The 71,823-nt window shown below is 41.0% G+C and overlaps 4 protein-coding genes across 6 annotated transcripts; 2 read left to right on the top strand and 2 right to left on the bottom strand.

Moving 5' to 3' along the window:
- Window positions 1-12,763: 12,763 nt before the first annotated feature.
- On the top strand, window positions 12,764-19,537 carry LOC131243895 (uncharacterized). The gene is made up of 2 exons (XM_058243514.1): window positions 12,764-13,585; window positions 18,885-19,537. Exons 1-2 carry the CDS (start codon window positions 13,143-13,145, stop codon window positions 19,099-19,101), a joined length of 660 nt encoding a protein of 219 aa, XP_058099497.1. The 5' UTR covers window positions 12,764-13,142; the 3' UTR covers window positions 19,102-19,537.
- Window positions 19,538-23,002: 3,465 nt separating this feature from the next.
- Window positions 23,003-27,886, top strand: LOC131243894 (mitochondrial import inner membrane translocase subunit TIM10). The gene is made up of 6 exons (XM_058243513.1): window positions 23,003-23,133; window positions 23,469-23,526; window positions 24,438-24,490; window positions 24,688-24,726; window positions 25,576-25,645; window positions 27,578-27,886. Exons 2-6 carry the CDS (start codon window positions 23,485-23,487, stop codon window positions 27,626-27,628), a joined length of 255 nt encoding a protein of 84 aa, XP_058099496.1. The 5' UTR covers window positions 23,003-23,133; window positions 23,469-23,484; the 3' UTR covers window positions 27,629-27,886.
- Window positions 27,887-31,178: 3,292 nt separating this feature from the next.
- On the bottom strand, window positions 31,179-54,662 carry LOC131243892 (serine/threonine-protein kinase BSK5-like). Of its 2 annotated transcripts, XM_058243510.1 has the most exons (10): window positions 49,828-50,173; window positions 49,475-49,695; window positions 49,122-49,260; window positions 47,976-48,109; window positions 47,783-47,888; window positions 43,044-43,129; window positions 38,998-39,186; window positions 32,956-33,120; window positions 32,281-32,394; window positions 31,179-31,527 (listed from the first exon to the last, which is right to left on the bottom strand). In XM_058243510.1, exons 1-10 carry the CDS (start codon window positions 49,898-49,900, stop codon window positions 31,288-31,290), a joined length of 1,467 nt encoding a protein of 488 aa, XP_058099493.1. In that variant the 5' UTR covers window positions 49,901-50,173; the 3' UTR covers window positions 31,179-31,287. The 2 variants fall into 2 exon arrangements, with proteins under 2 accessions (XP_058099493.1, XP_058099494.1); XM_058243511.1 differs by lacking the exons at window positions 49,475-49,695; window positions 49,828-50,173 and adding an exon at window positions 54,520-54,662.
- On the bottom strand, window positions 52,752-71,165 carry LOC131243893 (phosphatidylinositol:ceramide inositolphosphotransferase 1-like). Of its 2 annotated transcripts, XR_009170210.1 has the most exons (13): window positions 70,665-71,165; window positions 70,481-70,570; window positions 68,261-68,347; window positions 68,088-68,156; window positions 58,980-59,060; window positions 58,348-58,419; window positions 58,073-58,133; window positions 57,801-57,903; window positions 56,958-57,053; window positions 56,795-56,841; window positions 56,550-56,677; window positions 54,520-54,866; window positions 52,752-53,196 (listed from the first exon to the last, which is right to left on the bottom strand). XR_009170210.1 is itself a non-coding variant. In XM_058243512.1 (12 exons), exons 1-12 carry the CDS (start codon window positions 70,695-70,697, stop codon window positions 54,786-54,788), a joined length of 948 nt encoding a protein of 315 aa, XP_058099495.1. In that variant the 5' UTR covers window positions 70,698-71,165; the 3' UTR covers window positions 54,493-54,785. The 2 variants fall into 2 exon arrangements, 1 of the variants encoding a protein (XP_058099495.1); XM_058243512.1 differs by lacking the exon at window positions 52,752-53,196 and having other exon boundaries at window positions 54,493-54,866.
- Window positions 71,166-71,823: the final 658 nt, after the last annotated feature.

Genomic DNA, 71,823 nt, shown 5'->3' with positions numbered 1-71,823 from the left:
CCTGGTGAGGCGTGCCTGGACGAGGAGGACGAGCTGTCATACTTCCAACTGATACATGAATGACCTTCATTCTCAAAGATCTCCGCATTCCAATGGCATCTCCTCCCATACTCTACTGTGACAACCTTAGTGCTCTTCATGTGACAATTAATCATGTGTTCCATGCACGAAGTAAACACATCGAGTTGGATTATCATTTTGTGCGTGAACGCATTGCGCTTAATCTACTTATCGCTCGACATATCTCCACTGCTAACAAAGTTGCAAACCTCTTCACTAAGCCAATGTCAAATGTCGCCCTTCATTATTTCCGAACCAAACTTTGCCTCCAATCCCAGCATAGTTTGCGGGAGGATATTAACACACGTCACAGCTTAGCAACTACAGCCTCAATCAGTAGAGGTGATAAGGTTGGTAATAAGGCCTCAATCAGTGGAGGTAATAAGGCCTTAATCAATCGATGTGATAAGGCATCAATCAGTGGAGGTGATAAGGTTGGTGATAAGGCCTCAATCAGTGGAGATGATAAGGTTAGAGATATGGCCTCAATAAGTGGAGGTGATAAGGTTGGAGATACGACAGCAGATTTTACGGAGATTTGTATTCATGTTTAAATTCATTGTCTCTGTAAACGCCTAATGTAAAGTGTTCACGTTGCAATCAATTGAAATATAAAAAGAGTATTTTTTCTTTACAATCTACTCAACTGACTTAGACATCGGCGGATATCCAACCATAGTCAACATTTGCATTGTTTTTTACATATTATTAATGCAAGTGTATATGCATATACAAGCGTCGCATCCGTTCATCGGTATGCAAGCAACAATATTAATGATTGTTCTTTTGGCGTGGAAAAGCTATACAAGTCCTTATCATTGGGACCAAATACCCCGAATCCATAACCAAATTCCCTGCTCTGAAATCATCCCATGCAATGGCATCTTTCCACTACAGGTTTACCATAGGTTTCCCACCTGCTCCCACCATAGAGAAATGATCCAGCGCTTGTAGTTTCATAGGCACATGTGGGACTGTACCATGTAAAAATCACACTGGTGGGCCTACTCCTAACCATTTGATCAATAACTTATAAACTGGACGGTTGAGATCATTTGCAGAATTTTTTTAAAAGTATTCTCCTAATTAGATTTGAAAAAAGAAAAAGAAAAAGAGAAGTCTTTAGCATAACGGTCGAGGAAAGATTCAGCGCTCCTAGTTTCATCGGGACACTTGGACTGTCCAATCGACTGATCTGGGCTGTCCATTAGGTCCAAAATACATTTCTTGAGTTACCATGTAAAAAATCAGATGGGACTGGTACCAACCATCCAATGAATAGCCATATACTGGACGGTCAAGATCATTTAAAGAAAACAAGCACAACCAACGATTTGAACCCTCTACTTGAGGGGCCATTCACGGGTTACTTATGGTTCTAAATGATCTTTTTTTGGTTCTTACTTATGGGATATTTTTTTTAAAGGAGGCCAACTTATGGACGGATTAGATCATCCGATTACAATGATTTTTACATCATAGCCCTTGAAATGTATGCTGAACCTAATAGACAGTCCAGATCGATTAATCACACTGTCCAAACATCCCGATGCAACAAGGAGCACTATAAGTTGCAGTGCTCCAAGTGAGAATCGAAGATTATGTAATGGTTGGGTGCAATACGAGCAGTGGGTGTACTTGTTCCTCTTTAACACCCACAACACTGTAGGAAGATTACAATGCAACTTGAGAATGTGTAGTTGTTGGTTTGAAGCCTTTCAATATGATTCCAGATGATTTCTATATTCCACACTTGAAAGTGACAGAAAATCATTTTCTTTCTTTTAGGCCGGTTATTATAACCATATTCTACAGGTGCTGGGCATGGCCCCCACCAGGGTGTGTTTATGGCATACAACCCGTCCAGCATCATCAGTCCACCATGAAAGTTGGGTGTCCGAAAAATCAGTTTTACCCAACCATCATGTGTACCACCACATGAATGAATTCAGATGTTTTTGATGGCCGTCCTTTTTTTGTGTGGTGTGTCCCACCTAATGATTGTAGTGGGCCAGTTTTTGGGGCACCACATCATCATGTTCAGGATTACATGATGCATGGGTTGGATGGAATATATACAATGAGGTGAGCCACACCATATAAAACAATGGAAAACCGTACAAAAGCGTGGCGATTTTGTGGTGGCCCACGTGATGGTAGGATTGGTCTGATTTTTGGTGCCTCAGACTTTCATGATGGGGTAACCCTGCTGAACGGGTTGGATGCCACACGTCCCCACCCCAGACCATTCATATGCTGATGGGCCACATACAAAAATCACACGAGTTGGATGATACTAGCAGTCACATATAGTACTCTGATTGAATGTGTACCGTCGCTGCGCCCTTCGTTTTCAAACTATCCATTTAGTATTCTAACCGGTACTAGAATCATCCAATGGCTGAGATACTTGGGTTGTTGTAACGCCCTGGAAATCGGGGGTCGCGCATCTGCTCAACTCTCGAGTTCCTGAGAGTCACTAGTATAGATTTTTATTATTATGCATTTAATCTGTTTAAGTTGCGCAGCCTGAAATTCTCTGAATATGGAACATAATCGCACAAGTCTGCTGAAATAAAAGAGGTCGATGTATATATGTACAAGTCCAAAAATAAATGGGTCGCACAAGGTGTTGCCCAAACAAAACAATAAAAGAATATAATGTCCAAAAGAATGAGACTGAGCCCATTACCCAGCCATCCTATCTCGCCCCTCAAGCAGGCGGCGAACCCTCCATCAGTTGGAAGTATGATAGCTCGACCTCCTCGTCCAGGCTCGGCTCGCCAGGCTCCTCCAGTCCCGAGTCACCTGCATCTATAAAAGGGTCTGGTTGGTGTTTTAAAACACCGTCCCAGAGTGAGAGTGAGTGATCAACTCAGTGGGCGCTATTAATCTCAAGTTATCACAGGCAACAATTTTAACATGATTTTAATGAAAAGCAGACAATCACATACGCCTAAGTAATCTTATTAATGCGCATGTATGCAGCATGACATGATGCATGCCCTCACCACAACGCTCCCTCGTGCGACACCATCTAACGATCGCCAATGCCAACACTCCCTCAGTGCGACCTCGACTGCCGAGTCGCCAACCTAATTAATGCGATGCAATGCGGTCGTGTTAACCGAGTTCTTAGTTAGGTTTATTCATCCAGTAGATTGGGGAAACTGGTACACCCCACCTATTAATGCCCTGATCTGAGTGCGAGGCCAAGGCCTCCCAATGCGTGAGGCCGAGGCCCCGCGGTCCGTGATCCTGTCGGGTTCCTCATCCCTGACTTCAAGCACATGAGGAGTGCCAAGAGAAAGGGATCGCTCGCAGTCACTACGGGGAGGCGCGGTACCCCAGCGTAGGCCGACAGCTAGGACACAGTGTCTCATTCCACCATGCCCGGCTCACGAGGCTGTTGTCACGCCCCGAACTCGGAAACCGGGCTTATAAAATTCCCGATCGCCGAATCCGGCGTCGACAGCCTCCGTAGAACCCCATTCTCGGATCCCGACACCCATTCACCAGGTTCCGATCCTGGGATACTATAAGGAGGGTTTCAAATCATCAGTCTGATTCATAATGAGCATAACAAAAGCATAACCCACAAACAATAACCACAAGAATACCACCACAAAATCCATTATGATCAAAAACTTTTTAGTACAATGCAACAGAAAGGGAAAATATAATGTAGTGCAAAAGATAGAAACTCCAAAGCTCGTCTGCACGGTCCAACCACGGCGAGACTATGGCTGCGACTGCGTCCTGACGTCACCTGCACGCATCAATCGTGCATAAGCTTATAGAAAGCTTAGAGGGTGGTGTGAGTATGTGCGCAATATAACCGTGCTTAAAATGCAAAGGTAGGAGTAATGCGGAATCATGGTGATGAGTACATGAATGCAATCAGCCATACCAAGGCTATGCGGTGCAAGATATGAATGTTATCGGCCATAACACAGCCATGCGATGTGAGATGCAACTCAAGCATGCCAAACCTCATCATATATCAGTACAGTTCTCATTCTGGATAATCACCGGGGTTCGATACACTCCAAATGGCACTGTCGCTCTCCTAGCCGCACAGTCCAAGTGAGCGTAAGAAACCTCACTATCCGCCTAGCCAATAGTCTGCCAATACCTATCCGGCACGTCGATAGCGGACCCATTCGCGAGCTGGTCAAACTCAGCCTAGTATTGCCCCCTACCCTCGGGCGAGTAAGGCCACACTCCTTTTCAACCGACCACGACACAGTGGGAGACGCGACCTCCTGGTATTCGGCCCTCATGCGCTCATATATCCACTCAGTCTCGACGTTGGAGTCATCCTCTGGTACCATCGGGTTTAGGAATTTTCACCCGGGGACTTTCACCTAGGGACATCTAGAACCAAACATTTTCGGTATCCAACCCAACCATCCACGATGTGTCTGTGAAGGCTATGGCCCTGATCTTGCTAGGGCATATAGTAACTACAATCACACAAATGCAAGTGTATGAATCATACTATCAGTCATGCAACAGTCCTGTGTGTACCATGCATTTATATGAGGCAACTCCGCCTACCAGGGAGCCCATAGACAGTCCGCCCGAAGGCATATGATATGATCGGTCACTCCTCACATCAGGCATACATATGATGCAGATGATCATGAATCATGGATCTATACTAAACATGTATAAAGAGATGAGCCCTGTGTATAACGGAGATGGGCCTAGACGGCCTACTTACCACAAGTATGGGCCTATCAGTGGGCCTTGGGGAGAGTTATAATGCGGACATTTAACCAACATTATCAATGTGGACATCAAACCAGCATTGCTCCCAAGGCGTGGCCCGTTATAAGTGTCAATACATATGTTATGGTGGAGTCACACTACAAGGGACATTATGTTCATCCTATTGGGCCTCGACCCATGGGCCTCTAATACATCAAATGGCCTCATACATGGGTCTCACAGATACATATCAAGGTGGGCCTCAATAACGGGCCACAAATGCATCAAGATGGGTCTAGTCACATGGGCCTTGCATTCCTCAAGTGGGCTACACCAGTGGGCCTTGTATACATTACAATGGGCCTCATAGCATGGTCTAAAAAATTCTAAATGATTGGACGGGTTGGATGAAACACAAGCATCATGGAGGGGCCCGCTCTAATGGGGGGTGTGGTCTTCAATACATACATAAGTGGGTCCCATGTGGGGCCTACCGTAATGTTTATTTTCCATCCATTCCATTGACAAGGTCACTCAGACCTGGGGCCCATAGTAATATTTATTTCCCACCCAACCTGAGCCCAATTTAATGTTTAATTGCCATCCAACCATTCATAAGGTCTCTTGGACCAGGTAGGGCCCACTGTGATACTTGTTTCCAATCCAATCTATCAATATGGTCACGTGGACCTTAAGTAGGCCCCCAGTGATATTTATTTGCCATCCAATTTATTCATAAGGTCATGTGGACCAGGGTAGGGCCCACCAAAATATTTATTTATCATCCAATCTATTCATAAGGTCACGTGGGCCTGGATAGGGCCCACTGCTATTTATTTTCCGTCTAAAATAGGCCCACTGCAATGTTTGTTTTCCATACAACCTGTTGATAGGTCGTGTGGACCAGGGGCCCACTGAAATGTTTAGGTGCACCCAACCCTTTCACAGGGCCATGCAGCCAGGGAGGGGCCCACCGTAATATTTATTTTTCATCTAACCTGTTGAGCAGGTAATGTGGGCAGGGAACCCACTGTAATGTTTATTTAACGTCCAACCTGTTGATAAGGTCATTGGACCTTGGGGCGGATGTGGGGCCCATCGAAATGTGGTTCACAAATCCAGCCCACCCATTATGTGGGTCCCATCTAACTGACGGTACAGACCAAGTTTCAGCAACATCCAAAACTCAGGTAGGCCCCACCAAGTGATTTTATATGTTTTGGCATGTCTTCACATGATTTTAAATGGTATGGCCCACATGAGTTCCGTATAAGGCTTTTTTTGCTTGTGCCCTAAATTCAGCTGGCACAATGAATGGGCGGTGTGGATGTGCAAAATACACAGCCCGTCCGCCCACCTCCTGGCGTCCCTGACAATGGCAGCAGCAGGCGCTGCTGCCTAAGCTTGTTTTTTTTTTTTTTTTTTGAAGAAAAATCATTTTTTTACAAAATCTCCTATGTGGGGCCCGCATCGGATGAATCCACTCCAGCCATCGGATTCCACGGTCCAAGACTGATCAAATGAGTCTAATATACGACCTGTTTTTGGCGAATAAAGGGATCTAGGCGGTTTTCAAGGGTGATACCGTTATTTCCTATGGTATGGCTCACCTGAGAATTAGATTACCCTCAAAGTTCGGCTCAACGCCTAAAATGATCTGAGAAATAGGGTGGTCGGCTTGGATTGCATAAAAGCATCAAGGTGGGGCCTGCATGAGTGGCCCACCTCTCCCTTCTCTCTCTCTCTCTTTTTTTTTTTGTAAAGTACACACCCATGTGTATACCCATTCCAAAACGGGCTCGCCCGTCCATCGTCCAGTGACGCTGGACGGTGTGGATAAACACATGCCTTGTGGTGGGTCCCACATGGACGTGGCCCACCAAATATATACATATTATATATATAATACATATTACATTATATATAATACATATATATATATATATATTATATATATATATATTATACAAAATATAACATATATATATATATATATATATATATATATAAAGCATTGGATCCATCCAAACAGTGGATGGTGTGGATCATCACCTGTAATAGAGTGGGCCACACCGTCTGATGTAGATGGACGGGGTAGATGTAACACATATTGGTGGGATCCACACCATTACAAAGAAAGAGAGAGAGAGAGAGATAGAGAAAGACATACGGTGAGATAGAGGAACCCTGCCACTATGGGCCCTCTTGATTAAATCACATACATCCAAATGGGTCCCACCAACAAGTGGGCCCTAAAATTTAAAATAATGGCAAATCACCCACCTTATCTTCCTTCTTCTTGGTCCCTTAGACTCCAATGCTCCTTAGTTTCAACTTTGATGGAGGTTGATGGACTTTTGATGGTGGGGATGAGAGATGAGAGGGTGGACCACACTTGGGAGGGAGAGAAGGGTTGGACGTGTGGGGTTGAGTTACTTGGAGAGATTTGAGAAAAATGAGAGAGAAAATGAGAGAATGAGAGTGATATGAGGTGATGGAGTGATGGGTGTAATTAATGAAGCATGGGTTTGTTTGAAAAGTGAGTAAAAGAGGGATGGGTGAAGAGAGAGAGTGTTGACTTTGTGGAGAAAGAGGGATGGGTTGTTGTACTTGAGGTATGGTTGCATTTATGGTTGATTGATGAGACTAATTGTGTAGAGATTCCCTCGAAATTCGCAATGCGCGGTGTTTCTTCGGAATAAACGCTGATCAGCATCTTTTTACCTGGGTATCGGTTCGGTGCGCAAGTCACGGCGTTGGAACCGTGGCGACGACCCGATCGCCAAGACATAAGTTTCGGATTGAGCCGACGTCGGTGTGCGGGACCTGGCTTAAGATCGCGCGTAAATGTCGGATATGGTGCGAAGGTCGCCGAAATTTGACCGGAAGAACCGCGGAAGCCAACGGAATGGTACGGATTAGGACACGGGTTTTACAGCTGTGGACCGATTTTGAGTGGGTTGTTGTTAGGCTACAATAGTTGTGGGGAGCCCCAGGTTCCATATAAATGTAAGCAAACAGGGTTAACAATCGTGGTTCGCCAGACAGTAAGCTAGACCGCACGAGTCCAGGCAAGCGCATGGCGGAATGACATCAGGTGCAAGCAACCCACGTAGTCTAACTACAGTCACCCACACACACTCGCACAAATCCGTGGGTTTAGCCTCAAGGCGGTCCTACCAACGAGACCGCCTTAGCTTTCCTCGTTTCCTTGGCCAACCCTAGGGTTTGAATGGTGGTCCACAACATGTCAACGGACAGGGGTATCAACAGGCAAAATCGTAATCATGTTCTCTCACCTCAATCATATAAATCAGACTCGTCTAATAAGCAAGTTAACACAGTTTATGAGCAATGGTGCATGTGTTGTGTGTGTTGGTGAGGAAGTTGCTCACTTCCTACAACTCATAGAAACAACAACATGAGAATTGATAAGGCACATATACTATAAGGCATCATCATATGAGCAATCCATCAAGTCATCCACAAGCAATAATCAAAATTCAACAAGTCATATGAGAAGCAAGAATAACATCATGTGAGGAAATCAAATAAAACACACAATTCCATACCATTAAAATAGACATAAATTTCTAGGTTTCCTCTACACTCTCCAAATGCATCAACCAAGCAATCATAATCATTAAACTCATATTGAAATTAGTGCTAGGCCACGTAGGAGTAATAGTCCGCACCTATGGCTCGTTGGAGATTCGGAAAATGCCCGAGGAAAGAGGGCTTCCGAGCCGATCGGTCGGAATCCCTAAACCAAGCTATTGCATGTTAGGATTCCAAACAAACCCACCATTCTACATGGATTTCAAGAAGAATGGGTAAAAACCTCACCTAGGCAACCCACAGATGGTTGTTGAGGCCAAGGAAAGGAGTTTTCTCCTTGCAAGAGGGGTAGGGAGTTGGAAGGGTTGGCTCACTTGGGAACCCACTTGTTCAAAGGTCCACCTTGGATCTCTTTCTTCTCTCTTTCTCCTCTTTACTCTCCTTCTCCCTTGGTGGTTGTAGCAAATGGGAGAGAGTTATGAGAGATAGGGTTTATTCCCTAGACTTGGGTCCTTTGGCCTTAAGTTCCCTCAAATTTTCAAAATAGCCTACAAGGTCTCCCTTTTAGAGTCGGAACGGCCCTAACACTCCTTTGGCCACCAAATTCGGTGGGTAGGTGCCCTATGGCCCGATTAGGGCCCGTGTAAAAATTAGGAACAAACGGATGGACGATTGTGGGGTTTGAGTTAACGGTTCTGATTTCTAAACGGCCCTGTGGGGTCCATTCTGGTGATTTGAGTAATTCTAGTGGTCCTCAGGCTATAAAATTTCTAGGACGGATGCCTCATGGCCCGATGAAGGGCCATGCAAAATTTGGGAACGATCGGACCTGGGATTTGATCGTACGGGTCTGATTTGTGATCGACGGTCACCGACCCACGATCAGGTCCCAGAGTTGGTGGACGGGTGTAGGAAAATCCATTACACCTCCACTGTAAATATGGAAGAGATCCGATGGTCGGATAACCTGGAATCTTGGTTCCATTTGCAAGCGCCAGATTTGGTCCTGGCATGGGTGGGGTGCATTTAGTCAGTGCCAGATCCCACTTCTAGGTGTCTACCGGGTCCGCGGTCCGCGATGGACCACAAGCCTAGTGAGCTCTATGGTTCCCTAAATTATTAGATTTTTCTGACCTTTCGGCGTCGCGGTATAGCCCGTATGGACTGTTGCTCAATGTAAATGGTCATCTAGCTTGGCGGCGCGCACTTAGTCTTGCCATGGCCTGTCCGGTTTATTCTAACGGGCTAATTCTAGGTGAATTAGTTTATGGTATCCCTGCCACGAAGGTTTTAAACGTTCGGTCCTGCGGAAAATCTTACGTGGACGCCTCAGGACACTATACCGATTGGACGGGTTGTTACAGTTGCAATTCATCTTATGTATGGCCCAGAAGTTAAACGGAATCCAGATGCTTGCAGATGGAAGAGAATGAAGTAAACCGAAGGTTGAATAAATAAATAAATAAAATAAAAAGGAAAGGACATAACTGAGGTTGGACCATGGTCCAAAACTCTTATGGCCCGGACAATCCTAACCCGTCGATTGGTTGGCGGTCGACTAAAAAAGGACAAGGTTTGCGAGGTCCATTCACGGTTAGGCTGATTCTATCCAACGGCTCGGATTGGTGAATCATGTGGACCACTTGTATAAGAGGAATTAACTGAATCGAGAACCATGGATTGATTATCCAGACCGTCGGTTTGTTGCATACCATCATGGACGGACCTTGCCCCAAAATCTCTTCTGTGGGACAATCCTAACCTTTTCAATTGCTGGCCTACAAAACAGGTGGTTAAGAAGATAAATAAAGTGAGGTCAAAATCCCACCGGAGATTGGTGGAAAGATCAGGTACATAGAAGTCCATGCTTTAGAAACCAATGGTTTAGATTGCGGTTAAATCGATCTAGACCATCCATTACGTTCCAAACACATTTTCCAAAGGAGACTGATCAAATGACTTTTTGATACACCCAAAAGTGGGCCTTCTCTTTCATAGCCGTCTATTTTCCAAGGCATGGATGGGATGCTTGGCATTGCCAATAAAAGTAAATCCCCAGAACCATAGGGTTCCATGGTGGGCACCGTCATATGGACAGCTCGAATTATTGACTGGATCTATCTTACACAGATGATTATGACCGTCCATTAACTAGGCCATCGCAATCGTTGTGTTTGTTGCGATGGGCACTTGGACGGTCAGTGGTCATTTCCCATCCAAACAGGCACATGAGTGGGTGTCACTATCCACCAAGGGTGATTTCGTAATTATAAATTTTATAAAAGCCATCATGCAAAATAGTGTTCATGGAGTTTTTCTTTTATACTCTGGCAATGAGTGATGGTTGATACTGAGCCACCTAAAATTTTTACACGTGGCATATCTTAATTTAAATTAAACTGTCCAAAATTTGATAATATTAACATATACAAATTTCTCAAAACGATGTTGGATAGACAAATCTAACCTACAATTTATAATGATTTTTCTTCGGAAGTCAGACCGTTGGTTGTTTTCGTTCCAACCGTTCATTAAATGTCCACTACTCGGCTGATTAATTTAGTAAAGAAAAATGAAGTTTATTATATAATCCATATAAATTTCTCCCACCATTTTGGACGGTTCAATTGAGTTACTGATAGGAAAATGAAGAATATCTTACTGCCTGCGTACCAAGCATCACAGACGACTAGAGTATCAAAGTTCTTTTTTCTTAATTAACACGTTTTATAGAAGGTTAAAAACTCAATACCATTCCTGCAACCAATTAGGATATTGTACTCGAAGAGAACTTAGATAACACGTGATCTTCCGTATACATGCACACATAAATTATTCCAGTTTCAATGCACGTACCTCAAATCGAACCGTCAAAATCGCTTTTCCAACTACAGATGGGCAATAGAAAAAAAATAGTACTGATCATATAAAAATAAGTGTATGATTGATGGACATCTGATGGAGGGTCAGGATGGAAATAGTGTAACAGTCCAAATTCTACAAACCTATGCCCAGCAATCAGAGGTCAGGGATCTCTAATAAATCTACTGTGACTATACTCCATCTAAAGTGGGGTGGTTTGATTTGATTTGATCTAAATGCATGCCACGTGTACAATTCGTGTGCGTGTGTATCAACCATGTACTTTACCAGATTATCAAATAACTCTTTTCCTTTCGGTAAAATGTTCACAGTACTTCACACACAACGTCTTGCATTAAACTTGCACATGCAAATTGCTTTATTTTCCGCTGACGTGGCACAAACATCTGAGGTGTGAAAAAAGTGGGCCATTCCATGAAGATCAGATATAGTAAAAATATTCGAACAATCCACTCATCATGTGGGCCACACATAAATCGTGTCAAATCATCGGTCTGTACGTTAATTTCGTGTGGCTCCGATGATGAATGGACGGTTATGATTTTCGTTCCAAGTGATCTTCATGATGTGGTCCACCATTCTAACGGATGGGATTTTATACACGAGTGATAAGTTAGTGGGAAACAAACGGCTGCATGCGAAAGTTACCATACAATGAACATGACCCTTTATTCTCTCAATCCATCCGATCCATCGTCCACGTACTGCTCTCGATTGTGGAATTATACATCACGGATTCATCGTACCCTAACTCGTGTCCAGACGCGAATTTATTATAATTAAAACAGTATTTCATTGATCCATACAGTTGATATTATGTGTACCACTGTAGATACGGTCGAACTTAAAATTCCTACAGATTGGATGATCTTATCCATCAAATACTTTCTTTATTCTGGACAGTTCATCTATTTTTATTAACAATCAAAATTTGGAATGTTGATTAAATTATTAAAATTTTTAATTTGAGTAATTTTGAAGTATTCCACGACAAACAGTAAAATCCTTAAGATCAACGGTCTCGATGACTGAAAAGTAGTCCCCTTTTGCATATAATGGTGTCGGACTGTATTCACGTTCCAACGCAGCAGTAGTTTATAATTTCTCTCATAGATTTTCGTCTTTTTGTGACATGAATCTTCTCTGCCAGAGCTTTTGCGAAGCTGACACCTGTGAGCAACAAAGCTCACGTACGCGCCACACGTGTGCCAGCATAGCAGGATGTGTCCAACGTCCAATCCATCTGTTAGAATGGCACCAGTATATTGACGCCCTGGACCAGAATCAGGTTGATCCACTGGTCAGGTGGGCCATAATTTGAAAAAAAATGTACGGCTGTGAAAAATTGGGGCCATCATGCTGAATGGATCAGATGTATTTTAGAGAAAACATGTACAAGGTCGGACCAACCTGATGGACGGATTGGATCTTGCAGCTATGTGGCATGCTGGTAGATGCGTGTGGCGTGTACATTATTGCACACGCGTGTGCGCTTAGAAAAGCTCCTTCGCTGCATCCCTGCTTCCTTTCTACAAAACCCTCTCTCCTTCTCTCTTCCAGGCAAGAAAATGCAGCTGCCTTCAACAAAATTCTCTCTCTCCAAAACTGCAATTTTTCCTTTTGAGGCTCAGTAGAAGCTAACAGAGGAAAAACCCATCTCTCTCTCTCTCTCTCTCTCTCCAAAAAAATGCAAATTCCATTCCTTTTGGGGCTCACTAGAAGATAACAGCGGAAAAAACCCTTCTCTCTCTCTCTCTCTCTCTCTCTCTCTCTCTCTCTCTCTCTCTCTCTCTCCGGAAAACATGGAATAGCCTTCAAAATATTCCACCTTGGTTGGACTTTTCCTGCTCTCCAACCGGCGCCCCGCCTCTTATCCTGCGCACCCTCCCCACCTTGCGTGAAGATTCTGCTTCTGGGTTCCGTTCCAAATGGCAAAAGCAGAGAATTCCCCTGAAGATATAGAAGCTGGGGGCCACCGTCGCTCTGCTAGCAGCAGCGTCGATAGCCTCTGCTTCTCAGACGCAGAGGACGAATCCTGGCATTCCCCATTAGATTCCTGTGGTGGTGGGTCCTTCGAGTGCCACTTATCGGATGCATCTGATGCTGAGATTGGGGGGGCCTCTGAGCAGCACCCTCGCCGGAATTCCTCTGCCTCGGACCACCGTTCAGATGCCAGTTTGGAGAGTAAGCTGCCGGAGATTAAGGTGCATTTGGCGAAAGCAGAGAAGGATTGCAGGATTTGTCAACTGAGCTTGGAAAGTGCGAATCAGGAGTCAGGGATTCTGATCGAATTGGGATGTTCATGCAAGAATGATTTGGCCACGGCCCACAAGCAATGTGCCGAGGCGTGGTTCAGGCTAAAGGGAAACAAGTAAGTTTTAATTGTATATATAAAAAAAAAGAATTAAAAAAAAACACAGATTTCTCTGTTGTCAGATATAAAAATTCAATCTTTGTGTTTGATTTTGGTGTTTTGGGAGAAATCACTGATAACCTTTTTGTTTTTTCTTTGATTTGCGCAAGTTAGATGTCCTGCAGATGTGTTGTGGCAGTGTAAAAAATCGATCTTTGTTTTCATTTTTGGCAATTAGAGAGAAATTGGAGATACTGTTTTGTTGCTTTTTGTTATTTGCCAATGTCATCTGTTTGGTAAAAATTCAATCATTATGTTGATTTTGAAGTTTTGGGAGAAACCATAGATAACCTTTTGTTGCTTCTAAGATTTGAAGATGTGTTCGTGAGATATAGTTATTGTTTGCGTCTCTGCTTATCTTTTTAAGTGTCGTAAATTCGCAAATAGGCTTTTACTGTTTTAGTTTTATGATTTTATCTATCTGATGAGGAGGACAATGCATGAATTCTGTTTTTAAAGATCACCGAAACTAATGTTTTTCATTGCATTTCATCAGTGAAATCGTTGAATTTTGTTCTCTTGTTTTTTTTTTTTTTTCCCTCTACTTATCTTCTGATTACTGTAAATTCCCTTACCCGGATTTCTTTTTGACTGCTGAAGAGAACAGTTAGGCTTGGTTTGGAATTTGGGTTTCAATATTTTTTTAGATCACTTGCTTTTGATTTTCCGAACATGGCAATATCGGATTTGCTCTATCTAAAGCATACAAGATTAAAAAAAGAAAAAGAAAAGTAAAAAAGAAAAACTCTTCAATGAGAAGCAAATGCATACTTTGGAAAAGAAAGGAAAAAAAGTAAAGGTGCTTGTATTAATTAAAAAGCATCAAGTATCAACAAAACAAAGTGATAAAGAAAAGTGTTGGGATTTTGCATTGGCGCTGAGGATTCTCGTCATGCCTATTGTTTTGTCATTTCCTTTTACTTCATAAATCTGTTTTTCTTTCTTTCGTACTTTTTAATTCCGTTGTTTGCTTTATGAAAGTTGGAATTTGGCTCTTCTTGTTATGGATGCGTGCATGATTCAGGTGAAAAGATTTTTGCTTGCAAATAGCAGAAACTGATGTTTGATTTAGTTGCTTAGTGTAGAGTCCAATCTCTCTGGTTTTGCATATGTACACATGAACTGTAGTTCTTATGCGATTCAAAGATGATTTTCTGAAGATTGTCTTCTTTTATTGTTTTGATCCGTTGGCTGGTTACAGAATACAGTTTTGTAAGTGCCACATTTGATAACTTAAATTTATGTTTGTTCATTTCATATTGAGGCATCGGTACTGCAGTAGGTACACATACTGATACAGTCATTTTTTCACATCAGAGATTTTAGTCGCCCTTCTGACCCACCAAGTGGTGATCCAGGTTGTTCACCTATGTCCCACCTTAGGCGTAGATGGCCCACATGGCAAAACTTCCTCACTCAGTGATCGGAAATCCACACCATCCATGCCAAGGTGAATGAGATGGTCCAGATTTCATCACACATGGACAATAATTTCTTTAATATGTGGGATTTTGACATGCATGGGACCCAGGGTATGGCCTACTAGGCTGCAACTTGGATTCAGGTCAACGCGACCTGATTGACCCTGCCCGAGTTTGGGTTGTGTCAGGCCAGGCTGTCAAGGTCCTCTTGAAAAAACCAACCCAATTTGAAGTCGGGTTGGGTTCAGCTTGAGGTGTTGAGCAAATTTGAACCGGGTTAGGTCGGGTTGGGAATAATCACATGTATTTGGGTTGGGTTGGGTTGGTTAGGTATAGAGGAATTCAGATTGTGTTTGGGATGGGCACCTCGGGTTAGAATTTGAGTCAGGTTGCAAGATGGGTTCTCCTGAGGTCAGGTTGGGCTGGGGTTGACCCTCAACCTGACCCAACCTTCCTGAGTTGCACTCCTGTGGCCTGCTAGATAGTTCATCTGCATAGCCACACGGTGTGGCGGGAGGGATGAGATATCTGTATCTAACCACATTCCATTTTCACCAGGGACCCATGTGCCCTCTTCGTAATTTTTATTTGCCCACCATGAATTATTTTTCCCTTTTTTATTGAAAGGAGTTTCAGTTAGAGAAAAGACATGCAGCTTATAATGGTGATATTGAACGTCTTCTTCATGGCCTTGGTGGCTTAACCTTTCTAATGAAAGAAAAAACCTGTTAAATAGTTTTATGATGGTTGGTTCATCGGCATGACTTTTTGTGGCTGGCTAGGTTGTGCCTTAGTGGTTTGCTGGTCTCTAGAAATTCTTCACAGGCTGTTCTGTGGCCTCTTCCTCTTCTTTTAATCTATCAAAGCTGTCTTCCCATCCAAATAATTTGAATTTCACTTGTAGTAGTTTGCATTTGGGTGCTTATTTTTTAACTAAATTGAAGTGACTCAAGTATTCAATTGATGTAAAGGAAATGGCAAAAAATGGAAGTGGGGTGGGTTATTTTAGTTCCATCCCCAATTGCAATTTCATGAGTTTCAAGTTGGATTTGAAATGGTTGAATTGTTATTTTGGGGCCAGTCCCTCATTATGAATATAGCGGAGCAGCCAGAGCTAGCTCCAGTTTGGTCATTTCCACTTTATCTATTGAGTTGTAACAGTTCAATTTGGTTGCGCGTCCACATGCGGCTTTAGGTAATGGTGAGTTCGTTTCGAGTATGTGGGTACTTCATCTGATGCAATGCTAGGGTCTTTAGCAAGAGGCCAGAACTTGTGGTAGAAATCTTAGTCTCTTTGGGTAGGGAATCCGATGAAATTGGGAGTAAATCTAATCCTAATTTAGGCAGGCCCCATATGCCCCACACAGGATTTGCTTCACTAAACTGTGCTTTGCTCTGCATAGACACAATTAGTTGCATTAGGACTTTAGTCTCTAGATTCAACATTTTGATTACTCTTGTTAGGCCAGAATCCAATATAGAAGCTGTCGTGTTAGCATCCGAGGGTGCTAGTCGCTCCTTTCTTCGGGAATTCGTTCCGTCTCCTTAATCAATAAAATTTCAGTTGCTCAAAAAAAAAAAAAAAAAAAAAAACCTTAATTGCGTTTCTGTGGGGTAAAGCGCTACTATACCATGGAGAATCATACATGGAAAGCATAGGCCCCGCCACAATTAGGATTAGGCTTTATCCCAATTTTGTGGGATCAGCTACCCAAATGGACCCTTTATTGTTTGCTGAACAGTTTACTCAAATTCCTTCCACGACTGAGTTAGAAGAGCTTTGCTAAGGTGACATGATTGTACAAGTCAGCTCCTGCCCTTACTCAAATTCCTTTCGTGACTGAGTTAGAAGAGCTTTGCTAAGGCCACATGAGTATACAAGTCAGCTCCTGCCTATGCCACCATGGGTCTCAGTGTGGTGTATAGGTGCAATATCCAAGCCGTCCATCAGGTGGATTTGACCATGCAGATGTTCTTACATGAAAATAGATCGGGTCCATTCAGCAGGTGGGTATGGGCCACAATTTTAGAAGCAGTTGGATGGGTAAAGAAACCTTCAGCCAAGTTTTTTGTTTTCCAGCGGTATGTTTGTTTCATTGACTGTGGTCCACCTGGTAAGTGGACTGACCTGATTCTTTGGCAAGATCTTCTACGTAGTGGTACCACTCTAATGAGTGGATTGGATATTATGCTGGCAGATGTGTGGCATGTACATGAGCTGCCTTGTGCACTCCCGTGGGCTTAGCAAAACTTGAGTTAGAATGTTCCACCTAGGAACCTAGGCACTTTCTTCTATCCTCATCATAAACAAAAGATTATGCTCTTTGATGTCAGGTAGGCAAGATTTTTTTATTTTATTTTTAAGTCTGAAAGATGTCATGTATGATGCATGGACATGTATCAATGTCAGACCGAGGCAAGAGATTCCAAACAGAGCCCACCCCAAAGGACCATATGTGTGGAAAGAGGCAAAACTTCATACATAACCATTTTTTTTTCTAATTATACTATAAAATATATTCAAACATACCAAAACATAATAAAAAAAAGCAGTTGTTTTTTTATTAATGTGATGTTGATGTGTGTGCTTGTTAAGTTATGACAACTGTATTTCACATGAATGTTGATTTTTAAATGAGGATTCCTTGTTTATACCTCAAAAGGTACATTAAAGCAAACCAAGTGAGAATGTACTTCTGCACTATCGGCGCTATGAATCTTTCCTCACCTTTAGCTTCCACCTGAACATGGGCAAAAGATCTTACCTCAAATCAATCCGATTCAGCTTTCTTTCTGGAATTAGGTATGCTAATCCAAGGTGACATGGGGTCCTCTCTAGCACAACTCTATGGATAAAGGCCTTAAGAGTGCTTCAGTTACACTGTGGGAGAAAGGTAAGTCTTGCTTTTTCATGATGTGATCCGTTGCTCATTTAAGCGGAAGGCAAAGATCATGCAAATCTAAAAACCCAATAGAATATCTTCAGGGGTCAATTTGGTAAGTAGAGAGGTCCACTGCCATGGAATAAGCTTAGATCAAAGCAAAAAAAAAAAAAGAATCTGAATATCTGATGTGCCCAAGGAATATTTTTTTTACCTGAAATTTATAGTTCAAACTTTTTGACTTCAGGATTTTGCTTTTCCAATGGTTTCATAAACCTTTGAGTTCATTACTAAAATGATAGAATCCAATGCACTGCTTTTCTACTCTTGCTTCCACTTGTAAATTCATTTCTAGCTACTTGTGGTTCATGAATTTACCATTTTTAGAAGATGTCTACATGCTTGATTAGCACATGTTTTTTCCATTTATATACTGTCCTCTCCTTTTCCTTTTTCCTTTTTTCTTAATGGGTACACACCCCCACTTCATATTTGTCATTATGTAGTTTGGAGCTATGATATGATTCAAATTCTTCCTACATTACAACCATGCAAAGTGGGCACATGGTCCCGCCGTTGACCATGGCGACAGCCATTCAAATATGTACTTGCGAGATGGATGTAAGACCATTTTTACCCTTGCCGTCCATTTTGCATGCCCCAACGTAATGTTGTTATCATCTTAAAACGGACAAACGGCCAACACACCAAAAGGTCCAGAGCTGTTGGGGAGTGCCGATTTATACTTATCATCATCCAACCATGCTTATTTTTCAATCATGTGCTGTCCAACATGATTGCTCCATTGCAAGTCATCGTTGATCATGGGGTTGGTTCATCTGGGCCCCACAAAAATTGTGCCATGATAAGGTGCGGAAATTCTGTGGCTAACCATAGTCCATTTATTTCTAACTCCTTATCACATTCTCCATGTTTTTGTTCTCTTTTTTGTAGGACCTGTGAGATCTGTGGCGCGACTGCACGCAATGTGGTTGGCGTGACTGAGCCTGAGATAATAGAACAATGGACTGAACCAAGCAACACCGTAACTGCAGCCCCCACGGAGTCAAGAAGCTTCTGGCATGGGCACCGCTTCCTCAATTTCCTGCTTGCTTGCATGGTATTTGCCTTCGTCATTTCCTGGCTTTTTCACTTCAATGTTTCCTCATGAATCTCACTCCTGCCCGGTTTTCTTATGTTTTGAGTCCAACCAATACCCTACCATCCGAAGAACATCAAAACAGAAGAAAAAAGAAAACCAGAGGCGACCATGAGAAATGCTTATCTGATTATTATCAGCTTGGTAATCCTATTATGAGATTGTATTGTTCCTGTTCTGGTGTCTGACAGGATGGGAACTGGTATTTTCCTGTCCTGCGGATTTCCAACATGTTCACCATCTTTCTTTTGTATTTTTCTTAGGAGGCTTGTGAGAAGCTGTTTGTGGCATTGCTTGTACACATAATCTGTATTCTTTATGTTTCTATAGCTTTGACGATCACATCATTGTTTGATATGGTGGAATATACGTTGTCTGTGTTGGGCCCACCCGTGATGCATATATAGAATCCAAACCATTTATCTAGTGCATCTTTTCATGTTCTCCTCATATCATAAGAATCGATTGACCATAGATCAGGTGGGACGTCACAGGGAGAAATGTACAATTGCCTGAAACCTATTTTTTCACTTGTTGTTGATGTTCTAAGTTTTTGAATGGTTTGAGTTTCGGCGTTCCTTCATCCTGGTGGGGTGCGCCTGATGACTGGGTTGGATGACGTGTACACAACATGGTGGATCCCACATTCCATATGGAATTTCAAGGGTAGGGGTCCCCTTCCCCTATGCACCCCATTCATCCTTCACAACGGCCCATCTGAGGATCGGGATGTTTTTGGGATCTTGGCCTAATGTGACGTGGCCCATCTAATGAACGGATTGGATGGCACTCACACCATGGAGGGCCCCACACAGCTCGACCATATGGTAATTACCATGTATTTGATGGATTGAACGCATGTGATCTTCCCCTTTGATTAGTAGGTGAGCTTGATGCCACGATACAAACCTTCCACACCTTCCTGATTGTGGCCAGTGCATTGAATCAAACCAATCTTGTATGCATGTCAATGGATCGAGCTTGCCCGGCCAACCATGCGACGAGATTGGTCTAACTTTTAGGCCCTTGGTGGGCCAGGTATGATGTTCTGGCCCTGCATGTACGTAGGACGACCTGGATTTGAATATTTTGGTCCGGGACCAGGAGGGAATCTGAATCAGGTCTGTTTATGATTTCATTGGCTGGAGCCAGGCCTAATCACAGATCCAACGGGCCCTTCTCAGGCCCAACAAGTAAGTGGACCCTGATCTCATTCGTGGGTGTTTTATGCACGTGTAATACCCAGGCTCTGTTCATCAAACGGGCCCACCATTTTTTTATTTTTTTATTTTTTTATTTTTTATTTTTTTTTAAGACATGCACACACACGGTGGTGGAATTTCACCACCTATGGGTACTCAAACGGGCCCACCATATATGAGCTATGGCCAAAGTCAAGGCCGGACTGCTAAGTTTTTCAGATGCATCTGTGGAGAAAGCCGGTTGCGTACTGAGTAAACTCTTGTGGGGCCCACAGAGGATGTGTGCCATCCGTTTTCCAGATCATTTTATGGCATGAGCCCAAAATTCAACCATATCCAAATCTAGTGGACCACATCACAGGAAACAGTAGGGATGTTTGAAAGATTAGGTGTTACCCTCACCGTGGGGCCCACCTTGCGATGTGTTGTACATCCCTTTTTTTCCAGCTAATTTTAGGGTGTAGTCCAAAAAATTAAGCAGATCCAAATCTCAGGTGGACCACACCTCAAGAAACAGTGGTGATTGAACGTTTGCCATTAAAAACTTCCCAGGGCCCAACGTAAACAGATCTGTAATTTTTTACTTTCATCCAACCCGTTGAATAGGTCAAACAGACCTGGATGAAGAGAAGATACAAAGATCAGCTTGATCCAAAACTTTGTGGCCTACAAAAAATTTTCAATGGTCATTTACCACTTCTTCCGTGGTGTGGTCCACCGGAGAGTTGGATCTTGCTTGAGTTATGTTATGGGTTAACACCCTAAAATGAGCTGGAAAAAAGGATGGTCGGTGTGGATTTACAAAATATTCATCAAGGTAGGCCCCACACGCTAAAGCCTAGTCCACTCCCCTGGTTGAAACATTCCTAGGGCCCACGGTGATTTTTATTTGTCATCCACTCGTTCATAAGGTAGACATTGAAGTAGGTAATGTGGTCCACTGGATCTTTGGATATGCGTCAATTTTGGAATCATACCCTAAAGTGAACTAGTAAAACGGATGGACCGCATGGATAAAACAATGCATCATGGTGGGCCCCACAGAGTTTATGCTAAAACATACTGAGTTTGTACGCAATCCGCTTCCATTTGTGGAATGTTAACCACCGGTGGCCCATACCGAGGTAGACCAGTTTTTATGGCCCTGATCTTGTGTGCGTGTGCGATGCTGGCACGTTTGAGTGTGAGAGGCTCTGTCTAACCACTCTCTAGATTGGAAGATCCTAGCTATAGAATATTCGACGATTCTGAATGGGAACCGTTGCTATATTTCCTCAACGGTTAGTCCGTTGGCAGCCTTTTGAAAATTTCGTGGCATGCCCATCTCCGTAGATCTGTGTTACGTGGACCATTCAAAGTCAGGGTCACAATCAACGGTTTAGATTATTAAGCCATGGTTCTCCTTGCACACGCTTAAAAGCCAAACGGTACCGTACCGTACAACCATTCGGGCGCATGAGCAGTATACGATACATTATTCCGCAAGGCAAGAGGTTTGCTGCAATTCGTCCCGGGGGTGTCGTTTTTTTTGTACGTCCGAACTTTAATCGTTTGATCTGAATACATGTTTTAATGATCCAAACCGTTTATATGATGGCCCCCACTGTGAAATAAGCAAGAAACCATTAAGTTGCGAAGATCCATATTCAAAGAATTAAAGGTGATGGTCCATATTAGAAGGAAAAGAATTAAATGATCAAAGGTCTAAATATTCCAACATGAGAATTATTATTATCTTTATTCCCATCCGTGGTGGGACCCATCACATGAACGGTTTGGATTATCAAATTAGTGCCCTGATACGAAGAAAAAGCAATGCCTAGGGTTTTACCAAGGGCGGGGATGCACAGCAGCGCGATTGGGCCAGGGATCGTTTTGCCTTTCTAGCAGCTCAGGATCCAGCGTGTGTCCGCACCCGCTGGGGCCCACATACTGGGATAGTCTGATGATTTTAACCGTCCATGCTCTCTTTACCGTAACAAATAAGTATTTTCCTGTAATCAAGCTTTAGTGATGAATTCGAGCCATTCAATTTGTCTTGCTTTCGTTATAAATTCATCGACGTAAAGGGATGGTCGCAATCATCCTTTCCGAGTAATTTTCCTACGATGGTCCGCATGGCAAAGAGTCCGCAACATGGACGGTCCAAATCATCGGACCACCAGTATGTGGGCCCGAGTGGCGGAGACGCACACTGGATTCTGAGTCGCAACAGACGCAAAAGGAGCTTGATTTTGGGAGCGGATTAGGTGTTACCCTTACCGTGGGGGCCACATTGATGATATGTTGAATATCCATGCCGTCCATCCGTTTCTCCAGCCCATTTTAGACGTCTTATTTAAACAGATCCAAATCTCAGGTGGACCACACCATAGGAAACGGCAGTGATAGAGTGCCTCGCCATTAAAATTCCAAAGGGACCATCGTAAGGTTTTCCTAATGTTTATTTTCCATCAAACCTCTTGATAATTCAAGAAGACTGGATGAAGGTAAAATACAGATATCATACCTTGATCTAAAACTTTTGTAGCTCACAAAATTTTTTTAATGGTCATTTATCACATATTCTAGTGGTGTGGTCCAACTGAGATTTTATTATTCTTAATTTTCATTAATTAATCATAAAATGATATTTAAAAACAGATAGACGGCGTGGATATACAAAAAATACATCAAGGTAGGCCCCACACGGTTAGCGTAACACCCACTAAGGTGTTTCCCGGATAACAGCTAATCCACTCCCCTCGATTTTCCCAGGATGACTTTTAGGTCAGTGGGGGTTTTCTTCTAGGGTTTTTGGTCGCCGGCTGCATATCCTCGCAAACCCTACGCCATTCCAACCGTATGCTTCTCTCTCTCTCTCTCTCTCTCTCTCTCTCTCTCTCTCTCTCTCGTTTTTCTCTCGTTTTTCTAAAATCGCGATTTCTTGAATGAAATATCTATGAGAACTGTTGAATTTACCCCTTTTGAATCTTAAATGGGTAACATCCAAACGCTTGACTCTACTGATAGAGATTTTGCTTTCCGAATTATATCAATTAGAATAATAAGAAGGCATGGTAAATGGTTTTAGATCGATTGAAGTTTTTCGAGTCAGGGACGTGGTTTTATTACCAGTCTGAGCTTTTGAAATTCCGAGCATTGTGAATTCTTAGAGAAATTTCTCGATATTTTCAGGTTCGATATTTTCACAATGGCTGCGAACAATGCTGCGGCGGGGCTGGATAAAGAACAGGTAATTCGCTGCACTTTAATGCTCGTTTCGTTGATCTGACTGTTGAAGAATTTGATTGATGGTATACCTATCAATCTCATTTTATGCTATGATAATTGCCCAATTGGAATTGGTTATTCTATATCTGCCTGGATTTTGTTGATTGGAGAGTTTATGGATTAAATGAGGGAAAAAGAAGTCCACCCAATTGGAATTGGATGATCATTGTGTCCGTCGGGCTCATTCTATGTGAGAGAAAAAGAACACCCAATTGGAAAAACCAAATTCATAATTTTCATTACTTCTTTTCTTTTGGAGGTAAAAGAAGGAAGAAAGAGACGGTGAAATCACTTGTTCATTCATCGCAAGCACTCTGGAAATTTTGGGTTCATTTCTTAAATTTTGGGTTCATTTCTTGAACTGATTCAGCCTTGTTTCGTTGGGGGCAGAGGTCTGTCTCCCCTAGCTGTAGTAGCGGTGACCTCTCTCTCTCTCTCTCTCTCTCTCTCTCTCTCTCTCTCTAAATGTAGACCATGACAAAGGGAAGAAGGCGTTCAGCAAAATCCAAAAAGGAAAGTGTTTTTTTTTTTTTGTTTTTTTTTTTTTTTGGTGCTTAAGGCCATAAGCAATATTAAGGTGTTCAGTAACTTCTTTTTTCGAGTTTACCAAACTAACTTTTGAGGCACAAGTAGCTGATATGCTGTTGTCTGCCAAAAAAGTAGCTCATGCCTGTATACAAACACGGGCTAATTGGTTCTCTAGTTATTTTTAATTGATGATGGTAGGTCTAATTTGGTATCATGGTGATCCGATGATGATAGGTGGTTATATGTGGATGCTGGGCTGTTGTTAATATTATGGTGTAGAGATTTTTTATAAAGGTTGTTTGTATTTGAATCAACCATCCAATTTGTGCATTTTTATTCATGCAGATCTTTGGGATGGCAGAAAAAGAAATGGAGTATAGGGTGGATCTGTTCAACAGGTAGGTAACTGCTGTATGAAATCATTACATGCTATCTTGAATTTGATTCAAGTTGAAGTGATTTCTGTTGACATCTCTCTCTATAGAAACTCTCATCTCCTATTTCACCTGTTTAAACTAATTACTAGATGCACATGTTGTTTGTTATTAATTTTTTAATCATTTAACAAATTTCATATGTTTGTTACTTGATACAGGCTGACTGGGACATGTTTCAATAAATGTATTGAGAAAAGGTATGCTTTTGAGAATTCTACCTTCTGATGCCCTTCAGAATGCATGTCTCTTGTGGTTAGGACTGTGCAATTTTGCTGTTTAAATTAAAAATAATAATAATCCATGACCATATCAAGTAAATGTTGTTGTAGGGGTATGTCAATTGATTGTTTGAAACATGCAAAGGAACGCACCACACATTTGGAAAATATTATGCAAAGGAACTTGCACCACACTTTTGGAAAATATTATCCATGTAGGAGAGTAGGGTGTGTGCGTATGTATTTGCATTGGAGTGTTTGGGATTTTATATGTATATGAATTCTCATTCATAAAGCTGTGTGTATATATGCCTTGGTGCTCCCTCGGGACACTTGTTCTTTATGTTCATTAGGGTTAATAAAATATCATTGGGTGTGAGAGGAGAGATCATTTTCTACACAACCCTTTCTCCAAAGTTCTTGTTTCTTCACATTTTCTTCTTCTCCTTTTCTTCTTCTTTCTTCTCCACCATGTGATTAATTACATGGTATTGGAGAATTAAGATCCCCCCCACCTCCATTCTTCTTTTCCCTCCCTTTCTTTTTCTTTTCCCTTTATTTATTTCCCTCCTTTTCTTTCCTACCTTCTCTTTCTTTCCTCTCTTTTTTCTTTTGTTTCCATCGTCCACCGAAGCATACATACACACACCCTTATAAATGAGACTTCATATACATATAAAATCCCAAACGCTCAGACACGCATGCATACACATGTACTCTATTCTCCTACAATCTATAAGTTGAAGGAACTGATGAAGTGCTGTTTTTAAAATTATGCAAATTGTCTTAAGGAACTGTTTCTTGAATTATCCTTCCTCAATTTTCCAGGTATAAGGAATCTGAGCTGAATATGGGTGAAAACAGTTGTATCGATCGTTGTGTTTCGAAATATTGGCAGGTAAGAGTTTGATTATGATTTTATTATGTATCATTGTGCTAGAAACTGGAGTTTTAATGTAGATATGATAACATTCAAATGCTGTGCTAGAAACTGGAGTTTCAAGGTAGATATGATAACGTTTGTGATAACATCCAAATGAGTTTAAACTGAGCCTTCTCCTAAATGGACGGACATTTGTCCATGGCTTTTGAGTTCAATGTAGATCTGATTACATCCAAATGTACTCTAAGAGCTGAAACTTACTCCCATGAATTGCTTTGACTTGGTTTCTTTAAACGATATCCGAAGCAAGATGCAGAAAGGAATTGAAGGGCTTAAGAAGCTTTTAAAGCATTTTTCTACTGATTCTTTCACAACTCAAATTCTATTTTAAGGAAGCTGTCACAAATGATTATCATATAATCAACATTATACAAAAATCTAGCGGTCCACTATCACAATGTTCATATTGTATATCATTTGGTTCTTCCAGAATGCAGTGTGGACCTAAGCTGGTTATTTTGTCAAAGTTCTGATTCCTCCTAGCAAGTATAGGACTTGAACATTTATCAAACGTCAATTGGAATGGACAACACAATCTAGAAACTTTAATGGGCAATTATGTACTTTTTTTTTTCATGAAAAGTAATTGAATTTATTACAATGGAAAAAAATAATAGCATTGGTTTAAATAAGAACACCCTTTTTTTTAAATTCATTATTATATATTGGATCTTTCAATCTAATAAAATAGATAGTTTCTCTTGGGAGAGCCAAATCAAGGAATTTCCATTACATCCCTTCTAACATCATTCTATCTCATCTAGTACCTCACTGGGATAAACGATAATGGAAATGGCAGGCATGTCAATTTGTGGAATGGCACTGATTTAGTGGTTTTGCCATGTCTTGTAAGTACTGGAAATGCTTGTTGTAGCTTTCAGGAGCTTTAATAGGGTGATTGCAGACCCGTTTTATGATTTCTTGACACACTTTCTTTTTCTGTTCCATTCCATTGGTTTATTTATTTCTTATTGTCATTCGGATGTTTATCTTGGTTGTGTAAATTGTATTTCTTTTGTTCTGCTTTAGACTTTTGCATGCCAAGCTCTTTAAAAGAGCTTGACGGCTGGGGAGCTCCCTCTTTAATGCCCGTTGCTGGTTCTAGAAAACATATGCAAATGGCCTGGCTGGCCTTCTCAGCTGGGATCTCCCATATGATGTGTTTGTCTGCATGGCCAAAATGTGGTGCGTGGGGCCTTTGTGGCATGTTCAATACACTTGACGTTTGTGGTGGTCAGAAAATGGAACCCCCATCAAGTGTGTTTGGTGTTTTTTTCCACTTTTTCCACCCCAAATCACACATGGGAAGAATGTGAAAGCCCCATTCTTATCTCATTTAGATTTTGGGCGTTTTGGGAACTAGGAACATCAGATGGACCTTGGGCATAATTTGTTTGGATGAATTATAGGATCCACAACTCGAGGCTCTCTGCAGTATACCTGGTTTTCTGTTGCTTCAATTGGGGCCGGTGGTTCACTGCTCTAGAGCATTGCTCTGTTGCATCCCACCGTGGATGGCATGCCAAAAATCTCATCTAGCCACAAATCTTGCGACTTTTCAGTTAAATGTGGATTTTTGCTGTATTTCTCTTCCAAACTGTTTATCTATAGTCCATGAATCAATACTTAGGATCATCCTGTCAATGTAGTTTTTGGGGAATGGTCGGTACATGGTGGGTGGGCAATAGTCCGATGGTCCAGATTGCAGAAACACAGGCCCCGCCCATTGAAATTAAAAAACTGAGCATGGTGTGCAATGCCTCGGTCAAGGAACCTATGAATCCTCTTTTCTTGTGGTTGATTACCCTTTCTTGATGGATGGTGTTATGACACACCGTCATTTACATGCCGTCTTTATAACTCTTTGCTCTCCTTGTACCTTCGCAGGTGACTAATCTGATAGGGCAGCTGCTTGGTTCCAACCGCCCTCCAATGTGATGCGGCTCTGGTTCTGCTCGCTTGCAGTTGGTAGGGATTTATTGTGTTTTGTTCATTACATGCATAATCAGCTACAAAGAATATAAAAATGCACAAACTAGTCCAGATGTATCCTGGTCTCACATCTTGCCAACTTTATCAATTTTGCAAAAATAGATCTGTTTATGTTTTTTTGCACTGACCATGAATCAGAGCCTTTGAAAGGGGACCCATTTTCTGTCTATCATCTATAAAATCTCTGTCTATCATTTCGATGCATGTTGTTTACCTATTAATGGAAATATGGGAATTAGAGATAACATACAATAGTCAACGTTTTCAGTTTGTGCCAGCATGCATATTCTGTTGTCCAAACCGTTGATATTTTGGGGCCACCCTGGAGTGGTCCCGTAGATGAAAAACCTTCCAGATGGGTCAGTTATGGCTAGCAAATAGAGGGTTTATGAAGGGGGAATACAGCTATTTTTCATGTTCAACAAGAAATGAGCCAGTAATTCAATGGTTAGGATCTTCGAACCATAGATATTGATCATTGTGTTTGCCATGAGGATGAGTCTCTGGCCACTAGCAATTGGATGTCTGTCCACAGCAGGTTCCATCCATTTTACATGTTGGAGCGTAAAAAAAGAATACATTGTTCCTCTATATGTTTGAGACTTTAAGTCAGTCATGGTGGGCTAAGGCAGCCAAATACAGGGGTTTGCCATTATTCACCGAATTGAGAAAGATTGTAAGATGGATTTTTAAAAAAGGTATATATGACTTTGTGTACGGTTTATAACACATGGTGCATTTTGGATTTTAAAATGCATGTTGTCATGCCAATAACTACTGAAAATTTTTGTAATCCTCTTCAAAGAAAGGCATCTCATATTTCATGCATGGCAGAGGTACCTGGAAAGCGGTCTAGTACAACATGGTAAGGGAATAGGTGCAGTGTACGATATGCTATGGGTAGGATCATGTGTATGGTTTTAAGACTCAGAACAACCTGATCCAAGTTCGATGCCGTGAATCACCTGATTCATCCCTAACTCGGATGAGTCTGGCCAATTCAACCCTGACTCAGGCAAGTCCCAAGTCAACTTGAGATGAAAACAGTCAGTCCAAGTCACCCGTCTTTTAACCATGATAATGTGGCTTGTTAGAGTGCATGCATTGTACCGTATAGCTTTATATATGACTTGTTATTGTAATTCATATATGAATTGATGAATATTATTATAATAGATATCATCTGCATGGGATTATATCATATGCATACTGTTTTTTTTTCATGCTAATTCTGAGTTTCACTGTGACTCGGACCAAAATCTCACGAGTTGTCTTGGCCGAGTTTCAAGTCGAGTCAGCAAGTTTCAGAGCTGTTGTCCATAAATCATCACAATATTGATATTGTATGAAATAACTCCCCTTTATATCTATTTTTGGCTATGAAGACATTGATTATGATATCCACGAAAGAGTGCCTACTGTTAGCTTATCTTCTTAATAAAGAATTCAAGGTTCTGAAGCTGTTGGCATATATAACATCAGGCCCATGTTTTGGTGGTCCACACCATCTGATTTGAGGGGCCTGGGACTGATACAAATTCAAGAGAGTAGGCTGAAGATGGGAGGGCTTAGGATCTTCCTATCTGTGAGATTTTATTGGCATGCAGCCCCCATACAAGGTGGGGTCCATTAGATCAAGTGACATTAATATCCGTCAATAGCTGAGCCTCATTGTAGATAAACAAAGAACAACCGAAAAAGCACCCAATCAAAGAGGTATAGAAAGGCCCATAAGTTATCAAGAGTGTCATTTTTGTTGCTACGAGGGGCAAGAGGAATAGGTCTCAAGGGAATAAACAACCACATAGTGTTACCTCAACCACCAATCAGCATTTTCCATTCCAAGTCATGAGATCCTGATTACGGTCACTTCCAATCCAGATCCAGATCGCTATTTTCATCCACCCAAAATTACGATTCTGAACTCTTGGGGTTGACCAAGTTGTTGTAACGTAAGCTTATACTTGTAAGAACATAGAGATTTATACTTTGGTTTATGCAATAGGATGTGTATGTTTTCCGTTCACCAATACAAGTTAATAAAACCACCACATAATGTTTCCTAAATTGCCATAACCCTTACATTTTCCATTCTGAATCATCCAATCCTGATTATGGCTCATTTGTGATCCAGATCGCTATTTTTACCAATCCAAAAATATGGTTCTATGCTCTGGACGTTCTTTACCAGCAAAGCAACTATGCCATTAATAAGATTTCTGTATCATGATATTTACAATACTATTTAAATTGTTTATTAGGTACCAATTGTTTTTAATTTAATAATAATCAAATATCATATCAACTCGGGTCAAGTCTTTTGAGTCAACCAACCCAGCTGAACATCGAGTCCGTCTTTCAAGTTTCTGAACTATGATACACAGGCACTCAAAATTTTCACATGTGGCAACAGAAAGTACCACCTGCCATGGATTGGTGGGTAAATTTCTCAAATGAAGATTGATTGAGTGATCTTAACTTCTGATCACCGTATAATTTTCTTGTGGAATAATACTGTTCAGTGCTTTACGTTTCAATTCAGTTAAACGTCCACCAATCTTTCAGTTTAAATCAAGTCATTGCAACTTTCGGTTTATGATGTATGTAAATGGGGCCCACTTTTGGTTTATATGCAATGCGTGCAATTTCTTAGCATCTCTGCCCACATACTAAATTTTTTTCTCAAAAATGAAATGAATCGACAAGATGTATTGTTGAACTCAGGCAAATTTATTTTATATTCTATTTCTTTTTACAACTCAGGCAGGTCAGCTCAGGTCAATGCTCTACCCAAGCCCAACCCAAAAAGGTCGCGAGTCTCGGCCAGACCCAACCTTAGAACTAACCCAAGCCATCCTGCTCAACCCGACCTATCCAACTTGAGGCATTGAATATTCGAACCACATACAACTCAGAATGGTCGGGTTAACTTGTGTTGGGTCAGTTTTGCACTATTTTATAACAGAAAGCAGTAAAGATGGGGTTGTATGTATCTATCTTATGGGCTAATCAGCCATTGTGTTTGCTTTGCCCTCGGCCTCAACTAAAGCCCAACCGAACCATGCTGATTGGGACAGTTAGGTTCCAATTGAGCCTAACCAAGTGGGTTCGCAATCTAACAAGTGCCTCCCATGGTTCAGTAATCTGATGAAGCATGCCACAAAACTCTCCCACATTGAAAGATCCCCCACTAACTAATTAGTGACGTTTTCCACTCGTCCATGGGCCACACATGGCAAGGTCGATATCCTTTCAATGATATTGCTAATGCATAGACAATTTCCTCTAGTCCAGGTCGATGGTCCTATCAATGATGCTGCTAAGGCATAGTGGTGGGATGGATAGACCAATCAGCCTGATTGCCCAACCATGGACCCCACTTGTCAGTGCCGAAAACCATATATACTGCACAAAGATCTGGGCCACCTATCATACAATTCAAAACCCCATTCCCATGAGAGAATCCAGATGTGCAAAAGAAATAAATAATAATAAGAATAAGAATAAGAATTACAATAAATAAAATAAAATTCAATCACAAAATTCAAAAGAGAAAAAAGAAGAACAATAGATACAAGTGTGAAAAAAAAGAAGAAGAGTAAAACCTATACATTGTTTTTGGATTCCAAGGCAGTGCCATCCTGGAGTGTTTGTCGAGCATCGCTATCCATTCCGAGTCTGAAAAGGGCAGCTGCTTGAAGATAAAGGGCTGTCGGCCACTCCGGGGACACCACATGGGCTTGCAATGCATCACCAAGGGCTTCTTGCAGCATGTCACTCATTAGGTATGATAAGGAGCGGCGGGCAAATATGGTTGGAGACACCATCACCCCACTATCAATGAACTGAAATACATGTGCAGATACTATGAGTGAAACCATGCAATATTCATGCAAAAACGCAGCAGCATGCTAACATCTTATGTGAGGGATTCTAGAGCAATGCATCAGTTGGCCCACTGAAAACCCATCAGTCTGCTTCTCAGTTGGGTCACACATGCACGATCAAAGTAGGCAATTTTTTTATTCGAAAAAAAAAAAAAAACACCCTGAGATCTAGCTCCACATGCCAACCTGACACTTGGGCAGTACATCTGATCCATGTATCAGGCAGGATGATCTGGCCCAGGCCATCTAGACAATTAATAGTGTAAAGGAAAAAAAAAATGCAGATTTTTTAAACCATTGATTATTTTCATGTATGGCCTACCTGATTATTAACAAGTCAAATGTATCTGTTTTTTTTATTTGTTAAAATCATCTTAATGGTCCGACCTGTAATGTGCTACCCATGCAAGGGTGGCTGCATGACAATGTTTTTGTCAAGGTGTGTGTGTGTGAAGCTAAGAAAGCTCCAGTATTCTTGCTGATGCGTTGACTGGCCAGATTTTCTAGACGGATCATTCGTCTAGTCCAGCATGGCCCACCTGATGATGTCTCAATCGTATTCCACAGATCAATATACAAAAAGGATTTAATTCTGTGAACCAGTGTGCCAGAATGGCAAATGCAGCTGTGTGACCTGGCCGGTATAATAACAGCCACGCAAAAATTCAAAATTAGAGTCACCAGGAGAGCTATTCGGTTCAAAAGATTAACCTTTGTGTAGCAATCAATAGCAGCTTTGAAGTCTTTCGTTCGGAAGACATCATCTCCATGTTTTTTCGAATCCAATGTCTCCTGAATTTGGTTCGTCCACATTTGAAAGGAGAGCTGCATGACAAAATACAAACCTTTTAATAATGCAAATCCCTCTAAGCCTATTGTTCCGAACAGGGGAACTACCCTGTTTAGAACTTATTTTGTAGATGTGGGCCCATGGTTTCCCCATCTAAGCCATTGATCTGACAGCCCCCATCATGGATGGACCATTCCCCCAAAATTTCCCAAATTGGAAGATCCTAGCCATCAAATCTTTGGTATTTCCTCCATTGAATGTGGTCGTGCATTCTTTTAACCATGTGTTTGCATGCCAACAGCAAGAAGGCTAGAGTAAATCAATTGAGAGGATATTCTGAGAATGGACCAGAATATCCATCCATGATGGGGCCATCACATCAATGGCTTTGGGCAGAGCAACCATGGGCCTCACATCTTCCAACTAAGTTCTGGAACGAATAGGGAACTCAGCTTCATAACAACAACGACGACAACAACAACAACAACAATATATTGGGAGGCAGAAAATGAGAAACAAAAACATAACAAAACATAAAACTGAGATTTTCGCATTACGTTGTCAGTATAGAAATCAAGCTAAAGAATGTCACTAACCTCATTGGTTATCCCCTCATCATCCTTGTACCCAACCTTGAGAAGGATTTCATGCATTGCAGTTAGATCCCCTCTAGAGGAAGCTTCACCGAAAGGGGTTAAAGGCAATGGCTGCTTTGAGGATGCAGTTCCGTGTTGAATCCCAAGCAAAACATGCGAAGGGGCCTGCAATAGAAGACTACATGTAACAGTGTTTTACTTTCAATGCAGGTGTAAACTACTGGCTAATGCATATCAAGCTTGTAAACAAAAACAAGGTATCATTCACAGGGTGCGCTCGAGTGGTACCAGTGCCACCATAAGCTTATGGTGGTACTAGGCAGATGTGGGGCTCATGTGACGAATGAAGGCCATCCAACCTGTCCATCAGATGTGTCAGTCACCTCATATTACCCCAGGTGCTTAAAAAATTCCTGATCCAACACTAAAGTAGGCCACAACAAGGATTGATGTGAAAGGGAGCACCCACCCTTGATTTACATAGGGACCCACTGAATTTCAAAACATCTGATTTCACCGTAACCCTTCATCCAAACCTGATGGGCTGAATGGCCTGAATTTCATGTACACAAGCACAGTGAGCCCTCCACTAAAACCAAAGGTGGACGTTCCCTCCTAATGTGTTCCCTTCTGTGAGCCCACCTGATTCACGGATCAGTCTGATTTTAGGGTACTGGGGGTAACACAACCGATGTATGTTATCAACGGATTGGATAATATAATGCATCATGTGGGCCCCGGACCTTCCCAGTAGGCCAGTTCCAGAATAGATCATTCAAACCCAAGGCTGACCAATGGGAGTGCCTAAAATAGCATCCACTAAGTTGATTGAAATAATAATGGGAATAAACATCCATGACCTAAGGTGGAAACTTTCAGGGTGCAGTTTAAACAAAGAGAAAGGCTGGATTTTTATTTTTTAAATTTCTAAGGTGAGAAGCACTGAAAGTTAGCAGCCAATAAAATAAGATCATGTCTACCGTTCACATTTCTTAGGAATAACACCTCACGAGTTCGCTAGATTTTATCTTAAAAGGATATATATTGTTGAAGAACTAGTAAAGAAACTAGCATCATCTAATAAATTAACTGAGATGACATGAATTATAACAATTACAGGTGTAATGTCTCTGAGCCCCTAGTCTGTACAAAAGGGGTTTATGATTTAGTGATTCACACATTGATTTGATGGGCCTTTCTGTGGATGGATGGTGCCCCCAAATCTCTGCTATAAAACCATCTAATTTTTCCAACGATCTTAATCCTTTGATCAGTGGCCTAAAAATAGATTGTTAAGAAAAGAAATATACACATTGTAGAAATAATAATAATAATAATAATAAAATAAATAATTAGAATGCATGGTTATGAATCTTACTATTTTTCAAACTGAGATTTTTGGGCTCCATCCCCAAAGTGGGGACCATCATAACAAGGTCTAGATCACCAAAACCATGGGCTCCACTTGTACAGATCCAAGTCCCAAGGACATTATACAATATTCTGGACAAGATCATATATTCATTTTAAGATGGACTATCTCCCCCACAGAGGAAGATGCAGCAGTAGTGGATGAAGCAGTCGGTGAAGCATCGAGCAGCGAGGTCATACCCCTCATCAGGAACCCAGAAGCTCAGACATTACATGCTGGCCCACTCAGGGTTAAGCTGCTGGCCCGAATGGATCCTTTGGCCACAATCACCTGCCAGCAGAGCTGGTCCAAAGGCCATATATCTGGAAGGAAGAAATATCCATCAAAACAAGTAAGAACTCTCAACTGGGATTGGGTAAGGTAGGTGGATCATTCAGGTGGAGGTACTACCAAGACATGGCTGAAGCATGGGCATTGATGCAGGAGTAAGCAGCATCCAGGTGAAACCAGATTGGCCAGTTGTTAGTCGCCTCCACTATTGAGTAAGATTTGGTTGGGACCGAGCCATGGAGAAGTGGGCACAAAGTATTTGTTCGAGAAACCAGCTGCTTCTAGGATTCTAGATGTGTCTACCAAAATATGTTGCAGTAACTTGCACATTGATTTAATAAAAATAATCCAAACTAAAAGTAGCAGAGTATTCATCAGTATCAAGGTGCCAATTTCAAAGGTGAAGGAAAGGATTAAACACCCTGTAGTAGAAACCCTACCTGATGCTAAGGTCACCAAAGCCATTCTGTCGGACTGGATCAAGAGGACCAGCTCTCCAACTCATACTTCACAAGGTTGTGCAACCATAGGTTTCGATCAAACTTAAACCCTGACCTGATTTTGATCCAAAAATACCTAAAACTTGACTGCAATATTATAAGAGGGATGGGATCATACCTAATCACTAGTTGGGATATTTCTCTTCTAAATCTTTTTTACAGGGTTTTGTGCATCACAAGCAGAATGAAATTGGAACCTAATCATAGCTTATTATAACTACGTGACAAAAAGCTTGATCACTAGAAGCCCCCGCCTCCAGGTTGGTGGAAGCAAAATGTTGATTTGCAATCCAAAGGGGAATCCGAGCCAATCTGGGATTGGAGGTGGCATAAGGGACACAACTAGTTCAGTTTGCTGTGGTTTCAAGAATGGGTTCCACCATTACAGAGTTGAAGGCTATTAATGAAGGATTTCTAATGTTCTTCAACTCATTTGAAGGCCCTCTCATTATGGAAGGCAGCACATATTCAGCCATTTCTTGGGTTTCTAGAAACTCCATTGTCACATGGACGTAGGCACACATTCATCATCATCATCATCTAAGCCTTATGCCAGTTAATCAGGGTCGGCTACATGAATCCTGTTCAACCACTCCACTCCATCAAAGGTCATACCTTTAGTTAGATCACAGGTCATCAAGGCTTTTCTTGCTACCTCCATGGATGTCCTTTTGGGCCTGCCCCTTACCCCTTTAGAGCCTTCAACTTGTACTAACTCGCTCCTAACCGGCACAATTCTTGGTCTCTCTTGCACATGACCAAACCATCTAAGTTTGCTTTCCCTCCTCTCATTACCTACTGGTGCACTCCTAAGTTCCCTCGAGTGCATTCATTTCTAATTCTATCCTTCCTCATCCTACCACTCATCTATCTCAACATCCTCATTTCAGATACACTCATCCTACAAACATGTTATTCCTTAACTGTTGAACATTCTATCCCGTAAAGCATGACTTTATAGCTATCCTATTAAAACTTTCTTTCAGTTTGAGTGGTACATGATAATCACATAAACTCCAGAGGCACATATCTATTTCTTCCAACGCACTTGAGTTCTATGGGCAACATCATTCTCAATCTCTCCACTCTCATCAATTATTGACCCAAGGTATCGAAAGAGGTCTATAGCAGGTTTATAATCTCTTCTTCTTCTTCTTCCTTAATTCTTAAGAAGGTGTCTAGAGAGGCTAATTCCCTTGTGGATGTTCTTACTGAGGAAGGTGCCTCTAGGCCCTCCCTCTATACCAGACCTCTTGTTCATCATTGTCGTAATGAATACCAAGTCTGGCCCTTTTCTTCTGGCTTGCAATAAACTTGCCACTATCGATTGAAAAAAAAAAAAAAAAAAACATTTTCTATGTTGTCCAAAGATAATTGGTATGAGTATCAACCCACGCATGGATCATAGGTTGCCCCCATATTTGGTACAGGAACAGGGATAAGGCACGCTACTTCCTCCAATATGCAGTATATTAGGGGTATGATGATGTGTCCCTTGGTCCATACACTAAGTACCTGCAATATAGTTTTATATACAATTTGATAATACAAATTACAAACTAAATACACATGCATTACTTTATATTATATTATATCATATGAATGCCAAGCACATGTGTGCGCAATAATGTTCATTTACACACCACATGTGCTAGCATAGAACTATAAGTCCAAGACAAGTTATCCATCATGATGAGAACATCCGAGCACCATACCAGAGGAGGGTTGAGCTAGTCTCCTTATGGCTAGACGACCATTACATGGGGACCCACTTGGCCCAATTCACATTCCTAGCCACGTTGAAGACCCATCGTGCATGTTTGTGCATCTTTGATGACCCCGCACTGAGAAGATGTTCGTAGGTTGCATATAGGAGCTTGATAGACACATCAGACCGTTGAATCAAGAGGACAGGATGATCAAACTATTGAATCATCATCATCAGACATCTTGATCGTAGACCGCCATGGGCCACGAAATAGTTTAGTTATTTAGTTTGTTTACATGTTTCGTAATTTTTTGTATAGCTCATATTTGTGTTGGGATTATGGAGTTAGGAAAAACTTTTAATTCATTAAGAATCTTTATGTTGAGAATTTTATCCGAGAGCACCTTTTTATAAAAGGTCTTTTCTGAGACTATAAAGGGTTGGACATCCCTTCCCTAGCCATTATGCATGTTATGAATAAAAGAGATTTCTCTCCCTTTGCTTTGAGATTGAGCAAAAAATAAATAAATCATCATATGATAGATTGGTGGTGCGAAACCACGGGAAGCAATTTCGTAGTTATCTTATCTACTTTTCTTTCTTCTCAACAAGATATCATCTTCTCTCATCTTCTTCTTTTCTTCCTTCTTCACCTCTTCATTTCTTTTCTTCTTTGTTACCATCCAAAATCTAAATCGACCCATCCCAAGCCCAAACCAACCACAGCCCACCCACCTTCATTGTCTGTACGGACATTCGTACATACGGCTGTCCGTACGAACAGCCTTATATAATGGCCCCTTGTTTCGTTATGAATGCTCTTCCTTTCCCTTTGCCTACTAATTTCACTAAACCCTAAAGCTAAAATTCCCAAATTTCAAAATCCCCAAGTTTTCAAAACCCAAATCCCTAAAATCTAAAAATCCCTTGTCCAAATCATAAATCCCTAATTCCCACAACCTGAAACCCACATTCCAAATTTTAGAAACTGTAAGTCCTAAAACCCCTAACCTAAAATCTGAAATCCTCAACCCGAAACCTCTCAAAACCTCAACCCTAATGTTTCAACCTTAATTCCTCTAAACCTAGATACCCCAAACCCATTTCCCACATTCCCAGCCTTTAAACCGCCCCAACGTGTCAAACCTCATACAAGACACATTATTTCCATTGAATTCAAATTTAACCCTATGCTAGGATGGGGGTTCTATCTCCCATGGGTCATGGCTAATCAGTAATTTATGAGATTCACATTGCGGGACTCTCATAGGCTTGAATTTGGACATATCATGAATATGAAAATTTTGAGTTTCCAGTAAATTAGCTTTATTTTGTCATTCCATTGCTCTAGTCAATTTGTCATTTAATTTCATGGCGTCATATTAGGTTAGATCAATTCCCCTTGAATCACATCAGAATCGCACCACTATATTGATGCCTTATACCAAGAATCAAGTTGATCCACTGGTCAGGTAGGCTATGGTTTGCAAAACAAATATACGGCTATGAAAAAACTTGCACAAGTTTTTCTAACCCATCCACCTGCTTCCAATATTGGGGCCCACATGCTGACCAGATCAGATTATTTTTGGGAAAACATATAGGAGGGTGGACCAACCTGATGGATGGATTGGATCATGCACCTATGTGCCATGCTATCACATGTGGTGTGTACTCGAGCTTTATTGCACAAGCATGTGCAATTAACAAAGCTCTTGAAATACAAATCTCTACATTCTAGATATAAATTTACATTATAACTTAATCAACAACATGAGTAAGGATTGGAACAAAAAGTTATGGGTGGTAGAGCTACCAATCATCTCCGCCATCATCATCATCATCATCATCACCTAAGCCTTATCCCAATTAACTGGGGTCAGTAAAGATACCAATCCAGATCGTAAATGACCAATAAATTGGATCACATAAATCAGAATAGAAAGCGTAGGGGTATTGGCGATTCTGGCATCATCAGTATCACTTGGTGCATTTTGAAATTTTATCATTGGCAAAGAGATGTCATCTATTGATCAATAAGAATATTTCATCTTTTTTTTTTTTTGGCCAACAAGTCCTCAGCAATTGAAAAATAAAAATAAAAAATCACTTGTCATGACAGCAGTTCTTACTGCTTTTTCTTTTTGAAGCGAAGCAAGAACAGTGACTAGTGTCTTCATGTTTGGCCTCTCAGCAGGTTCATGCTGCAAACAGCGAGAAGCTAGCTGCACCAATTCAGTACCGTCATCATTGGAGAAATGACCCTCCAAACAGGACTCCATGAATGTCAGGAAATTCTTGCCCTGTATGAGGTCAAGTGCCTGCAAGAAAAGATGCATGGGAACTGAAAATTTCAAAATGATTGGATATAGAAAATGGAAAAGCACCAAATGGTAACTACAGAGGGAATAATTATTTGCATCACAATTCACAAGCGCTAAGAAAAATAGCATCAACAACTAGAATAATATACACACGCGGGCACGCAGGCCCTCCAAATTTTTGGCCATTGTTTGTTCACAAGAAGAAAAAGTGGCATTAGTGACTACAATAACATGTGAACATGCACACAAAACTGACACTGTATATCATTGGCCTCAACTTAACATCATTTTTTTTAATAAATACCTCAACTTTTTTTACACACACTCACACCACAGTGGGTAGTCAAACCCATGACCTCATGTTCAAACTCTTATGAGTCTATCACTGGGGCATGTGTAAGGACCCAAATACCTCAACTAATTGTATTAATACCTCAACTTGTTATATTTTCTTATAATACATTTTTAGTGGAATTGTGAATTAGTGAAAGGCTGGTTTGCAATACAAGTTAAAAATCTGGAACTTGCTGGAAGCAATTTTAAAAGAAGAAGATGAAAAAGTTAATGCCACCCCTTTCATTTTTGAAAGATGACAAGATTTATTTATAGCACAGGGCCGAAAGGCCAAACAATACACAGTAACGTACAGAAGCTATGCACAATAACTAAGAGAATCAAAATACAATAGATAACCTACACGCGAATCCTCAGGCCATTTTAAGAGGACTACCATTACAAATTATTCCAAGAGTACCACCATTACAGTCCTTCAACGAAGAGAAAGAAGCTGCCCGCTCAATCACGTAGAGTTTTTTTGCCTTGAAGAACACCCCCAGAACAGATCCTGATAAGTTGCTGAAACATCTAGTATTCCTTTCCTGCCATAATGCCCCATAGAATCACCAGCAGAAGTATCCACCAAACACGTTTTCTGGTCTTGCAAATGCCACCCCCGTGCCAAGGCCTCAATAACTTGGGTAGGGGCGTTCACATCACCCATGGAACTCCAATCAACTACAGGAAATTGACCCAAAACTCCCATGCAAACTGATGCAAAAATATATGATCAACCGATTCATTGCCCTTCCAACATAGGGGACAAGCGCTGACTAGGGGAATGGCTCGCTTGTGAAGATTATTGATACTAAGGATCTTGTTCCAACTAGCCAACCATACAAAGGCCATAACCTTCTTAGGAGCACCATTAAGACCAGATGTAAGAAGAGTGCACCGGCTCAGATCCCGGGGAGAAACCAGATAACATCGAGTAGAAGCATTTAACAGAAAAAGAACTTGACTTGTCTAAAGTCCGGCACACGAGTCACTTTCCAAGTTGAGTTTGATTCCCAAAAGTCACTCCAAAAGCATTAGGAGTTCAGCTTCTTCATCCTCTAAGTTTCTACTGCACAGTGGAGTCCATACCCCAAATGAACCTAGGCGGACAAAGTAACTTGCCACCAAAATATCCGGATCCATAGACACCAAAGCTAGAGCCGGAAACAATTCCTTCAACAGCCGAGTCCACAGCCAAATATCTTCCCAAAATTTGATGAGCTGCCCATCCCCCACTGAAAAGGATATCCCTGCCCTGAAACTCCTTTCCATTTCGACTATTGCCTTCCACAGACCCGTGGCTGTATACAAAGTTGATTTTCTAGGCAACCAACCCCTCTCCTCAGAGCCATATTTTCTTACAATAACTTCTTTCTAAAGACTTGTTTTCCTTTCCGAACCTCCAAAGCCACTTACCCGATAATGCTTTATTGATGAAAGCCATCTTCCTAATCCCCACTCCCCCATTTTCCTTTAGACAGCACACATCATCCCAATTCATTAAGTGAAATTTCCTCTTTTCCTCAGCTCCTTTCCAAAGAAAGTCCCTCCTTAACTTTTCCAGCTTTTTAATCACTCCCATGGGACACTTAAAAAGAGAGAAGAAATAAAGCGGCGGAAAGGGCCGCATTTATTAGAATGAGTCTTCCACCTAGAGACAAGTGTCGGCAATTCCAAGAAGATAGCTTCTTCTCGAACCTCTCAATCACCCGATCCCATACGTGTTTTGGAGGTTTTCCTATGCAAAATGGGAGCCCCAAGTACGTGGAGAGAAAAGAGACCGGCTTGCATCTAAACACCTCTGCCATCCTTTCCACTATCTCTAACAGGATACTGATACAACATCTCGCAGTTTAAGGCATTAACATTCAATCTGGACACCACTTTGAAACAACAAATAATCTTTTGCAAATTGGCAACATGAGATTCATTCATGTCACACATCATAGGTGTATCATCGGCGAACTGAAGATGCGAAACTTGGAGATCGCTCCTGTGGACCTTGAAGCCACTTATCACCCCCAATGAGATGCCCTTTTCTAGCATTGTATATAAAACTTCTGCCAGCACAACGAAAAGAAGCAGTAACAACGGGTCACCCTATCGTAAACCACATGAAGATTGAATCCCTTTGGCAATCCATTTACTAGGACTGAGAATCTAGACGAGCCAATGCATGTGGATATCTAGCCTCACCATTTGTCCCCGAAACCAAGTTGCCCGAGAATATAATCCAAGAATTCTCATTCCACATGATCATACACTTTTTCCAAATCAAGTCTACATACCAACCAGCCACCTGCTTCCTTAAGCCTCAAGTCCAAGCACTCGTGAGCTATTACAGCACTATCCAGTATTTGTCTGGCTTCCACAAAAGCACCTTAAAACTTTGAGATGTTCTTCCCAATAACTAGATAGAGCCTAGATTATAAGATTTTGGCTAAAGTCTTGTAGGGAGCCTTAATCAAACTAATCGGTCTGAAATCCTTAAGAATGAATATCTCATAAATATTTAGAATGATAAGCTTCAAAATATTAAAATCTAACCAAAAAGGAATGATTCATGGAAACACAATCTAAAGTCAGAGGTCTATCAGGAGCAGATTATAGAACAAAAGCGTGGCCACGGTATTCCATAATGGAAATGGCAGGCCATATGACCATTATGATACAAGCCATAGTGGTTGTTGTGGCCCTGGTCCAGTCAATTTTTTTAAAAGGAAAAATGTATCAGCCCATTACGAGCCTGTATTGGTACGTTACAATCTTATATCAGCCTGTTCCATGCCAACGGTCCATTTTTTGGACTGGCCTTTTAATGCAGGGGCACACTCGGGGTGGGAGGCCTGTGTGAGGCAAGTGGCTCGTGTGAGGCGGGCCCCATCCATGTGAAGTGGGGCCCATGAGGGGGGTTTGGGCGAGGTCCTAACCCATGGGATGCGGGGCCTAGGCTATGAGATAAAGGGATTGATTCGCTGTGCTCTATCAGTTCAAGCTGTTAGAGCGAGCAATTAATTGTCCAACATCAGCTTTATAGCTCTATATCGTGTAACTAGTCACGAGCCCCATCCATGTGAAGCAGGTAGCTTGTGTGAAGCGGAACCCATGTGAAGTGGGGCCCACGATGGGGGTTTGGCCGAGGTACTAACTCATGAGATGTGGAGCCTAGGCTATGAGTGAAAGGGATTGATTCGCCATGCTCTATCAATTCGAGCTTTTAGAGCAAGAGGTTAATTGTCCTGCATCAGCTTTATAGCTTTACATCGTGTAACTAGTCCCACCTTTACCATTATGTAGTGTCCATTACTGCCATTATGTAACCGTTTGTTAATACCTTGAGCGCGGCATAGCATTGATGTTTCTAGCCACTAAAGATATGGTATTGAAAGAAAGTTGCATTCTCAGGAAAATGGCTAGAGCTTATAATCTTATACCAAAGAGACTTCCACAAGATACTAAAAGAATAGGTTGCAAGTTATTCACATATAACAAAGCTTCAGATGGAGAAAGAATAACCATACTTGGCTCGGGGGAATGTGTTTGCCACTAAGAAGCTCAAACAACACAGTGCCAAAGCTATAGACCACACTTTCTGGAGTTACATTCCCTGCCAAAAGAAGAAAATATTAGCTTCATTTGAAAACAAATGAGACGAATAAAGAAAAGGAGATCTAGAAGTAGGTTGTTCAAATTAGTAAAAGACTTGTTGAATTGAATGTTTCGCATGTCATACAATTATAAACAAACAAACAAATTTGAAACCATATAAATGCTTAAGAGCATATATAGATTCCTTTTGTACCTGCGAATACTTAAAAACCATCAAATTAAAAAAAATCCGTCACTGCATCCACATATGGGGCATCCATAACATTACAAGGCATCCCTTGGCTATGGCTATGGATGGATGCACAGATCCCCATTTTTTTTACCTGTCAAGTAATCGGGTCAGGTTTGGATCTCAACTTTTGAAACCCAATTAAATTTGGTCTGGTCAAGTTCAAGTCGGATCAAAATTGGATCAGTTCCGGTTAGTTTTAAAGTTTTTGTATTTTTTTTTATTTTTTTTATTTTTGAGAGAGAGAGGTAGTTTTAATGGTTATATATATATATATATATATATATATATATATATATATATATATATATATATATATATATATATATATATATATTAAAGATGAGAATTTTATTAAAGCAAAAGGAAAGCTATAGAAGCAGAGACAACAACAAAAGAAAAATAAAAAAGGAGAACAAAAAAGAAAACAGGGGGAACACCTAAAAGAAAGAAAAAATACAACCAAACCCAAGTTTGGCAAGAACCCATGGGAACACTAGCTAAGGAGCCCAGTCTCTAAAGAAAACAAGAACCCTCGAGAACACCCCCACCGAAGATACTCCTGTTCCTAAAACAATGATTGTTTCTTTTAACCTAAATAGCCCATAGAATAGCTAACAGGAGAGTTCTCAATTTCCTTTTTCCAAGAGCACCTCCAGGCTCCCAAGCCATAGGTGTGTAAGAGAGACCATTTACACACCATGCATGTGTCAAACGGCACATGTGAATATGTGATCTAAAGCTTCTTCCTCCTCTTCTTCTTCTTCTTCTTCTTTTAAGAATATGTGATCTAAAGCTATCCATCAAATGGCCCAACCATGTAAATGCTCTTATTTGACCCAACAAACTAGAAACCTAGAGCTAAAGACCTTATGGTTACTCAACTAGTACCGAAGCCCAATCGGATCCAGCCAAGTACAAGTCTTTAAGAACGAGACTCGGGCCCGAAAGGACCTAGACCTGGCAAGGCCAAAACCCAAAAGGACCTGGATCTGATCAGATCTAAAGACCCGATGGTTACTCGACGAGTACCCGGACCCGATCAGATCCAGCCAAGTACAGGTCTTTAAGAACAAGACCCGGGTACCAAAAGGACCTGCACCTAGCAAGGCCAAAACCTTATTAGGCCAGGAACGGGTATCATAGGACCCAACCTGAACCCAACTTGTCGACAACCCTACCCTTCACTCCCTCCTAAGTTGTTACCAAGTGCGAAATGGGTACAACTCAAGGACATATGATACAACTTTCAAACATAAACTGAAGTATTTGACACAATTAACACACATTAGGTAGTGTATGGGTAACATGACTACTGTTGGTGTATATAAATCTATGTAAACAATTCAACTACAACTTTTATGCAAAAGTATACTAATGTAATTGAAACTTTTCTCGGTAGTGCCATCTACAGATGTATCTTAAAACATGTCTCCTATGAGGCTATGACCAGTGTTCAAAGTATCGGTATCGCTACAAGTTTCGCTGGTCGGGGATACAGAAACAATATTGATATCACTAATAATATTGCCGATAATTAGAAATGCGCGGAACCATAGGGAAAATGGTGGAATTTTTCAATAAAACTTCAAGAGATGCTAAAATACACATATTTGCATATTTAGGAATAAAAAATTGCAAAAACAATGCATATATAATAAGTTTCCATTTTATGGGGGCCTAAAAGCATATGATGTCATAAGATACCAATCCAACCATCCCATTTATCCATCCAGCCATCCAACCTTTCATCGAACCATCCAAACATCCATCGATATTTCAAAATATCAACAATAAACGATATTGTCCAAAAATCATCAACAACTGGAAAGGAAATGAAATATTGTAGTCTCAATATCGCCCATGTTGCGATAATAATAATATCACAACATTATTGACATTGTCATCAACAAATTGAACATTGCATACAACCATGCACCCATAAAAAAAATTGAAATGGAATTTTTTTTAATAAACAATTTTTTCGCAACATCAATATATTGGCGATATTATCGAAATACCGCCGATACACTGGCAATACAAGCGGCACCTTAAATTTACATAGTCGAAAATATTGGCGATACATTGGCGATATCAATATATTGGCAATACAAGTGACACTTGGAATTTACACGTTAAAAAATATTGGTGATACATTGGCGATATCGATACATTGGAGATACTTAGTGATACGTTGCCGATACTTTGAATTTCTGATACTACCAGTGTTATCGGTATCGCCAAGCTAGAGATACGAATAATATCAGGGATATTTCGATAATATCAGGGATACCTCGAACAATGCCTATGACACATGGATGCAACTTAGGTACGTCACCAAATCGCTCAAGTTGACGGATTAAGCTTTCTTAAGGAAGTGGTTGTGGCGGTTTGTGGACGAAGAAGAATCTTTATGGAAATCTGTGGTTTCCCTCAAATATGGCATTCAAGTAAACGGATAGTGCATTGTTGGTTCCTCTAGATGTAAATGCAAGAGTCTGGAAAGCTATTTTGAGCATGGCCCCTTTTGCTCGGGGTATTCGTTTTGACCTACGAGATAGAAGCATCATTAGATTTTGGGAAGACGAGTGATGCAGTGATGTGCTGTTTTATAGCTTTACAACCTGACCACTTGCAACAAAATTAAGGTCAATGCGGTCTATGAAAGAATAGGTGACCAAGTGTTTTGGTTCCTCTATACAACTTAAGGGGTGGAGGAGCAGGAAGAGCTCATTAGGCTTCTCACTACTCTCGAGGAGATGAGATTTAATCAGGAAGGTATAGGAGAGTCTGGATATGGACAAAGAACGAAAGCTTCTCCGCCATGTCCTTCTATAATCATTTGTGGGCAGAGGGCAAAGCAGGAAATGGAAAAGGGGCACTAGTGGCATGGTTTTGGAGAGTGAAAGCTCCTCCAAGAATTATCGTTTTATGGCTTGTGAAAAGAAAAAGAGTTCTAACAAACGATAATTTGTGCGAGAGAGAAAATAATTATCAAAGGCTTCTTTGTGTCTAAGGGATGAGAAACGGTCAACCCTTTAGTCAGTCATTGTACATTTGCAAGGGTTCTTTGGAGTGGTGGCTCTTCAATTTGTTTGGAATACCGTAGACTATGTTGGAGTCGATATTCATGCTTTTGGAAGCATGGAAAGGTAGCCAGGTGCAAGGAAAAGCAAGAAAGTTCTTTGTTTTCTTGCAATCTCATTGTTAATGTGGAGTGAGAGGAAATTAGATTGTTCAATGGCCATGCAAAATCAACTGCCATGATGATTGACAAGGTCTTATCTCTGGTGGTGTTCTGGGATAAATCCTTAAAAGAGTTTACACATGGTAGTGCTAATGATGTTTGGTTGAAGACAAAAAATAGTTTCGATTCAATGTTTCTGCAGGCACCTTGGCGCACTTTCCCTCATTTTTTAAAAATATTTTTCCCCTTTGGGTCTTTATAATAAATTTCTTACGGATTACAGAAAGGACAAAAAAAAAAACTTGGGTAAGTCATGGGTACTACATAGGTGGAATCCATTTTGAATTATTCAGATGAGATCTATTTTAAACCTAATGATCTTAATTCCCAACTGCATGCCTGGATGTGTATAAATATCTCTATACAACTCAACAGCTACTCTTTTTGTGCAAAGACATACCGACATAAGTGAACAATCTTGTCACTGCCATCTACCGACGAATCCAGAAATATTTAAGTAGGTACATAATGGATATGTAATGCAGGGGAATTTTCACATCAGGCTCAAGTGGGGTTGCCTGTGGGATGCAGGGGCACACTCGAGATGGCGGCCCGAGTGAGGCGGGTGGCTCGTGTGAGGTGGGCCCAACCCGTGTGAAGTGGTACCCATGTGATTTGGAGCCCACGAGGGGGGTTCAACCGAAGTCCTAACCCATGAGATGTTGGGCATGGGCTATGAGGTAAAGGGATTGATTCACCATGCTCTAATAGTTCGAGCTTTTAGAGCAAGTGGTTAATTGTCCTCTATCAAAGTGGTATCAGAGCAGGAGGTCTTGTGTTCGAGACTCCTCACCGGGGGTGATTAATGCATGGGCATTTTCACACCGGGCTCGAGTGGGGTTGCCTATAAGATGCAAGGGCACACTCAAGGTGAGTGGGCCCCACCCATGTGAGGTGGGTAGCTCGTGTGAGGTGGTAAAAGTATAGGCACTGGCATGTATGGATCGATCTTAAGACGTTATTACCTAGGCAACAAATGGGTACGGCTCATTTTTGTCATTTGTACAGTTTTCACTCAGTAAATTGAAGTGTCCAACAAGAGTAGTACTTGTTTCTTCAAGTGTTCGGGTAATTTATACCTTAAACATGACCATCCAACAGCACATGCAAATGCAAGTAAATGCCTATAAACAGCTCAGTTATTTTTTGTCCGGATGCGTTTAGGATTTACAAACCTGTCATTGAGTACTCTGGAGGGGTGAAAGCCAAGTTTGTACTATAACTTTTCCCATCTCGACTATTCTTCATGAGGCCAAAGCACGAGAGCCTGGGATTACCATCCTGTCAAGTGCTGACCCATCATAAGGGCTATATTATGAAAAAACAACAAAGCAACAAAGGAAATGAAAACATTGTAAATAAATTTACCTGGTCGAACAAAACCCTATAAGCATTTAGATCATGATAAAGACCCCGCCCTTTACTGCCACAAAACTCCAATGCTTGTGCCACATAAAAAGCCACTCTCAGCCTCATCGCCCATTTCATAGGTTGTGTTTCCCCTATGTCATTACAATCCATAAAAACCAAAGACTTGTATGAATTCAACAAGATAAGATATGAGGGCTGTTTGGAACGAGGGATTTGGGCATGAGCTTGTGAAATCCATGGATTACAAAATCTCCCCAGTTTGTTTTTTTATTGGGGATTTATCAAATTCACTGATTTTTCCCAAATCCGCACCCCTGTAAATCCAAGGATTCTGGGCAAATCCATCCCCAAAAAAACTAAGTTTCAAATTCACAAAATGAGAGGCTTGGTTGAAAGCAACGAAAGTTATTTCATTGCAAATAAATTCTTTTACATTGCCACAAAAGCTCCCAAATCTAAGGATTCAAAGCTTGATCCCCAAACAGTAGATATTGGTGTTTGCCAAATCCAAATCCAATGCAAATCCATGAATCTGATAAGTTTATGGATCAATTAAACCCATAGTGACATTTTCCTGATCCCAAACAGGGCCTATAGTGAATAAAAGAGTTCCCAAGAAATAACCAACTTTGGTAGTGTGGTATCAATCCAAACAAGCGAAGAAGCTCCAAATGGTTTTGTTCTTCGATGGATTAAATGTTTAATGACCATTGATCTTCAGAAATGAGCAGCTCTTATGGTTTTCTTTAATTAAAACTTCCCCACTGTAGATGATTAAAACGAGGCTTTATACAATGCTCAACCCAAGTTAGCCATGTTTTACACTACAGAACATTCACCTGGTTAGCTCAGCAGGTGGATGGACAATAAACCAAAAAATCTCCACCATTGAAGAAGCCCTGTCATTTCATAATGTGGACAGTTTTTTAATCCCATTAAATTCTGACGCTTAACCATGTTTTATTTTGAACCATCGGTGGGCAAAAAATCAGATGGATAGGATTCTCTGACAAGGTTGGCTTCTGCAGCATGAGGTCCATCTATCATCATTGTGTACAAATGGCATTTACTTGAGCCGAAATTTCAGAAATATATTGTGAATACAGAAATGTGAATGAATAAGAATGTGAATTAGGATCTCACAATGGAATAGGTGTTTCGTGAGGTTCTTGTTCGGCATGAATTCCGCCACAAGCAATCTCTCTTCGCCCTTGGAGCAACATCCAATCAGATTCACCAGCAATCTCTCATTGCGGAGCTGACCAACTGATCTCGCCTCCTCCTGAAATCCAACAAAAACCAAGGAAGAAAACCTAGATCAGGAAGTACAAAAATCCAAAAATATCAGAAAAACCAAAATACAAAAAGAACCCAGATTTAATATAATAATAAAAAAAATCCAGATTATGAAAACAAAGCATATAGGAAAAACCCCCAGAAAAAAGAAAAATGCAAGCAATCCAAGAATTGGGTGATTTATGGAAGGAGGAAAAAACCAAGAATTGCTGAGAATCGGGCCATGCCGATTGGTCGAATCTTTTAACGGCGATCTTAAAGCCGTCTTTGAGAATTCCTTTATAGACGATGTTCGCCGCTTTCTCACCGTCCTCGGAGACAATGTGCTCCGCCGAGAATGACGACGTGGCAACATTCAGCTCTTCAAAGCTGTATTCGCCGAAACCTGGCAGGGAGTCCTTAGACGCTTTTCCCCCACTTTCTGAAATTTCATTTAAAGAATGTGAATTGAATTGAAGAAAGGAGAGAGAGAGAGAGAGAGAGAGAGAGAGAGAGAGAGAGAGAGAGAGAGAGAGAGAGAGAGAGGGATATGCGCCGTTGGGAGGCGACTCACCGATATCGGAGGATTTGACGGTGGCGTGTTTGAGGAAGGACCACCAGCGGAATTTGGAACAGAAGCCTCCCATTGAGGGAGAGAGGATTGAATTTTGAAAGATTAACGGTTTTTCATTGTGGGAGAAAGGAATAAAGGACAACGAACGTTTGGCTATAGTAGATTCTAGGATCCCAGCTCTCTCTCGCTCTCCCCCCCTCCGTGTATACACGGTATGTCTGTGCAGATGCGTGATATTGTCTGTTCACACGTTTTCGGTTTCCCTCTTCCAGGTCGTATATATATATGGAATCTCTCTCCCCCGGGTATACACTGTATGTCTGTGTAAATGCGCGATATTGTCTTTTCTCTCGTTTTCGCTGTTCCTCTTCCCCGCCGTATATATATGGAATGTGTGTGTATAGCGTGATCATGTCCTGTCTCTCTCTCTCGTTTTCGCTTTTCCGCTTTCCCTCCCTTCCGTGTTTTTGGGGCGCGCTCCAGTGGTACCCGTTACTACCGTAAGATTACGGTGGCATCGGGGTGATGTGGGGCCCAGTGATGTATTCACCAGATCCAACCCGTACATAATATGCGTAATCTCAGAAAAACAATAGTTGCCAAAAAAGAGACCTATCTAAATCTCAGATGGTACACATAACAAGTAACAAATTGAGAGGGAACTTCTACCGTTGATTAGCGCTGGGCCTATCTTGTTTTTTTTATATATAATCAAGGCCGTTCAGACCCTCCATCCCATCCAGAAGAATGGTTATGCCAGTGTTCAGACTTTTCGTGAATTAGGTGGGCTAATGTGAAAATCAAGGGTGAGCGTTCTATTCCTTTTATGTGGCATACTTAGTATTTTATAGGCCTATTTGGGCCCTAAGGGTTGGATGGTTGTGAATAAGTTACGTGGGTCCCACGTCCTCCCGGTACCATTGGAGCGGGAACGGATTGGCTACTCCCCCTTCCACCGGCCAATGGCTGATGGTCGGTGCTCTGTGGGCTCCACCATGATGTATTTGTTTCATCCATGCCGTCCATCTATTTTTCTAGATCATTTTATGGCATGAGACAAAAAATGAGTTATATAAAAATCTCATGTGAACCACATTACAGGAAACAGTGTTGAATGAACGTCGTCCATTAAAAACTTTTTGGGGCCCATAAAAGTTTTGGATCAAGCTGATCTTTGTTTTTTCCCTTCTTCTGGGTCTGTATGACCTAATCAACAGATTGGATGTCAAATAAACAGTACAGTAGGCCTTACGAGGATTTTAATGGTGGATATCTAATCACTATTGTTTTCCTGTGGTGTGGTCCACCTGAGATTTATATCCCTCTCTTTTCCTAAGCATTCCTAAAATGATCTGTAAAACTGGATGAACGAAATGGATGAAATACATACATCATGGTGGGGCCCATAGAGCACCGACCAGGCGGAGTAGCCAATCCGTTCTCCATTGGAGCGTGCCATTTGCTTTTGGAGAGTTATTTGATACTCTGGCTGTCTATGACACTTGATACGCAGGCAGGTAGAAATGGGACACATGACAGATATGAATTCAAACTAAACTGACTAGATTGTGGTGCTAAATGTGGTTTACGTTACAGTCTATAGATTAGATTGTTCCAACAACCCCAACCTTTGATTTGAAGACAGTTGTTTTTGAATTATGACCATTGGATATTTTCATTTTTAACCGTCCATTAATGCCTGGTAATCTAATAGTTAGATGACCATATAAGACTAATATTTTAAATATGATACATCTATGATGGTCCTCATAATTTGGACGGTTTATTTCGAATTATTTATATTCAAACGGGGCAGTTTCGCGGTAATTTCTAACTGCCTGCGTATCTCCGTCGATATAAAAGTATCTCTTTGTTCTTTCGTTTGTTCAGTGAGAAAGAGACATGGGCTGCTTCACCACCTCGGAATGTCGGTTATCCAGCTTCTCCAGCCGTACACGTGGCCAACTTCTCGATTGTACACATCGTACTCTTCCCACACTCACGGGGCGAATCAGTGCCATTCATTAGTTGGGTCAACATGGTAAATGTCCCGGGCAAATAGCATGCCCGTACGATCTACACGTGGACGGCAAATATTGATTGAAAGCGGATAGTTGGTAAATGGGTACTTGATACTCGGGTGCGTATGACGCTTGATGCGCAGGTACTTCCAAATGTTAGATGTGGAGTTACGTTAACTCAAATTATTTGATTTATTTCACAATCCTAACCTGAGATTGGTAGACCCTCGTTTGTTGAATTAAGGCCATTGGATATTTCTTCATTCTAAACCGTCCAATAAATGTCCACAAATCTGATAGCCAGTCAATGGAAGTAGCGTAATTTGGTTCATCATACATTTAAACTGGTCTACCTAATTTTGATGGATTAATTTATAATTATTATTATTATTATAAAAGAGTCAGCAAGCCCAACGACAAGTCTGGCCTCTTTTGGACCTGGAGAATATACAGTGGACCGTGGCCTAGAAAACGAAGGATCCTGCTCCTGCTCATGCTCATGCGCAGTTGGCCCACCAAATATTATGACTTCACTGACAGTCATCATTATTGTTTGCTGGAGAGGAGCTTTGAGGATAATTTTATAATTTCACACAATGTTTTATGTAAAAAGAAAGAGATCATTGTTTTGAGAGCTGGTTGTTTTTTTTGTTTTTTTCTTTTTTGCCTCTAAGCATGATGAATTGGTATAAATATGTGAAATGTATTGAAAGGAAGCTACACAAATTTCTGTATTATGGTTTGCTTTCATTTAATTACAGGTCAAAAACTCATGTTTCTCACTGAACAATGTTAGCATGTGCTACCATGAATCTTCCAATTGTGCCCAATATGCCATTTTCGGTCTAAAAGTGCACTACAGATTTGAACACAGCAACATTTTTAATGTTTACAAGAGCCACGTATGCTCATCTAAGTAGAGCGTTTGACAGACAATAAATAATTCAACAAAATAATCCATTCATACAAGCTTGTTCGAACACTCTTACTTGAACAAAGGTGTTCAAAAAGTTCTATCCAAACAAAATTTTGATAGTACCCAAATAAACCCAAAATTCACATGTTGTGGCCCACCTGAGTAATGGATTAGGCTGATTTTTGCATATTCTCCCCGTACAGTGAGTGTACACCCAATTACAGGGTTTTATGAAAGATACACAATTTGGTGGCCCTACTATAAATTTATGAAAGATACACAACTTGGTGGCCCTAATATAAAAACCTGTGGTTGAGATCCCATCCCCATTGTTGGCTGTGATATATCCTACATAACAAGTGGACCTGGCTGATTTTTTGCTCCAGTACGATGAACCGAGTGGATTTTCACGCTCTTGAATGTTTTAAAGCGCTGCATAAATCAGTTATTGAATAAATTCTGGTCGAGTTGGCGGTGCGCTTTCTTTTTTTGGGTGTTGGTAATGTTTACAAGACATCCAGGATCAAACCCATCACTTCAAGGCTGTCCGCAAAAGGATCGAAACAAGGTAACATTGCGCCAGTTGAATTCCTAAGGGGCTGTTTAGCATTGTTTTTGGCAACTGCAGAATCACTTCTTAAACAATGATTCTTTAGAAATGTTTCTTGAAAATTGCTTACGCTAAAAAAAAAATGCATGTTTGAAAAACTTACATAAGAATAACAATTTTCCATGAAGGTTTCAACAGTGAGCATCGAACCCCCAAACACAGACACCGAACACACAGCCAACAATGGGGATGGCCCACTTAATTCTCGGATCTACCAAATTTTTGGATGGCAAAATGGATGGACGGTGTGGATGTCACAAGTCATCTTAGTGGGCACCACAGAACTGCAGGCAGGGATTATACGAAAGTGCACCTGTCTTCACCGAGATGAGATTTGTTAAGCCCAGACGAGTGCGCAATACAGCACATCTACACGCCAAACGTTTGCTGTCATGACAGGTAGGTTGATCCTTGGGTCAAATGGGCAACAGTTTACAAAACAAATGTACAGCTCTAAAACACTTGGCTGAAGTTTGCTAACCAAACCACTGATTTCCAATATCAGGGCCCACCTCAACCAGATTAATTTGGGGGGAAAGCATGGTCGGACCAACGGGTGGATGGATTTGGTCTCGACCTACATCCATGATGGCAAATGTGGAGGTGTAAAGCTATACATTATGTGCAATTGACAAACACCTTCAACAAGAGAGATTTTCAGTCTAGTGTTTTCACAATTATAGGAAACAATCCAGCCACTGGAAGAGGGAAAAAAACAAAAAGAAGCACAAATTTGAAAATTTGTTTTTTCTAAAGTTGATTAAGTGGGGCTAACCAAAAATACTTAAAAACCTAAAGTGATTTTAAAATAAATAAATAAATAAAACTTTTCGCAAAGCCAAACAGTCTCTAAGTAGCATCACCAGCCCAGGAACAGCAAATGACTGTTTTAGATGGGCTGAGAGCGTGATCCCCATCAGAGCACAATGGTCTTTTTATATTTCACGCCCAACACACGCATGATGCTGAACGCATTTGCCTCAACCCAAAAGTGGACCCCACCACAGACAAGGGTCCAACCAAACTGCATGCTCAGCCGTTGGGCACAACGGCCACAATGAACAGGTAATCATAACCATCCGCAAGGTGACCATGAAAATGAAACTAATGGAAACCCATTGCAAGAGTGAAAAGGAAGAATACACCTGAAAGCATGTTGGCTCCTTGGGAGCCTTTCTTCTCTACAGAGATGTATTTTTCATGTGACTGACTGCGTGGTGAAAATTGTTATAGAGAGTCCGACAGAACTGCTCCATGATACATGTGACAATGGGATGACGCTATGATAAGAGCAGGACTGTAATTGACAGAAGGTGAAATCTAATTCCCTCTGAAAATACAAATTGCAATGGAGCAATGGCCGGGGAAGTTTTCGCATGGGCTCTAAGTGCTACATCAGGATCTGCATCAGCTATTTACCATTCATCTGCGTATCAGCATGGACAGTGTTCCCATCCTCTAGAAGCTTTCCGTTGACTTGTGTTCTCTGTCTCTGTATCAACATATACGAGTCTCAGTAACAGAGTGGGAAAATGTGGCAGGCAGGAAAGGAAGAGAAGAAAGGATGAGAAATAAAGGGGTGAAGAACTTGATTTCAATTAGATATAATCAGTGCCTGAAAGACTTCCAAGTACTTGGAATCTTTGAGTGAAGATTTGAATTGATCTGTGACGGTGACTCCATTCTCTCTTTTAAGAGAACAATAATGAGGTCCTAACCTCAGAGAATGTAAAAATTGATGAGGCTCCCGGTTATGCATGAGGGCCCATGCTCCTGTTATCCATACCATTGGTCTTATGGACCCCATTGTGGCTGGGGAATGCCCAAAAATATCCCAGAGAAAAAGAAGAAGAAGAAGGGAAAAAAAAAAAAAAAGCAGTTCGCATTTGATGGGAGAAAGACTAAAAATTGGATGGTTAGGATCTTGTGCTGTTGGTCGGGCCATCTGACATCAATTGTGGGGAGGACCCATCGGATCAACAGTCTGGATCACCAAGCCACAGGCCCACATGCATGGAATTGGAAGCGTCAGCAAACCATACATTCCTAAGGGCCTGTTTGTTTTTCAAAGAAATGGGAAATACCCGGGTAAATGGTAATAATTATTTCCCTCCATAGTTGCCGCACACTTCCCCGTAACTGATTTGATGGCCTACTTTTTGGAGGTAAAAGTGGCAAATATTGTAAAACATTTGTGGGTCCCACCATACGGCCTACTTTTTGGAGGTAAAAGTGGCAAATATTGTAAAACATTTGTGGGTCCCACCATGATGCATATCATATATCCACACCGTTCATCCATTATGTCAGATAAATTTATGATATAAGCCAAAAAATGAGGCATATCCAATGCTCAAGTGGACAACGCCAAAGAAAAATGTGAATTAAATACTTACCGTTAAAAACTTCTTGGGGCCATTGTTTCTTTTGGTATGAGCCAGTTGAGTGTTGGATCTAACTCATTTTTCTCCTCATATCTCAAAATGTTGTGATAAAATGGATGGACGGAACAGATATATCATATACATCAAGATGGGGTCCTACAATGGCCACTACTACTTTTGAACCGGTTTCCAAGAAGTGAAATCCCCGTGAATATTCAAACAGGCGAAACGGTAATAATCACCCATTTCCAGGGTATTTACCTTTTCCCGGTGAAACGATGAAAATCAAACAGGCCCTAAGGCTTGGTACCCTAAACTTCTTCCCTAGCTGAGTACTCGAAAACGTTGAGTCCTCAATGAACTCAATCAAGTAAATAATATTCGCGAAACTTGAAAAAATAGGGTGCAGGACCCTTAACTCTTGAGTTACAACTGATTATCTGACCAAAGGTTCCAAATATAATGGGCATGTAGTATCCGTATCAACTGATATCGAATTGCCAGTACCTGAGGTGGGGGTGAAACAGATGCACTCCAAAAAATTGTAGCAGTATCAGTACCCAAATGCTCACCATATATCGGTTGCAGGCAGATACTGGTTGATAGGGATCCAATGAGTCCAGTATCATATTGGTTTTAGGCTGGGCAATATGGCCTCTGAAGCCGATATCCAGAATCCTGGCTGGGTCAGAGTCAGACCCTTTGGAACTGGAATCAAGTTTCTGTTTCTTTTCTTTTTCTTTTTTAGAAAAAACTTAGATACCATAGATTAAACATCAATATATTAATACCCAATCAGCAGCATCCCCAGAGTTCCCATTCAACAGCTTGTGATGTTCTTCTTTGGATTTGGCATCTTTATCTTTTGTGCTCAAAGGCAACAAAGGAGACTGGATCCCAATGGTACGGTCAGGCAGTTCTGCATGAGGGATGCAGGCCCATAATCAGTGCTACAGTACAAGTTGAGATTTCAAAACAAAAGGTTGGAGAAGAGGAAGAAAAGGAGACCGCAATAACGGATGCTAAAAAACAAAACCTGGTAGTTTCTTGTCGATGAAGAAAAACACTAAGTTCACTGTATACCTGATGTGCGTGCAGGTATAAAAAGTAGGTAAGAGTCGAACAAAACATTATAAAGAGCATTTCTAATAAAATTTATAAAGTCAAGGAATTGCTTCTTTTTTTTTTTTGTCTTTTACCATGCAACAACAATGTCAACAGTGTAATGTTTGCGGGAAGCTATAATCAGGAGGCTGAGAATAACAGCAATGAACCAAGAAAGCTGTTTAATACACCTGCAAGCATATCAAAATAATGAAAATGGCAATTAGAAATAATAATTATGCCAGTCATAGAGTAACCCAGCAGCAATCATAACTTCAAAACCCCGTGCATCAGCTACATTAATAATAGAAAAAGATTAAAACGTGGAAATATGTATAATCCTCAACCAGAGGATATGGACGGTGTGCTTGGATTTTTAGTGGGTATAAGTAGGGTTCATGGTCCAACGATCCAGACAATAGGTCTGCTGGGCACTGCCATGGATGGACCACACCCCCAAAAATGTCCTTGATATGACAATGGCATCCCATCAATTTGTGTTCTGCAAATAGATCATTTAGAAGAGATACAAGCTTCAAATTCACCACCAGCATAGCCTTGTCCCAGCTATTTGGAGTTGGCTTTATGAATCCTGTTTCACCAGTAGATTCAAAACAGGAATTCTCATGATTTGCACGCCAAAGGTTTGCTAAGCAGCCCAAGAAAGGTAGCTAGGACATTTGAATCTGTTAGATTTTCAGGGCATGGTTCAGCAATGGTCGGCCCCAACAGACTGACTCGTGGATCAGTAGCCATCAATCCCCACTTTTATCTATCCTTGGGTCAAGGATTATACACTTCCTCACAGTGCAATATATATATATATATATATATATATATATATATACACACACACACAAAATATGGAACTTTAAAGCAAGTGTTATTCCGACTGTAGGAATTGGATTAAAGGAGGCTAACTAGATATCATGATATACCTTGTTGAGCCATACTTCTGATATGTGAGCACGAAAACAAGAGTAAAGATCATGTGCGATGAAAAAATCAAGTCACCACAACCATATATTACACCCCGAGGAACTGAACACAGAAAAAGGAAAAGGAAAAGGAAAAGAAAAGGGGAGAGAGAGAGAGAGAGAGAGAGAGAGAGAGAGAGAGAGAGAGAGAGATATTAAAAGTTAAAAAGACTTGCACTTTATAAACAATAAGCCAAAGCTTGATGCAGAAAAATAAAACAAGTGCCCCTTACAATTAATTAGAAGTACTTCCAGTGCACTGTCTGGACGAGGGAGTCTGGCAAGTTTAGAACCCTACATGGGATGGCAGAAAGTATTTAATTCACTTTGCTCAAGGCTTCCTTACAAGGGGAATAAATGGCTTTTAAAAATGACAGCAACTAGCAAATTGAATTCAAAAGCAGAATGCCCACATTACGTGAAATTATATGTTTTCCTATCATTTGAAACTGCACAGAGATGTAATGAGTAGTACAACACAGATCAAGGATATATCACAAGATGTTACCTCACGACAGTGGTAGTTCGGACCAGGAAGCTGAGTAGAATAAAAGGTAATGATTCGAAGAATTTGCGAAGCCTGGAGGGAACAAACCAATGCACCATTCATTTTACTACTCAACAAACACTACCGTTACAGATGATAACAAGCATTTTCTTAGGACCTGTTTGGTAGAGATGCCTAAAAATGAGTTGATCTCATTGTAGTTAACAATAATTATGTATTAAAGATTTTGATCTCTAATACATACTGAGTTCATGTTAACAGTGATTATTTATTGGAGATCAAGGTCTCCAATGCATAATTACTGTTAAATAAGATGAGATGAATTCATTTTTAGGCGTTTGCCAAAGAAGGCCATAGAAAATCCTCACAAATATAATTCCAATGCATTTGTCCTGGTTGGCTCTTTTAAGCCAAAAAGCACAGAGAACAGTCGATTTCGAGGACAATCAGGAAGTGCATCACTTATTTTGGTGCTTCGGGGCAAAGAATGGTCCTCAAGCAAGCTCATGCAAGAGCCCATGAGCTCCCAGATGGGCAGAGGAAGTTGCCAAGAAAATGAACCCCGACTACAAGCATCTTCAAATAACAAAGATATATGATGTTAATGCCCTATTACTGTAGCCTGTACTTACAACTAGAAATGCCAGAACCCTGCACCAGAGCAGAACCGTGTAGAATTTTTTGCTTTGAAAAATGAAGGGATGAAAAGTCCACTGCAACAGTATATACACTATTATTCAGAGCAATGAGAAATTCAGAGTAGAAGTAGGCATCGCAGCACAATTTTAACTACAGCTGCATCTAAGCATACAGAATATGAGAAGGCATTAGAATTTCAGAATATAAGCAGGCATCGCTGCACAATTTTAACTAAGACTGCATCTAAGCATACAGAATATGAGAAGGCATTTTTGAAGCTCTAGCCTAGCAGCAAGGACAAAATAATTGAATGTAAAACGCAATTTAACGAAAAAGAAGAACAAGGAGGCCCAACCGGATAGCAAGATATCCACAGCAGAAGTTATATAGTTGTATTGAATTGACATCTTTGTTGGCTCACCCAATCATTAGTCCTCCATGCAATATATGAATCCCTACCCAAACTGCAACTGACACTTCTCTCTCAAGGTAAGGGACTGAAAGTTTGGACAAGTTGCAATGCTATTCTCATCACGTATGGAAAGGATCAACCCACTTCAATAGCTTAAAAGGTATCAGACTCACAACAAAAGTGCCTTTTTCCCTCTGTGGTAAGGGTTATTATTCTTGCTTAGCATTATGCCTAACTATGGATATAAGGAGACTCCAGGCAATCTTTTTAGTCAAACGTGTCCCTACTTCCTTGCTATTTCTTCACAATCAGTGTCATTGCATACATCCTATGTGATGGCATACTTTCCAAGGCTGTTACTTGTAAGTGTAGTTGTTTGTAATTTGTAAGTCATAACTTGTATATAATGCAGGACGCATGCATGTGACTAAATAATTAAGCGAGATCAATCAGCAACTTAATCTAAATAATCAAAATTCACAAACTATTCTAAATCATCAAATATATCAAGAATCAAGCATGTAACTATGAGAAGTTGAGGCCACATATATCAAACTATGCAATGCATGACCATTAAATACTAAAAGATGAGATCTTATGGATGTAGGAACATCCAAGTAGCATAGGAATTAGTTTAATTTAAAAAATGGAAACTGAATACTGCCTAGGGTTTGCTCAATTGGGGTTTAGGCCAACCTAGGGTTCATGGGAATTGGGGAAAAAGTGAAATTATGGCTTAGGTTGCTTAATTGGTAAAGGGATTTGAGGCTTCGGCTCTTAATAGAAGGTAATTGGTGATTTGGATGGTTTGAAGTTTGGAATTTAGGACCAATTAGGGAAATTGAAAATCTAAGGTTTAGGTGATTTGGGGAAACTTGGATATTTGAGGATCTAAGGTATAGGTTAAGATTAAGGTATGAGATTCAAGGAGGTTTTGATGTGGAAGCAAGGATCAAAGGGACGAGGGGTGGGCCGTATGGCTAGCGATAGGGGTCCACACGTGTGGGTTATTTTGGCTAGGGTTTGGGGTTTCAAGGGTTGGGTTTATACAAGAGAATGTAAAGTGGAAGAGAGGGGATTTTGGTGGGTTTCGGGAAAAGGGGAAGATGAAAAGATGAAAACTTGAAAGAAATACATCTTTGATGGAGAAAAGGGAAGAATACGGAAGATAAGTGGAAGTTTCACATCTTCGTCGAATAGGAATGGCCTCTCACCAATCATAATCTCCAAATCACATAGAGAATCATTCAAATCACATGAAGAAAGAAGAGAAACTTTGAAGTTTTTGAGAAGCAATAGCATAAAGAGAGCTCCACACGCCCCTAGTCTCAGAAATTTGTTTTTACAAAAAGACGCTCTCAAGAAAGATGTCTTTAAAAAAAAATCCTAATGTCTAAAACATGTCCTTTAATGCATAAAACAAAATACAACCGCAAAATAAAGTAAGAAATAAAAAACTAAGACATAAATCCTAAAGTGTCTATGATCTCGAAGCAAGCCACGATCAAAAGTGGGTAAACAGCCCGATACACGCGATCCAACGGTTCGATCGGTGTGTGCACTCGATCCAACAGTTTGGAACTCCACAATACTCAGTTCACGTGCATCTTGCCAGTGTGGGGTCTTCAAAGATGCACAAACCATGCACGTGAGGTCTTCTGCGATGGCTAGGGATGCAATTTGGACCCCGCGGGCCACATGTAACACTCGTCTAGTCACGCAAAACACTATGTCACTATCCTCCTCCAATAGTACACTCTGAACGGCCAGATGTCCTCATCAACTCTCCCCAGCTAAGAAGATTTCGCCTCTGGCAAAATAAAACTACAATGCCACTCTAGAAGATCCGGATCAAGTCGTTGAAAATCCACATTTGTGATCCACGTGCTGTCAGAAGCAGGACTATTTCTCCACTTGACAAGGAATTTCTAGAATCCTCCATGATGGGTGGAGACCACTTGTTCATCTAATATCTTCAATTTTTTCACTTCTAGCAGGTAAAGAATGTGTGGGTGGCAAGGGCTGAGACGATGGCTCAGGTAAAGGCCATGGATCAAGGAATAAGTCAGGATCGCTACTATCAGGGTCTATGTGGGGGTCTGAATACAGGCCAAAAGGTGAAGTAGCAAAACTTTTATATTATACTACATCTTCCACATTGAAAGTAGAACTAATTATCATAGTAGGTAGAAAGTCTAATACATATGCATTATAACCCATTTTCTTTAGTATTTTGTATGGTCCTGCACTACGTGCTTGCAATTTCTTAACGGCTCGCTGTGGAAACCGTCCAGGCCTCATACGAACCATAACATAGTCTCATACTTGAAATTCTTGAAATCTGTAATAAGAATCAACAAGTACTTTGTACTTTTCATTACTTAGATTTATTCGCTTCCTGGTCTCACTATGCAAGTCATGAATGTGACATGCAAATGCATGTGTTGACTCTGAGGGCCTATGGGACACTGACATGGGTATGAGATATATAGGCTTCCTAGGTTTATATCTGCACAAGTTCAAATGGACTTGTGCCTATGGACCCACTGATGGAATTGTTATACGCTAACTCAGCTACAGGCAAAACGGTATCCTAAGTCATGATGTGATCTCCCACAAGGCATCTAAGCATATTTCCAAGACTCCAATTGACAAACTCTGTCTGTCTGTTTGTCTAGGGATGATAGGCTAATGAGAATTGAAGCTCCGTCCCTATCATGTGCCACAGTGTCTTCCAAAAATAGCTCATAAAGCGCACATCACGATCAGACACTGGTCTTAAGTAGACCATGTAAGCCTACCACCTCCTTAAAAAAATAAATAAATAAATAAATAAAAATAAATTAAATAAAAAATAAATTGCAATATTGGAGGCATCCGACGTTTCAGAGCACAAAATGACGAGGGTCATCTTGGAAAAATGGTCTAGTACAACAAAGATGGAATTATGTTTCTTGATAGTCTTTGGAATGCGGTTGTTTAGCTTCATTTAGTTTCTCACTAAAATAAGTTATTGGATGTCCTTCTTGGCTTAATACTCCACCTATACCAACACTCGACGCATCACACCCAACTTCAAAGATTTTGGAGAAGTTAGAAAGACACATGACATGGGCCTCTGTCATCTTAACTTTGATCTCCTTGAAAGGCTTATAGGCTGCTTTAGTCCATTGGAACTCCCCTTTTCTAATACAATCGATGATGGGAGCCACAATGAAACTAAACCCTCTAATGAACCGCCTACAGAAGGTAGCTAAGCCATGAAAGCTACATACCTCATGAATGTTTCGCGGTTTAGGCCAACTGACAATGGCTTTAATTTTCTCGGGATTTGAAGACATTCCCTCAATTCAAGCCAACTGACATGGGCCTCTATTATCTTAACTTTTATCTTTTTGAAAAGCTTATAGGTTGCTTTAGTCCATTGAAACTCCCCTTTTCTAATACAATCGGTGATGGGAGACATAATGGAACTAAACCCTCTAATGAACCGCATATAGAAGGTAATTAGGCCATGAAAGCTATGTACCTCATGAATGTTCGCCGGTTCAGGCCAACTGACAATGGCTTTAATTTTCTCAGGATCCGCAGACATTCCCTCGAGCAACACAACAAACCCTAAGAAGAGAACACTATCTATCATGAAGGAACATTTCTTAAGGTTGGCATATAACTTTTCAGTCATAAGTATCCCACAGACTTGTCTCAAGTGATTGAGATGCTGCTCCTTAAAGGTACCATAAATGAGAACATTGTCGAAGTATACCACTAGGAACTTCCCTATGAAAGGTCTCAATACTTGGGTCATCACCCTCATAAATGTGCTTAGGGCATTAGTCAAGCCAAATGGCATGACTAACCACTCATAAAGCCCATCTTTCATTTTGAACATCGTTTTTCACTCATCTCCTGGGCGTATATGGATTTGATGATACTCACTCTTAAGATCAATCTTTGAAAAGATGGTGGCACCCGCCATCATGTTTAACATATCATCAAGACGTAGTATGGGAAACCAGTACTTTACCGTGATCTTATTGATGGCTCTACTGCCCACACAATGTGCCACATGCCATCTTTCTTAGGCGTGAGAAGGGCAGGCACGGCACACGGACTCATGCTTTCGTGAATGAATCCTTTCCTCAAGAGCTCATTAACTTGCTTCTTTAACTCCGGGTGCTCTATGGGATTCATTTGGAAGTGCAGAAGGTTAGGTAGAGTTGACCCCGAGACAAGATCAATGGCATGTTGTATGTCCTACATAGGTGGGAGCTCATCTAGGAGGTCATCAGGGAAAACATCCTTGAATTCCTTTATCATCGGAGTCACTTCCCGTGGCAACTCTACATCAACATGGGGTGTAACTTCCCTAGCCACCAGGGCATACGCCTTGGAATCAGTCTTAGTCTCTTTCTCAAATTCTTTTCGTTTATAATATGTAGAGACTTGGATTGGGATTTCTTCAGATCCTTTGATCACGCCTCTTGACATTTTCTTTCTTATCTGGGATGTTATTGGGCGAGGGAGGCTTCAAGATAATCATCTTGCCTTTATACATAAACGAACACGTATTCAAGCAACCGAATAGTGTTGCGTCCTTATCATACAACCAAGCCCTACCCAAAATGATGTGGCCGACATCCATAAGCACCACATCATATTGTGGTGTCTTTGTAAGATCCAAATTGGATAGGGATAAGACACTACTGGGACATCGGAACGGAGGATGCATCAACCCAGGCAATACGGTATGGTTGAGGATGGGAAACAGGCTTTAAACCTAGCTGAGCCACTGTGCTCGATGAGACCACATTGGTGCAACAGCCGCTATCTATAATCACTTTGCAGCTCTAATCTCCATAGACCGTTGGATCGCTCATATCGGTTTGTTTACATACTTTTGATTATGGCCCACCTCGATTGTGGACACTTTAGGACTTAGGTGTCTTAATTTTTATTGCTTACTTTATTACGATTTAGTTTATTTTGCAGTTTTATTTTGTTTTATGTATTAAAGGACATATTTTGGATATTAGGGATTTTTTTTTAAAGAAATCTTTTCTAAGAGCGTCTTTTTGTAAAAACGAATTTTTGAGACTGTAAAAGAAATGGGGTTTACGAACCCCTATAGTTGGCTATAAGGCCCACCCTTTGTCCATTTGATTATATCTTGCTTCCACATTAAAAACCCCTTGAATCTCATACCTTAATCTTAACCTAAACCTTAGATCCCCAAATATCTAAGTTTCCCCAAATCGCATAAACCTTGGATCCCCAATTTCCCTAATTGGTCCAAACTTCCAAGCCTCCATATTCCCAATTCCCTTCTATTAAGACCTAAAGCCTCAAATCCCTTTACCAACTAAGCATCCTAACTTGACTTTTTCCTCAAATCCCCAATGTTTCTTTCCCCATGTTTCCCAAAAAGTGCGATAAATTATGCGATATAAATGATATATCCCGTGCGATAACCAATATGTATTTGTATCCCAAGGATGCGATACATAGCGCGATACCGATATTTCGAACACTGGATATAACCACTCAGTTCATAGTTTTTTTTTTTTTTTTTAAAGCAACGAGAATATATTAAAAGGAGGAGAAAAAACTACAAGGGGACTGCTGAGATAGCAGCAAGGCAGGAAAGAAAAGAAAAACGGAAAAGAAAGAAAAACTAGGAAGCTAGAAACAAAAGATTGGTGTCATGAAGACCGCCGATAGCACTCGCCCATTCAATAACCAAAAAATTTGCCCTAGCCCGCACCGATAGCGCTGAGGAGTTCTTATCATTGAAGCATCTACCGTTCCTTTCCTCCCAAACCGACCACCAAATCGAAACGAGAGTCATTCGCCATATACGAGTCCGAAGTTTACCCGGCTTAACACCATGCCACGAAGAGAGCATGTCAGGAGTAGTTTCCGGGATGCAACCACTGATGTTGAATATGTTGAAAGCTTCCCACCAAGTTTGGGACGTGAACGTACAATGCAGCAGAAGGTGGTCCATTGTTTCCTCCTGCTTCATACAGCAACTACAAATATTAACCAATTGCATACCTCGCTTCCTCAGGTTGTCAATAGTCAATATCCTTTGCTTTCCAACCAGCAAGGCAAAACAGATAAATTTCAGAGGGACAGAGTATTTCCAAATAAAGGGAAAAGCTGGCGTGATGGGAGGAGTGGAAAGACAGGAATAAAAGGATTCGATTGTGAAAGAGCTAGATTTATCAAGAGGCCATATGAGGTAATCGCGAGAGTCCTGATCGGGAGCCAACTTAGATAAGAGATCCAACAGACTAATGTACTCATCGATCTCCCTTTCGTGAAGATTCCTGATGCACTTGACTTCCCAGACGATTCTGGCAGCAGAAATAACATAGCAGCTATCCACCATAATGCTCTTGTCAGGGGCGAGGCGATAGATGTTAGGATTACCTGTGCTTAAGGGGATCGTCATCTGTCCACCTACCTTCCCAAAATCTGATAGCAGCACCATTACCCAGTTGAAAGCTGATATTTTGAACAATCTGTTTCTTGTAACGCGATACCCCCTTCCAGATGTGGGATGCCTTGTACTTACATAATTCTTTGGTCCACCAACCCCCATCAGTAATTCCGTATTTCCCTTTGATAATAGAATTCCACAGAGCATCATTTTCCGTCCCCAGTCTCGAAGTCCATTTCCCTAAAAGGGCATGATTCATGATCTTCAAATTTCTGATACTGGAGCCCCCTTCCTAGAAGTGCTTACAAACTTCACGCCAATTGAGAAGATGGAAATTTTTCTGGTTATCTTTCCCACTCCATAAAAAATCTTTGTGCAACTTGTCGATCCGAAGAAGAATCGACGAAGGGCAACAAAGAAGAGACAAAGTATATAGGGAGATTGGATAAAACAACTTTGATAAGAGTCATACGACCTCCCATCGAAAGGTATTGGCACTTCCACGTGGCCAGGTGCTTCTGAAATTTGTTGACGATAGAATCCCACATGGATTTAGGAGGGGTGCCAATAGAAAGGGGGAGACCCACAAATGTAGAGGGGAAAGAGGCAGCAGGGCAGCCCGGATGCGCAGCAAAAGAGGATAGAACATCATCAGGAATATTAGCCTTGAAAATTTTTAATTTGGACATGTTGATTCTCAGGCCCGAAACGGCTTCAAAGCAGCGTAGAGTAGTGCGACGGTTGTCGACATACATGAAATTGGCTTCGGAGAGGATGAGGGTGTCATCCGCAAAATTGAATATGGGAAATCGGAATAGATACACCAAGCATAGTAATCCCTTTGAGGATTCCAGCCTCCTGCCCCTTAAGAAGCATCTGCGAAAGGGCTTCTCCAATGAGTAAAAACAGGAGGGGGGAAGGGGGATCCCCTTGATGAATACCCTGGGAACTTTTAAAGAAATCCTGAGGAGTACCATTAAGCAGGATAGAAAAATGGGCGGAATCGACACAAGCTTTGATCCAACCCTTCCATCGGTTACCGAAACCCATGCGGCGTAACAGGTAGTCAAGGAAGCGCCACTCCACGTGATCATAAGCCTTTTCAATGTCCAATTTACAAAATATGCTCTTTAGACCGGTCTTAGCGCAAGAGTGCAGGCATTCATTAGCAATCAGAGCGCAATCGATAATCTGTCTCCCCTTAATGAAGGCGTTCTGGTATTTAGAAATAAGATTCCCCATAACCCGAGCGATTCTAATCGAAAGAATTTTGGCCAGAATTTTGCAAGGGCCCCCTATCAGACTAATGGGTCGAAAATCAGAAAAAGAACTACCACCGGCTATCTTAGGGATAAGAGTGATGAAAGATGCTCCAAGGCCCTTCGATAGTTTACCCCTGTGATGAAATTTGTGAAGAAATTCCATAACGTCTTGACAGATGGTCTCCCAAAAGGTATGGAAAAACGCCATAGGGAACCCATCAGGTCCAGGAGATTTATCACCCCGCATCGAGTCGATAGCATCCTTGGCCTTAGTTTCCGAGAAAGGAGCTTCCAGCAGCTGCACTTCAGAGTCATCAAGGGATTTAAATACTATCCCGTCTAGCATAGGTCTGACTCAGTTCATAGTTTTAAGCACATCCTTTAAGAAATGAATCATTTGACCCAAGGATGTATCATGAGGAAGGCAGAGGCATGAAAAGAGAGGTTTCTTATAGTTTCACTTTCAATATTGGCTCTCACAATTTGGGAATTCAATGCCCAAAATTGGAGTTCCTTTAATAGCATGTAAGATTCCATGTCTCTTTCTATGAAAGATATGACAAAGACAAAGGAGCGGGATAGCCTCTTAGCTAGCAATCATTGGTGTTCCTTAAATGCAATCAGAAAACTAACATAAGGAATTTTGAGAAGACTCTTGATAGGCTCAATAAGGAATTTTAAGAAGACTTTTTAGAGTGGAATGGCGGAACAGGTTTCAGGTATAGCTGACCCCAATTAGACATTAGTTGGTATAAGGCTTAGACGATGAAGGAATTTTGAGAAGCCAGCAAGTATAAGAGCCTCAAACAAAAATAATAAATTAACATAACTCAAGGGTGATTATGACATTTAGAAAATAAGTAAACCAAGAAGAATTATCGACTGCTGTAGTCAAATATGTATCACTCACTTCAATATGATAGCAACATAGGCCTGGTACGTTAACCACAGAAAAGAATAATAAATTTCTAAAGATCCTTACCAAGACAAAAGAGATGAAGACTAAGGTGAATATGGTCTCACTGATGTAAGCTTTGTCTTGTCCGAGCTCCTAAAATAATATCAGTGTAAGAAAACGGTTAGATAATAAAAGAAACAGAGAAGTCCTCTTACGACACACGCTGACCATTAACGGCAACAACATAATGTACACACCGGGAGAATGATAAACCCAACATCCTGAAGTGTTGGTCCAGGTTGATGTAAATAGTGAACTCCTCGAGCAGCTAATCCATGAATATACTGCAGATAAAGGCAGAATTATAGTATAAATCTCAAAAAAAAAAAAAAAAAAAAAACAACCCTCTCATCTCCTAAGAAAAAACAATAACACCATCAGACAAGCAGTCCATTTCCCCACCCCGCGCACAAAACAAAAAAACAAAAAAACAAAAAAAAAAAAAAAAAAAAAGGAAAAGGAATTTAAAAAGAAAAACAATAGCGTTATCCCACAAGCTACCATATCATGTTTACATGAATTATAGAAAATGACTATATAGAAGGCAAAAGTAAAGAGCATCCCAACAGGGAAATTACAATCCATGATATCCATGATTGCTGGAGAACAGCTCGATCTTTTAGAGAGGACTGGCTTCATACTCCTACAATATGAACATAACTACACCAGGGGAGGCTACAACTGGAGGGGGTAAAAAAAGATGGGACAACCTGTGTTTGGTTGAGCACCCTCAAATACAAAATTTTAACCATGCATAGTAGCTATCTTAGTACTTCTAGGGGGTGTTTGGCACATGGTATTGGGAAGGATTAGGTGGGATGGGATTAAAAAAAAAAAAAAAAAACATAATTATTACATATGGCACGGATTGTCCCCTGTTACCATGGGATAAGCTTAATTCCATGCTATGTTTGTAATGCGGTGGTACATTGCATGAATATACCCACCATCATTTGAAACTATTGAGAATAACACATATGTGTTATGTCCAAACCGTTCATCTGTTTTGTAACCTCATTTTATGGCATGGGCCTAAAAATGAGGCAGATCCGAAACTTATGTGGCTCCAAAGAAGTTTTCAACGGTAGGTATTCAATCCCCGCTGCTTTCTATGGTGGGGTCTACTTGAGCTTTAGATCTACCTGATTTGTTGGCCCATGCTCTAAAATGATCCCAAAAAATGGGTGGACGGTGTGGATATAGCCCACACATCATGGTGGGACCTACACAACTTGCTAACATTAAGTGGAATTGGAATAGGACCCAATGCAATTCCATGTAATCTAATTCCAAGCTTTTCCATTCTTCCCAAACATTGAGTGGAATTGGCAAAGGGACCAAATGCAATTCCATCCCACCTAATCCCATCAAATACCATGCGCCAAACGCCCCCCTAGCATCCTTTTCTCCTTTCCTAGAACTGCACTAGCAACATGCTAACAGAAAGTTAACCCAATTTCAGCAATTCAATGACAAAGAAATCTAATCATCACTGTGCTGCGCACAGATTTAACCCATCCCGCAAACTGCAAGTGAACTGGACACATAATACAACCGTCCTTGACCAAACCATTCACTTGGTGGTGCCCACCACCAATGAACATGGTAGAAATGATTCACTGACCGAATACTCTTCACTGTCCTGATGGACCTACAAATGACTGCTAGAAAAAAATGAAGGAAGCGATCATCATTGAAAGAGAAAAGGTTTACCAATTGGCCAGTACAGTTTTCAGGGTGATCTATCCATGCCCAACCAATGAATGGTCCGGTTAACCAGACTGTTGTAATGGTAGACCTGCTTCTGTGCAGTGCACACAGTATTGTTTCAATGCATTGTATTTCAATATGAATAATCGCAATATAGCTCCGATAAAATATGGGCATTCTATTCAAATTACCTGGGAGAAATGGGAAACCTATTGCCATATATTCATATATTATGTTCATATCAAAACCTATTAATGATACAAACTGATAGAAATGATACTATGAAATGTTTTCGTGTTTCACATACAGATATTTGTATCATACTCGCCATAGTACATTCCCAATATGATACAATATTCTTTAGGAAAGCTCTTCAATCATTGATAACACACATCCTTCTCAATTTGCAATTCTAGAAAAATGCAATACAAGAAATAAAAACAGTGCTACATTGATAGACATACAAAACAAAACCAATGCCATGCAAAAGCACGCAATCCCATTGCAATCTCAAGATGACAACACAAACAGCACAAGCAAAATGCCTTGACTCGAGACTCCACGGGCAACAGAGAAAGAATGTTGAACTAAGCCTAAAAGTATTCGTAATCTGAAAACGCATTCATAAGCCTTGAAAGTTTACTTTTTTCGATCTTTTCTTCTCCTTTCCAGGATTGAAAGAAACCAAAACCCCGAAAAATACAAACCTGGAAAATCAATCCCGCCAGAAGAAGTTTCCATTTCTCTGCAAGGAGATGCAACTCCACCAACGTCTCCATTGAAACCCTCCTCCATAGCTATTTTCACAGAACAAACAGGATTAGATCAATCGAAAGACAAGAAGATCCGAAAATTCAGGAGAGGAGAGAGAGGTAGAGTGAACCTACGAACCTTCGAACCCTCGCGAGCAATGTAAAACGGCATTTCGATCTATCCAGTGATTCGATTCAACATATTCCGACAGAATCCCATCCCAAATGCATCCGACTCGTCGGAAACCGCTCTTTTCCGATCGAATCCGCCAATCGCCTCCGAACAGGAGCTTGTCCACTTCAAATTGCTAAACTTCGTTACAGTCACCTCCAAAACCAATAATATAATCGATCAGACCGCCACACGCGATCGGTTCCACGATCGGGATCGAAATCTCTGGAAAGCGATCCTTACACCGATTTTCGACGACTGAAAGCGAGGATTCGCCCGGGAGAAGGTGTTCCGATGCTGAAACCTGTGAGAAAAACGCGATCGGAGCAGAGGATTGCCCGATTTGGGGTTTCTATTTATACGCTTCCGCGCTCGTCTTTTCTTCCGCTGAGAAGACGCGGGTTAGACACGGATCGTCGGGCAGTTGAAATTAGGATGAAAGGAGAAGGAAGAGCGAGGAAAAGAGAGGAATCCAAAATCTCAAAAGCAACATATAAAATTGGAGAAATATGATACTCTGGCAGCGTGTGACGGATGATACTCAGGCACTTAGATATTGCTTAGAAGTTAGAATTGCAGACGTCGGATACAATTTATTCAATTTTAACCGTTAAAATTATGGACACAAGTTTAGATGTTTCGTGAACAAAAACACTACCATTAAAAACTTTTGTAGATGGAGCTGATATTTGTGTTTTCTGTTCATTCAGGTTCTTGTGACCTTCTCAACAGGTTGGATGGGAAATAAACATTACGTAGGCCTTAAAAAATTTTAATGGTGGGCATTCAATAATAACCGTTTCTTGTGGTGTATTGCACCTTACGATTGGATCCACTTCATTTTTGAGTCCATATCATAAAATAAACTGGAGAAATGGATGGACAGTCTAGATATACAATACATATATCAAATTCGGCCCCACGGTCACAGCCTTACCAAATTCGTTCAGTTCCCATAACTAACTTTAACCGTGCACCCGAGATTGGATCTGCTTAAGTTTTTAGATCACGCCCTAAAATAATACGCAAAAACGGATGAACGACGTGGATGTACAAAAAATAAATAAATAAATAAAAATAAAAACTCTTCAAGGTGAGCCCCACCCGGTAACGGTAACACCTAATT

Source organism: Magnolia sinica, chromosome 4, assembly GCF_029962835.1.
Source record: "Magnolia sinica isolate HGM2019 chromosome 4, MsV1, whole genome shotgun sequence".
Taxonomy (NCBI): domain Eukaryota; kingdom Viridiplantae; phylum Streptophyta; class Magnoliopsida; order Magnoliales; family Magnoliaceae; genus Magnolia; species Magnolia sinica.
The sequence above is the reverse complement of the archived record's forward strand: the minus strand, read 5'-3'. Positions and strand labels throughout refer to the sequence as shown.

What these genes read in the sequence shown, in the direction of transcription:
- LOC131243895 (XM_058243514.1), top strand. Translation starts at nt 13,143, where the DNA reads ATGGCAAAAGCAGAGAATTCCCCTGAAGATATAGAAGCTGGGGGCCAC. An exon ending in TTCAGGCTAAAGGGAAACAA is followed by an intron (nt 13,586 to 18,884) that starts GTAAGTTTTAAT and finishes TCTTTTTTGTAG; the next exon opens with GACCTGTGAGATCTGTGGCG.
- LOC131243894 (XM_058243513.1), top strand. Translation starts at nt 23,485, where the DNA reads ATGGCTGCGAACAATGCTGCGGCGGGGCTGGATAAAGAACAG. An exon ending in AGGGTGGATCTGTTCAACAG is followed by an intron (nt 24,491 to 24,687) that starts GTAGGTAACTGC and finishes TACTTGATACAG; the next exon opens with GCTGACTGGGACATGTTTCA. An exon ending in AATAAATGTATTGAGAAAAG is followed by an intron (nt 24,727 to 25,575) that starts GTATGCTTTTGA and finishes TCAATTTTCCAG; the next exon opens with GTATAAGGAATCTGAGCTGA.
- LOC131243892 (XM_058243510.1), bottom strand. Translation starts at nt 49,900, where the DNA reads ATGGGAGGCTTCTGTTCCAAATTCCGCTGGTGGTCCTTCCTCAAACAC. An exon ending in CGTCAAATCCTCCGATATCG is followed by an intron (nt 49,696 to 49,827) that starts GTGAGTCGCCTC and finishes ATGAAATTTCAG; the next exon opens with AAAGTGGGGGAAAAGCGTCT. An exon ending in AACACATTCCCCCGAGCCAA is followed by an intron (nt 39,187 to 43,043) that starts GTATGGTTATTC and finishes CTTTTCTTGCAG; the next exon opens with GCACTTGACCTCATACAGGG.
- LOC131243893 (XM_058243512.1), bottom strand. Translation starts at nt 70,697, where the DNA reads ATGCCGTTTTACATTGCTCGCGAGGGTTCGAAG. An exon ending in GGAAGTACTTCTAATTAATT is followed by an intron (nt 57,904 to 58,072) that starts GTAAGGGGCACT and finishes TTCTGTGTTCAG; the next exon opens with TTCCTCGGGGTGTAATATAT. An exon ending in GTTGACATTGTTGTTGCATG is followed by an intron (nt 56,842 to 56,957) that starts GTAAAAGACAAA and finishes CACGCACATCAG; the next exon opens with GTATACAGTGAACTTAGTGT.